Here is a 72,089-nt window from a genome sequence, read left to right as displayed (position 1 = left end):
CTCAAGGACCCCACCTCCACTCAAAAGACTCTACACACTTGAAGTATTCTTGGAAGCCTTCACATTCTACACTACATCCAAAGGAAGCAAGAAGAACACTCCATCATCAAAGGAATCAAGGCAATCTCCTTCTCTTGGAAGAAAAGATCACATCTCAAACATCCTTGAAGAAGATCATCAAGCAATCATCATCAAGGAGGCATCTTCAATTGTCAAAGGAGTAGTGGAAGTCAACATCATCAAGAAGGCATCTAGTGAAAGACATCATCAAAGAAGCATTTTCACTTGACAAGTAAGTATTCTATATTTTATGTCTCAATCTACAATCACTTCTTATCGCAAGGAGAACAACAAACTTGTTGGGACATTGAATTACCTTGCATGGAAGAAGAGAATAGATTTGATCCTCTTAGAAAATGAAGTTAGTGAATATGTCACGGGCTCAATCACCAAACCTCCTCAAGAGAAATCTCAAGCACTATCAAAGTATATGAAAGGAAAAATGAGAGCTCAAAGAATTCTTATTGAGTCAATCAAGGATTGTCTCATTCCTTATGTAGCAAAATTGAAGATCGAAAGAGATCTATGAAAACATGGTGGAATTGTCCTTTGTAAGTACCGCAGAAGAAATTATATCGTTAAGAACCGAACTATACAAGATGAAGGTATCAAAGGAAGAAGGGGTAGCCTCATACCTTATGAGGGTATCTCAAGTAAGAGATCAACTAAAAGAGCTAGGAGAAGTAATGTCTAATCGAGAAATGACCACCATTGTACTCAATGCACTACTAGATGAATGGGACAACTTTGTATCAAGTATCTATGGAAAGAAGGAAACTACCCCTTTCAATGATCTATGGTCATTGTGCAAAATTGATGAAACCATATTGAAGGCAAAGAATGATGTTGGATCAAGTGAACAAACTCGAGCATATGCAGCTATGGCAGGGAAGAAAGGAAAATCTCGGAAAATATTTTAAAAGAAAATTGACATGTCTAAGATTCTATGGGCATTTCAAAAGGAATTGTCTTAAACTCAAGAAGGACAACAAGAAGAGAAAGGAAAGAAATGAAGCTCGTGTCTCCAAAGGAGTAGAAGAACCAGAAAATGAGGAAGTGAAAAACCTTTACTATGACTAAGATAACATCATATACTTGGTTCTTTTCAGTTTGTAGAAGATAGTAGTCATGATGGAAAGCATCACAATTATGATAGGATGCATCATAGTAGAGATTGAGATGAGATCATCATAGAGGCATGGAAGGATAGTCGAAGTAGAAGTCTATATGGATGAAGCAGTCACAGTACATGATAGAAAGGAAGTACCCCATGGCATCTTCATAGGAAGCATATAAGGATAACCAAAAACAATGTAAATTTTGAAACGAGAAATTATAAACTCAAAACGGGAACTCTGGCCAAAAAACCCTGAAAAAACATGAAAAACAGTGCTAAAAACAGAAAATGTATATACTGAAACAATGGGTTTTTTTTTTAGGGTCAATTTTGAACATGTTTTAAAAATGGCACTGAAAATGAATTTTTTGTGCAAAAATTGTGCAAAAAACACCCTAAAAATGAAAAGTGTTTATATTGGAACGATGGTTTTTTTTAGGGTCAATTTTCAACATTTTTAAAAAATGGATGTGCAAAAATTGTGCAAAAAACACCCTCAAAACCAAAAGTGTTGGTGCTGGAATAACATTTTTTTTTCTAGGGTAAATTTACAACATTTAAAATAATGGTGTAAAAGATTTTATCATGACTCCAAAAAACATTAAAATTTCAAAAGAATAATGAAAACATAAAATTAAAAATTAAAACAATGAAAAAAAAAAAAAAAAAAAAAAGTTAAAAAAAATAGCAAAACGTAAATAAAAATATATATTAAAAAAAAAAAAAAAAAAAAAAAAAAAAAAAAAAAAAAAAAATCAAATATACAAAAAAAGACAAAAAAAAGCAACAAACGTAAAACAAAATTAAAAAAAAAAAAAAATCAATCATAAAAATGTTAAAAAAAAAACAAATTAACCTATAAAACATAAGAATTAAAAAACTAAAAAAAAGGTAAAGAAATAAATCATAAGTAAAACATATTTTCAAAAAAAATTATATTTTTTTTTTATCTTGGAAACCATAAAAAAATTTGTGAAAAAAAAAAAACAAACAAGCAAATTTTAAAAAAACTATAAAATTAAGAAAGTAAAAATAGAAAAATTTTAAAAGGCATATACATAAAATAAAAAATTAAATTAAATTAAAAAATAAAAAAAGAGGAAGAAGAAGAAGAAGAAAGAGAATAAGAAAATTAACATAAAAATAAATTAAAAAACTATTAAAATTAATATTAAAAAAACCCTAAAAAAATATTGAAAAAAAAAAAAAACAAAACAAAACAACAACAACAACAAAAACAAACAACCAAAAAGCATTTAAAATTTTAAAAAACACATATTTTCAAATTTAATATATATATATATGATTTAAAAAAAAAAAACAAAAACAAAAACAAAAACATTTAATAAATATATAGATATAATTTTGATTTTAAAAAAATATGTTTAAAATATTTCATATATATATATATATATATATATATATAATTATTATTATTATTATTATTATTATTATTATTATTTTAAAAAAAAAATCACTTTAGCCAATTTATTTATAGAAAAACAACTATAATTTTTATAAACAAAAAATAATTATTTAAAAAAAAAAAATTAATGTTTTAAATATGAAATTTATATTTAAAATAAAATATTAAATGTTATTTTTTAATCAAAAAATTGTTCATACTTTTTTTAAATAAAAATTATTTATTTTAAAACAAAAAATTAAATGTATGTGTGTTTTTAAAAATAATATATATATATATATATATATATATATATATTAAATTTTAATTATTTTTTGGTTTTTTTATTTGAGTATATTTTGGTTTTTTTAAATGTTTTTAATCTTAGTTTTAGTATTTTTTTAATTTATTTTTGTTAATTTTCTATTTTTTTTTTAAATCTAGTCAAGATATTTATTTATTTTTACGTTTTTAATGTTTTTTTTTTGTCTTTTTTATATATATTTTTTATATTTGTTTTTTTATGTCCAAAAAAAAATTGACATACAAAATTTTAAAGTATAAAAAAATTGAACTTTCAAAAAAAAATATCCACACTTAATACATTAACAAATTTAAAGTGTCAAAAATTGTTAAATTTAGAAAATAATTATTTATATTTCATACATTAGAAAATTTAAAGTAAAAAAATAGGTCTTTTAAAAAAAGGGCATGCTGCAGAATCACCACTTTTTTAAATCAGCATGCAAATCACTAACATTCTAAAACGTAATGTACATAAAAGAAATTAAAGTGCCAAAAACTATGCTCTAAAAAAAATTTGTGTTCTAGATTGTCAATTTTCAAAATCAGGTCACTTATTTGTTATCTTTACGAAACGGATAACAGTATTAATTCTCGTTTCAAAGTTTACATTGTTCGAAGTAATAATTTGAATTATTGAAACAAGTAATCTATCAAATAGGAAGATAAAAGTTTGTCACACCTCATCTTCATTAGAAGGAAGCATTTACAGAATCAGGATCATCAAGATCCTCCATAGAATTTTTGTTGAAAAGATTCACCTCTACTTAGAAGAAGCGTCACATAGGTGGTCTACATTCCACATAGTGTGGGATCCATAGTTTAGAAGGATGATGGTATGATGACAAAGATTTGCAACACGTCAAGTTGGTTGAAGTATTTTCATCTTCAAGCAAGGAAAGGAAGTTGCTAGAAGGAAGTCTAGATGACCACATGAAGGAAGAGGTATGTATATATTTGGTAATAGATAGATAAAGTCATGTCATCACATAGTTGCAGATAGAATGGTTATAATGTTCTATCTCGTAAGCATCATGAAAGAAAAAGGAACTTTACCTTCTGTCATGACAAAGCGCTATCCTAAAGAGCTAATGTTGATTTGATGTTCATTTTTTATTTTTTGAAAGAAAGCATTTGGTTGAGTTGTAATAGGGCTACCAAAAGAGGGTTGTAGAAGTTCCTCTACAACTAAGATTAGATGGAAGATCCTGAAAGAAATATGACTTGGAAAAGGTAGCAGTATAAAGGTTAACTAGATGATGACTAAGAAGGTCACTTTCCGATGAAGAGAAGTATGACATGACTATCAATTCAATACTATTTTTCGTTGAGGGGAAGTGATGTAGAATATCGTTGATGCCCTATGAAGAAGTTCTAGGAGAAGATGGATCTATGATGAAAAAGTTGAAGTTCATCCATGACATTATGCAAAAATGAGGAGCTCTATAAGTAGTTGATGGTAACATGATCTCCACCGAAGGGCAGATAGTTGTTGTTGTAAACAAGTTCATGGTTAAGAGGGAGCTTGGGCAAGTCCCTAGTTTAAAAGGAACTTGGGTATATTCCTTTTATAAGAATGAGTAGATCCTCCCTAGTTTAGAGGGAGAGATAAACACTTCATTCTTATCTTCTTTATGAAGAAATAATGGAGGATTGGGAAAGCATCTGAGATTGATATTGATACTCTTTGAGGATGAGGTGGGGCATCCAATAGGTAAGAGTAATCAAAGAGGAAATTCGATGAGGATGTGTAAATCCAAGATGGGAATGGTCCTAGAAGGACATACCTTGTGAACATTCGGATGTGGTCTGTGCCTTGAGAGACAATGATGGTGTCTATAAATCATCTGTCTCCCCAACATTCTGCTCTAATCTTGTGGAGAGATAGAGTTGTTAGTCAAGGCCTTGCTATGTGACAATGTTGGTTAATAAGATGAAATGCACTGATATAAGTTGAGAAGATAGCTTACCAATCCAACTCTTCTTATGAGAATTCTTCAGTATGAGAATGTCCATATACCTTGTATAAATTATGAATACCAACCTAGTTAAGAGGGACTGCTGAAATATGTAACTAGATTCAGTCTTCATAATGTCTTATGTAATCATGATTTTATGTAAAGAGAAAAAAAATTGTAGCATGGGTTTTGTTACCACTCAAACTAGCACGGGACCTAAAAGGGGTTCCTAAGAGGGCATTGCTAGGTTAGGGGCAACGGTGGAGGCTTAGCCCACTATCACCACAGCTAAGTCTCCCTACTCTTTATGGACTTTCACCAATGGGAGGAGTCCTGGTAGTGTAGGGATCACTTGTAGAGTATGTGTCAATGGATAGGTGGAAAGTGACCCTGGAAACCCTTTCCCAAGGATGGAGTGAAGAATGGAACTTGCATATTCTTTAAGCAAGGGACTTAGTCCTCCAGGGGTAAGGGGTGAGGATTGGAGGGTTGAGGGAGAAGGAATAGGCTTATAGATGAGGTTCTCAATCCCTATAATGCTTGGGAAACTTGGATTCCCAAATGGTCCATGACAAATAATCTTTATCGAGAACTGGGACCACACAGGGCCAAGTGGACCCAGTCCAGTTTCGGGGATGGAATGTAGCAACCAATGATGTTTGTATCCTGGATAAGGTGAAAGGAAAGGACCAAACAAGAATAATTACTTCAAAAGGTTGAATTGATCCTATTGAGGTCTAGCCTTGGGGATGCCTAGGAAAAAATCGACCATAGAGCTAGGGCTTGGGATTCCCAAATATTCCACTCTTAGAATTGCCTTAGATTTGGAGGAGAAGGAGGGGATCCACCAGCACAGTGGCCTGTAGGAGATCGATTTTTTTTCCTTGGGTCAATTCCCAGGAAATTGATGCCCTAGGTGACCTAATGGGGCTAGACCTAGGGAAAAGGGGGAAAAGGGTTAAAATGATCTCCTTTTTTATGAATCAGTGCCTAATTCACTTTGGGATATGGAGTCAAGGATGATGATGAGTAAGAACTTGGTTTCTTGATCAAGAAGGCTCAGAAAGTCAGCTTCATCCAATGTTGAGAGAAAGAAAATAAAAGTGACCAAGTGCATCACCATATCCAAGGTACATACCTCTAATGGGGGTGGCAAGTGATAAATAAGTGGAATGGAATAGGGAATGAGAGGGGCAACTCTGGGCCACATATTGGGGCATAGGCATAGTTGGATAAGGGTAAGCCCACACTGGGTATATAATGTATAGGAAGGAGCAATTATGGTACATGAGGTGCCCCAAACTTGATTTTTACACCCTTCTTTAAATGTCTTTTGCCTTTTATGAATTTCTTTAATTAATTGCTCAGGGCTTAAAGGACAAGAGCATGGTGTGTAAGATATAGCAGCGATTACCCTTTTTAGGTAGGGCAGTTCATTTCCCTCTAGGGGTTGGGACAATCATGGGTTCCTAAATGATAAAGGAAGCTCATCTAGGGCCTATGGAACCAAGGTGATGACCATGGATTTCCTTTTTCCCACATGCTAATTATTTTTCTCTCGGCCATCTTTTGCATTTTGTGGTACATCTTCTTGTTAAATGTGGCCAATTATGCTTTTTTCTTTTTCCTTTAGCTGCTTCAACCTTCGGGGCATCATTCAAGCCTTGACCGAAGGTGGGGGCAAGTGTATAGGGAGGTTGGGCCTATATGGACCTAGAATATAAATGTGGACCCACGTGAGAGAAATGATGAATGGGGGTATAGTGCATGGAAAGGGAGTAATATATGCAGGTAAAGGAGCGAGACCACACACCCAAATTTGGGGTTTCCCAAGTAGTACAACCCTAGAACCAAATGGTCAATAAAGGAGATCCCACGGGACTAAGATCCAAGGGTAACATCCAAAAGAGATCAAGGGGACAAGAGCAAAAACTAAGCCCATTCTTTCTGCCAAATCCCCCCATTAACCCATACCGAGAAGTATCCATGATAAGTAAACCCAATACTCAATTACCAAATGACAAGACATACCTTTAGATTCGGGTGGCCCACCTTCAAACATACGATCAATACATGTGGGTGAAAGACCACATGCCTAGCTCAGGTGGTAGAGAAATGGCACAACGAGCTGGGAGGGGGTTGTAAGGGGTTGTTGGTTGTCGGCTGAGGTTCATCATGGACAAAAATTTCTCTTGGGGATATCACCCACGAAGTGGTGGGTAACATTTGGCTCCAATTGGGACGTGATCACTTGAAGAAGTGGACGAGGTTGCTCAAATGGGAGGTCACGAGAACTCTAGCAGTCTCTTGGTCACAGTAGACGTGTTATCTGCACATGTCAAAGATCAAAGCCATAGGGCCGCATGTTTTTCACGATGTCTTATGATCACCCATGCTTAATGTTAGCCCATAAACCAACAAGAAATAAAATATGCATTTTTTAACCTAAATGAAATATAATCTATCATGAGAAACATCATATGCAGTTAGTTCTAATGAAAAAATCACCATGCTACGCATCCTACCCTAACATGCATATGACGAAGTTATTATTAAGTGTAATCATAAAGCCAGTGCAACCAACATATCATCAAGTCAATATAAATATGCATGCCTATATGATTATTGGTGCAACAAATCCCAAAGCGCATGCAAATCCCAAAACATGGAGGATGTTGTCGACGGGAGGTGGGAAAATATGATGCCCATACATGGATGATTATGTGAGAAGAGATAAGAAAAGGATGTAATCTAGTCCATAAGATCTTCTCTTGCAACCAAAATATAGAGATGCCAACAACCAAGCTCATAAACTTTTGATGGATGGAAACCTCGGGCATATCAATTCCACCATTGTCGTTATTATTTACGTCATGGCTTATGGCCTTCATTGGGTTATTATTAGTAGGAAAGGGAGTCCGATGAGATGGAGAAACATAAGTGGGTTGCACATGATGATTACAATGGAGAAGGGGGACTATGGAACGATCAAAACCCTGAGCGTGTGTCCAAGGAGAAAAAGTGTAATCAATGAAGGGCTTCTCCCTGACACTATACTCAGGAGGGGAAAAGGGCTCACAGTTACTTGAGATTATATGACCAAGGGTGAGGGAATCACTTGATGAAGACTCAAGATGATGACTAATAGGAAGAAGGGAGATCGAACTATTGTATTTAACGGGTTGTGTTTTTCCAAAATCATAATCTAAAGGCTCTTGTGGTTTGAACATAGAATCATACTCAAGAGAAGTGGGAGCCATATCAATTTCCTTAGCACTAAACATTAGGTCTCTTCTAAAAGTAAAATTGATCACTTCCAACTGCTCCTCTGTATGCAAAGGAAAATGAATATTCTCCTTCCCAAGGGTATCAATGGGTATGTCATCATAAGTAGTGCTTGAGGGGAAAGGAAGATCAATCTCATCCTCATCCTCCTTGTCGGTGTCGTAAATGGGAGCACAATCAAATTGAGGACCAACAATTTTCCATTTCTCCTTTTCAATGTGGAAATAATATTCAATTTCATATTCCAAGGGGTTAATGGGATCATCTCTCTCAAGGCTTTCAAAAGAGGTTTCATCAAGAGTAATATCCTTGAGAAAGGTAAGGTTGGTCTCAATTTCTCTTTCCATAAATTCACCCTTCCCAGCACATGCGTCCTCAAAATCATCATTTTCATTATGTGGACCCAAGGAGGACTCATCTTCTTGCTCATTTCCTAGATTCTTAATGTCTTGATGATCCTCGATGAAGGCTTCCTCTTAGATGCTTAATGCAGGGTGTACTTGAAAATGTCTAAGAAAGCCATCTACGAACTCTTCAATAGATGAGATGCTTTTAGGTTCATGATCATGCAACCATGAGTTATGACCACCGAGAGATCCCATGAATAATAACATAAGGACATCTTGGTGGACAACCTTCTCTTTTGAAGCATGTGCACTAAATCTTTCTATGTGGTCAATTACAGAGAGTGGATCACCATCAAACACAGGCACCCCACTTACCATCCTTCCCACGACATGATTAGGATGCCCATGTTGGAAATATTGAGAGGGGGGAGTGAATCAGTGTTCCTTAGCAATTAGCACTTTTAAATATTTTCAGAGCATTAGTTAATCTTCAATTATTATTAATGTTTATGCAGTAAAAACAGTAAATAAAAAAACACAGTAGACATAAGAATTTATGTGGAAAACCCCCTCCAGGTCAAAAACCACCGAACACTTTTCTAATAAATTATTTAATCTTTAGCCCCAACTGAAATGAAAGCAACAACTTCCTAGAATTCTAGAAAAGCATTCTTCTCCAACTCCCACTGGAAGGATGCCCCAACGCCGTAGTTTCTTTAGTAATCCACTAAATGGATGCCCCAACACCCTAGACCAACCTACCACCCTAAAGTGTTCACAGGCTCCAACCTGTAGGTGACTTCATGCACTTGCCTAGAACCTCCCTGCCACCCTATAATGATTGAAATGAGACAAGAGTGTAGATTCCTGTACCAGGAAAAATGATCCAAGTTACAATATCATTTACAATTATTTTGACCGAATGCCCAATCACACTATGACCTGCAACCCAACCATGACATCATCCCAACAAAGACTCCTATACCTCCCAACAATGCCTTTTCGACTCTAGGTAGATTGATTCTTTTACAATAATGATTATTCCAATGATGACACTTTTACAAACGACTCTTTACAACTTTACAATGATGACTCTTGGCCTTGACACTTCTTCACAATATACGGATGGTTGTCATGTCTTCAAAGGATGCCCCGCTACAATGCTTCATTTGATTTGATACTTCTGCTCTTGAATTCTTGCTTGAAGTTATACTTGAATCTTCTTCTACCTGCATGCAAAATTTTCCCAACGAAACCAATCCCAAAACAAAACAAAATACCCTTCAACTTACCTCTGAATGCAAAACACATGTAAGTGCATAATAATGAATAAATACAAATTAAAATTACAATGCGTACCTGAAGTGTGCTTGTAACTTTTGTTGTTGACTTGTTGCAGTAGTAAACAAAGACTCACACTCTTGATATAGGCCTGGACTCGATGCAATACTATATCCAAAACTGACCTAAAGATATATACAATAGAAACTGATGACAGACCCTAGACTTGAGATGAACCAAGTTCTAAGTACAACAATAAAGACCATTTTATCAACTATGACAAGACAAGTAACATGAACTTACAACATCATATAGATTTAGCAAACTTGGTGTAGCATCAAGAATATGTAGCATAAAATGTGTAGTATCAAGAATAGACATCTGAAAAACTAATTGTGACATATAGAGACATAGAGATATAATCGAGACATTGTATATACTTACATTGTCCTGCAAAAACATATCTCAGAGATGATACTTAAAATTAAAATGTAAACACTAATCATAGATACCTTGTTGTAGGAGACTTACCCTTGACTTTTGATGTGTGGTCCTTACTACAGTGATCCTTGAATGCATGCTTTTTCTTGCCTTCCAGGAGCTCGATATTGAATCTGTTGTATCTATGTAATTTTAGATCTCCAAGATCTGAAGTTTCTTCCTGTAGTAGCCCTTTGATTCCTCTTTCCAACCCCACAATTCTGATCAAGATTGGATTCTTCAAGAAAGAGTTATGCCCAATATCCCATGATGCACTGATTATAGAATAGTTTAGTAGAGCGAACTTGTACGAAGTGCCACGTGTTACTGTTGCGAGCTTCGGCCCTAAAAACGCTACTCAACAAACTACAATGTGTCCTCTTTCTGTGAATATTTACGAAATTTGAATCCAATGCTCAGAGAGAAATTTATGACGATTTTACCAACATCACATGTTTGACATGGAATTCGGGAACCTGCAAAAACCCTAACTTACTTAGATCATATCTCCGAAAATATAGCGAACCAAGATCTGAAATTCGGTCACGAGGTTCATCATGATTTCGGCTCAAATGGGTTTTAATTTCAGCTTCTGAAGTTTCGCAAAAAAAACGTTATAGCGAAAATGCCACGATGACCTATTTGAAGCCACAAAATCCCTACTAGAGGAGGATATGAGGGTCATTATTTATATGAATGTCTTGAGTTGAGAGGGTCCTCAACAAGTGAACGTTGGAGGGATTTTAGGGGAAAAAAGATTTATTAATTATTGACTATTCAATGACCACAACCAATTATGAGTGCCATTCCACAACCCCATAGGGTTTTAGCCCACTAACTGGGGTTACTAGCTTCAAACATGAATACCTCTCAAACTGTGAAGAATTACTTGGTGTGCCATATATCAACGGAAACATCTCGACGAGTAGAATCTATCTAAAGGATCCTTGACTCAAGATAGAGTAAGTTGTCAAGTCAAAATGCCCATGCAAGATCAGGGTAGGCCCTAGTGCTGCTTGGGTTGACATCAATGACAGCCACTTATCAACAATCTCCCCCTTTGGCATTGATGGCAACACAAGTACTCCCCCTACAATCATGACACCTCTTCCTACTGCCTTCTCTCCCCCTTTGTTATCAATGGCAAAGGGTAACTCCCCTTGACAAATAGCATCCTATGGACCTGTACGCACCTCCACTTCCTCTTTCTACTCGAGTAGATAAGAGAAAGAGTCTAATGAAAACTTGGGAGAATCCCAAGCTTTTGGCGAAGATATTCAAATGCTTCATGAGGTAATGGTTTGGTAAATATGTCAGCAATTTGTTCCTTTGTGCCAACATATTCAAGCTTGATAGTCCTTTTAGCAACCTGCTCTTTAATGAAATGATATTTAATCGGAATGTGATTCATTTTGGAATGCATCACATGATGCTTGGAGATACTGATGGCATTGGTGTTATTGCAAAAGATGGAAATATGCTCCCTAAACTTGACTTGAAGATCTTGCAAAGTTTGCTTCATCCAGAGAACTTGTATACAACAAGCTATTGTCGCGATATATTCTGCTTCTGCTTTGCATAACGAGATTGAAGACTTCTTTTTACTTAACCATGAAACAAGACAACCACATAGATAGAATGTTTCTCCACTGGTACTCTTATGATCATCAACACTTCTTGCCCAATCTGCGTTTGTATAAGCTTGGATAACTAGATCATTTCCTTTGGGATACCATAAACCATATTCTGTTGTGCCCTTAAGATATCGAAGAATTCTTTTGACGACAATAATATGAGATTCTTTTGGTGTTGCTTGGAATCTTGCTACTTGTCCAACTGCCTGCATCACATCAGGCCAGGAGGTTGTGATATATAGGAGACTACTGGATCTATACAACCTTTGCTCCACATCTTTTGATGAATCTTCTAAGCTTAACTTGCAACCTGTTATCATGGGGGTAAGGACTAGCTTGCAATCTTCCATCTGAAATTTTTGAGCATTTCCTTGATGTACTTGGTTTGATATATGAATATTCCTTTATCCTGTTGAGAAATCTGAAGCCCCAAAAAGTATGTTAGCTCACCAAGCATAGACATTTCAACTCACTCTGCATTTTTGTGGCAAAGTCTTTACTTAATCTATCATCATTGCTTGCAAAGATTATATCATAAACATACACCTTGATAATTTTTAGGTTACCTTGATCCACTTTCACATAGAGATTGTTGTCAGTCTTCCTTTCTTGAATCCTTGTTGATGTAGATACCTATCAAGACGAGCATACCAAGCCCTAGGAGCTTGCTTGAGACCATATAGAACCTTCTTTAATCTGCAAACATATTCTTCTTTGTCAGGGAGCAGAAAACCTTCGGGTTGTTCAATGTAAACTTCTTCCTCCAATTCACCATTTAGAAAAGCTAACTTAACATCCATTTGGTAGACCTTGACTTTTCTCGAGCAAGCATAAGCGAGAAACATCCCGATAGCTTCCATTCTGGCAACGGGAGAAAATGTTTCTTCAAAATCGATTCCTTCAACCTGTGCATATCCTTTGCAGACTAATCTTGCCTCGTTCTTGGTAACTTTTAATCCTTCAATTGTTTTTCTCCCCTTGAACCTGTAATGAAACTGCCATCTTGTTCAAACTACCTTCCTGTCAATCGTAGACTTGTGCCATATACTACTGCATAGACTCCTCCTCTACAAACATTAAGGAGTCAACAAGCCAGATTGTTCAAAATAGTGAGTCACCTAACGGGCCATCTCGACTTGAGTCATTATCTGAAGTAACTACTAATTCCTCATGACCTTTTGCTTTACAAATCCTGAAAGCATAACTGTTGAAACCTTGTTATCTGCTTTGTCTTCCTATACCTGTTTCCTTTTCGTGACCTTCTTATTCCTGCAATCTTGAGCCATGTGCCCATAGTTATGACACTTCAAGCATTCAATGTTGTCCATAGGTGATTCCATCTGATATCTGCAACCATGGGTGCTATGGCCATAGTTATGGAATTTGAAACATTCAATGTTTGGCCCATCTAACACGTATTCTCTTCTGACAAAATCATTGTGGAACCTATCTTGTGATCCTGCAAACTTGCTTCTAGAGTTTTGCAGATAATGATTGTACCTGTCAAAAACTTCTTATTATCTCCTCTTCATGTTGACCCATTGTTTATACTTTCTTGTAGTTTTTACTTCACCTTTCACAATACCTAGACATATGTCCATAGTTAGCACATAAAAAGAAATAACCATTAAATAAATGTGTACCTGAATGGTTCATTCAGATGCAATGGTCCTTGATAGTTGTACCAGCAAATAAATTTACAATCCTTGGCCATATGTCCATAGTTAGCGCATGAAAAACAATAACCATTAAATAAACGAACATACCTGGAAGATTTTTCATTCTTCTTTGGAGGCGATGTTGTAGTTTGTTGTGGTCCTTTGTTTTTTATTGCTTTGTTCTTGTTCTTTGGAGTTGCAACATTCTTCTTTGGATTTTCACTTTGATCAACTTCCTTCTTAGAATCATCTTGCAAATATGTGGAGCTTGTACCTTCATCAACTGGAGCTTTACCATCTTTAATTGCCTTCATTTTTGCGTCTTCATTTCTCTTATCTTGTAAGTGTCCTTTTTGTAATCCCTTGAGTTTGTTGATCTTATCATGGGTTGCATCAAGTTCTTCTTGCTTTTGAGCAAGATCTTCTTGAAACCATATTTTCAAGATCTTCCTTCTTTTTTCTGCCTCCTCAACCTGTAGCTTGAGAAGAGTGGTCTTCTCTACTTCTTTGTTGAGAACCTGTATCTGTTCCTTCTGCTTCTCATTTTCAATCCTGAGCCTGCTTATTTCTACTGAAGATGTTTCTAATTCCTTTTGCTTTTGCTCAACAGCGAATATGTATCTTTGATCAGATTCCTTCCTTTCAATTTCTACTTCCTGCATCTGTTGTGTGATCCTGCTAATCTCTGCAAACGTTGTGTCGAGTTCTTGTTGCTTCTATTGGACTTCTCTCTTGAGGTCTCATGTCGTTGTATTCTTGATTTCTTCCAATTGAGTTCTAATATTACTAATCATCTTCTCAGACTCTTCATTTTCTTTGATGAGTTCTTTTGTTGTCTTCAATTCTGCTTCCAAAAGTCTTGTCTATTCCTTTTGAATTTTGAGTTCCATTATCACCTTGATCACTTGATTTTGAAACTTTGTTTTACTCATTTCTCCTATTTCTTCATCATAATTAGAAGGATCCGAATTTTCAATAACATGTTGACCTGATTGCTTTGTTGAAAAGAGATTATGAAGCTTTTCCCAAATAGCTTTAGCTGTTGAACATTGACCAACTTTTGTTTCCACAGAATTTGGCAAAACATTCAAAATTACATTCATGGCCTTTGAATTGTACCTTTTAGCTTTGTCAGTAGATGTGTCTCTAGAAACAATTGATTCACATACTCCATGTGCCTACAAATGTACTTCCATCCTGGATTCCCATATCTAGTAATTATCTGCATCAAAATCAGGGGTTGGTACACAATACTCACTTTCTTCAGATTTTGGTGTACTTGTACCTTCCTTAAAATCCTTGTAACCTGCTTCTTGGACTTTCCCATCTCTATGCTCTAAAAACTGACTACCAGCTGTTATGCTGTTACTGAAGGAACCAAGCTCTGATACCAATTTTTGGAAATACTGAGGGGTGGGGGGGGTGAATCAGTATTCCTTATCAATTAGCACTTTTAAATATTTTTAGAGTATTAGTTAATCTTCAATTATTATTAAAGATTATGCAGTAATAACAATAAATAAAAGAAAACAGTAGGCACAATAATTTTAGGTGGAAAACCCCCTCCGGGTCAAAAACCACCGAACGCTTTTCTAATAACTTCTTTAATCTTCAGCCCCAACTAAAATGAAAGCAACAACTTCCTAGAATTCTAGAAAAGAATTATTCTCCAGCTCCCACTGGAAGGATGCCCCAACGCCCTAGTTTCTTCAGTAATCAACTGAATGGATGCCCCAACACCCTAGGCCAACCTACCACCCTGAAGTGTTCACAGGCTCCAACCTGTAGGCGACTTCTTGCACCTGCCTAGCACCTCCCTGCCACATGCCAAGAGTTCCCGTACCAAGGACAATGATCCACGATACAATATGATTTACAATGATTTTGACCGAACAACCAATCACACTATGACATGCAACCCAACCATGACATCATCCCAATAGAGACTCATATACCTCCCAACAATTCCTTTTCGACTCTAGGCAGATTGATTCTTTTACAATAATTACTCTTCCAATGATGACTCTTTTACAACTTTACAATGATGACTCTTGGCCTTGACACTTCTTCACAATATACGGATGGTTTTCATGTCTTCAAAGGATGTCCCACTGCAATGCTTCATTTCATTTGATACTTCTTCTCTTGAATTCTTGCTTGAAGTTGTACTTGAATCTTCTTCTACCTGCATGCAAAATTTTCCCAACGAAACCAATCCCAAAACAAAACAAAATACCCTTCAACTTACCTCTGCCTACAAAACACATGTAAGTGCATAGTAATGAATAAATACAAATTAAAATTACAATGCATACCTAAAGTGTGCTTGTCACTTTTTTTGTTGACTTGTTGCAGCAATAGACAAAGACTCCCACTCTTGATATAGGCCTGGTCTCTATGAAAGACTATATCCAAAACTGACCTAAGATATATACAATAGAAACTGATGACAGACCGTAGACTTGTGATGAACCAAGTTCTAAGTACAGCAATAGAGACCATTTTATCAACTATGACAACGCAAGTAACATGAACTTACAACATCATATAGATTTAGAAAACTTGGTGTAGCATCAATAATATGTAGCATAAAATGTGTAGTATCAAGAATAGGACATTCAAAAAACGAATTGTGACATATAGAGACATAGAGATATAATCGAGACACTGTATATACTTACGTTGTCCTGCAAAAACATATGTCAGAGATGATTCTTAAAATTCAAATGTGAACACTAATCATACATACCTTGTTGTAGGATACGTACCCTTGACTGTTGATGTGTGGTCCTTACTACATTGATCCTTGAATGCATGCTTTTTCTTGCCTTCTAGGAGCTCAATATTGAATCTGTTGTATCTATGTAATTTCGGATCTCCAAGATCTGAACTTTCTTCCTGTAGTAGCCCTCTGAGTCCCCTTTCCAACCCCACAGGTCTGATCAAGATTGGATTCCTCAAGAAAGAGTTATGCCCAATCTCCCATGATGAACTGATTATAGACTAGTTCAGTAGAGAGAACTTGTACGAAGTGCCACGTGTCACTGTTGCAAGCTTCGGCCCTAAAAACGTTGCTCAACTAACTACAACTCATCCTCTTTCTATGAATATTTATGAAATTTGAATCCAATGCTCAGAGAGAAAATTATGACAATTTTCCCAACGTCACATTTTTGACATGGAATTCGAGAGCTTGCAAAAACCCTAACTTCCTCAGATCATATCTCCGAAAATATAGTGAACCAAGATTTAAAATTTGATCACGAGATTCATCAAGATTTCGGCTCAAATGGATTTTAATTTCAGATTTTGCAGCTTCGCAAAAAAAAAGTTATAGTGAAAATTCCACGATGGCATGTTTGAAGCCATGAAATCCCTACTAGAAGAGGCTATGAGGGTCATTATTTATATGAATGTCTTGAGTTGAGAGGGTCCTCAACGAGTGAACGTTGGAGGGATTTTAGGGGAAATTTTTTTTTATTAATTATTGACTATTCAATGACCACAACCAATTATGAGTGCCATGCCTCAACCCCATAGAGTTTTAGCCCACTAACTGGGGCTACTATCTTCAAACATGAATATCTCTCAAACTGTAACGAATTACATGGCATGCCATATATCAACGGAAACATATCGATGATTGTAATCCATCTAGAAGATCCTTGACTCAAGATAGAGTAAGTTTTCAAGTCAAAATTCCCATGGAAGATTGCAGTAGCCCTTGGTGCTGCTTGGGTTGACATCAATGACAACCACTAATCAACAACCCAGGGATGCTAAGAATGTCCAAAGTGGGAAATTTATCAAAGAAAGACAACCTATTTGAGCTATACATGTAAATGTGTTGGAGTCACCAGGGTAAAAATGAAGACGCCTAGAAAAATGCTTACTTCACGCTACAAGAATCGACCTTAAACTTCAATGAAAAACTAGGGCTTCGTTGTTCCAATGGAGTTGCAAATAATGATATGTTAATATGTCCTATAGATAAAAAAAAACACATGTTTCCTATCCTCAACAACGACGCCAGAAATGTTGCCACTCAAACTAGCAGGGGACCTAAAAGGGGTTTCTAAGAGGACAATTGCTAGGTTAGGGAAACGGTGGAGGCTTAGCCCACTGTCACCATAGCTAAGTATCCCTGCTCTTTATGAACTTTCACCGATGGGAGGAGTCTCGACAGTGTAGGGATCACTTGTAGAGTATATGTCAATGGATAGGTGGAAAGTAACCCTGGAAACCCTTTCCCAAGGATGGAGTGAAGAATGGAACTTTCTTGTTCTTTAAGCAAGGGACTTAGTCCTCCAGGCGTAAGGGGTGAGGATTGGAGGGTTGAGGGAGAAGGAATAGGCTTATAGATGAGGTTCTCAATCCCTATAATCGTTGGGAAACTTGGATTCCCAAATGGTCCTTGACAAATAATCATTATCAAGAATTGGGACCACATGGGGCCAAGTGGACCCAGTCCAGTTTTGGGATGGAATTTAGCAACCAATGATGTTCATATCCTAGATAAGGTGAAAGGAAAGGACCAAACAAGAATAATTACTTCAAAAGGTTGAATTGATCCTATTGAGGTCTAGCCTTGGGGATGCCTAGGAAAAAATCAATCATAGAGCTATGGCTTGGGATTCCCAGAGATTCCACTCTTAGAATTGCCTCAAATTTGGAGGAGAAGGTGGGGACCCACCAGCGCAGTAGCCTGTAGGACATCGAATTTTTTCCTTGGGTCAATTCCCGGGAAATTGATGCCCTCAATGACCTAATGGGGTTATACCTAGGGAAAAAGAAGAAAAGGGTAAATAGAGGGTTAAAATGATCACTCTTTTTTGGGATAAATACCTAATTCACTTGGGGATATGGAGTCAAAGATGATGATTAGTAAAAACTTGGTTTCTTGATTAAGGAGGCCCGGAAAGTCACCTTCATCCAATGTTGAGAGAAAGAAAAGTGACCTCCAAGAATTTATACTTCAAAGGAAATGATGCAAGCTTATCAAGACGAATAATTTCTAGGACATTTAATTCATATAATATTGCCCCATACATTAAAATAACTAAAACATGCTTAATTCCACATTTCAATTATGCAACAACTAGCCCTGATTTTAGAAATATGCAGCAACAAGAATAACAACATCAAAATTTACTTACAATGTTATAGAATATATCCAACCAACATTTTGTTTGCAAGACCTTGCTCCAAGACAAGAAAAATAGCCCAAATCCATACGTCAAAATTCATCCATCTCCAAAAAATATCCTCCAAGGAAAAAATTCAAAGTTCTCTATGATTAGAGAGATCCCAATTCAAGTGATGATCCAAATGAATGTATCTAACATCAATATATAGTCTACTGAGGAGTTTGAATTAGAATATGGGCCTACATTAGCCCCTAATAATAAAATAATATGCAAATAAACCCCTATTGGTGACAATTCCACCAAACTAGCTCACGAGTGGAAAAAAAATAAGCTTCACAGGGGGACAAATAATAATATGTACATGTTTTGGGGCCCTCCAAAGGCCTAATAATGTCTTGATGTGCCATATTGAGGAATAAATTCCTCAGAATATGATGGACAGGGGGGTGGCCCCTTGTTCTCCAAGTAGTAGACTGATGGTGCTCCGAGTGGGTCTGAGGGCACATAAATGACCTTGTGGGTCTCCATATGAATCAAAGATGCCTATAGATCCTCTGCAAAGGTCTGAGTGGTGGAATGAACCCTGTCATGACATCATACAAGTCCTGGGACACCTTCCAAGAGTGTGGGGCTCCTGTGCGGGCCTGTTGGGCATAATGTACCAAGCACATCACCACCATCCCAAAAGTGGATCACTAGTAGTCTCTGAGCATTGACGAAGATCCGTGGAGTGTTATATGCTACTATGGAGGCCATTGGCTCTCTATGCACAACCTATATGTGCCAATGTAGATCTATAACGGTTAGGATCTCGTATAGGGAGACCAAACCTAAATGGAAACCACTTGTAATCCTGCATAAGAGACAATGCGTCCCTTGGGCTTTCAGTATAACCACTGATTAAAATAATCGGGTAAAAGAGCTTACAAATCATGGATAACAAAATGGGAACTTCATAATGGCATGCCCTTCCGTAGTGGGCTTCGGCATGTGCTAGTGTCTCCAAGCTCCAAAGGGGGTTAACCAAGTATCTTATTAGGTGGTTTTAGCCCTTAAAGGGGATAGTATGTCCAAGGTACATCCCTCCAATGGGGGTGGAAAGTGATAAATAAGTGGAATGGAATAGGGAATGAGAGAGGAAACATTAGGCCACATATTCAGGCATAGGGGTAGTTAGATGAGGGGAAGCCAACACCTCAGTATGTAATGTGTAGGAGGGAGTAATCGTGGTATATGAGGAGCCCTAGCCTTGATTTTTACACCCTTCTTTATATGCCTTTCGCCTTTTATGAATTTCTTTATTTAACTAGTTAGGGCTCAAAGGACAAGAGGATGATGTTTAAGATATAGCAGTGATTACCCCTTTTTAGGTACGGTGGTTCATTGCCCTCCACGGGTTGAGACAATCATGGGTTCCTGAATGATAAAGGAGGCTCATCTAGGGCCTATGGAACTAGGGTGATGACCATGGATTGAGGTATAGCTCATGTATTGGCTTTTGCCCACGTGCTAATTATTTTTGTCCCAACCACCTTTTGCATTTTGTGGTACAACTTCCTGTTTTTCCCCTGGGAAAATCAGTAACTTTCATTAATATTTTGAAAATTACATAAGCAGATGCCGCGGCATTACTGTCATAGTTCATACAAAATTCACCTTTTCAAGTAGTTCTCAGAGTCATAACAAAAAAGTTCTAGTTACATCCATGATCTGTGCTTTACAGCCTATTTACTATTACAAAAAGTTTCTGTTCATAAATATATCAGCAGTTCATATTGTTCTCTGTTCACTATTTAGCTGTTGGGACTGTTGTCCCGCTGCATCCTCTGATCTATATATGGCCGGTGGTAAAACTGATGTTCCTCCGACCCATTCTGCTCCACTATTTGTCCATTGCCTCGGGGAAGTGACGAGGCCTCTTTGGATAGTTTGTCAGCCTCCCTATTGTGTTCTCTGTAAATATGCACACATGTAAAATGTTCAAATGCTGCTTTGAGAGTAAGAGTATTTTGAAATAAATTGCTGAGCATGTGTACATGGCAATTTGTCACATTATTAATCCAATTTACAACCACCATTGAGTCCCCGAATATGTTGAGCTGTGTAATATGATGAGATAAAGCAAAATGAAGTAGATTATATAATGCAGAGAGCTCAGCAAAATTGTTCGTTCCAATACCAAAACCCAATTTTGCTAGATATCTATGATTTTCGTTAATGTGCAATACAAATCCACCGCCACACCCTGTTTGATTCGATGCACCATCGAAAAAAGCCCAAGGGATTGTTCTGTCAATCTCAGGCATAGGCTGTATAACACGGGTTCTGGTTGGGGTCGGTTCTGGAAGTTCCTGGTATGCTGCTATCACTGCTATTTCAATGTGGCTTCCCGAGAAAGGTTTATCTTCAAAAATGGCTCTATTTCGAGCAAGCCATGCATACCAAATGGCCACAGGGGGGAGGTTTAATAGATTGGATTCCGGGTGGCTACGGGCCCATGAGCACCAAGCCTCCTGTAGGTCAGCGCCGCTCCAGTCTCCCGTAATTCCCAACTGTTGACAGATATTCCTCCAAATGCTTTGAAACGTCGGGCAAAACAAGAATATGTGGTCTGTGTATTTAGATGCATTTTTGTAGAATATGCACCATGAGGGTCCCTGGATGGCTCTGCGGGTTAACTGTTCACCGGTAGGAGCGATACCATGAAGAGCACACCAGAAGAAAAGCTTAGATCGAGGAGTGGCCCTTAACTTCCAAATGGAGTGCCACCAAGGGTGAACCTGATCCGGATATCTGTGAGCAATGAGGGCACAGTAGCCTTGTTTTGGGACATATGTACCATGGTCGGTCGGGCACCAGATCAATTCATCAGGCCCTTGCTTAATACGAATATGGGATTCAGATAGAGCCATGATGTATTGATCCCACTCCTGGTGCCATTGGTTGGGTAGATCCAAAGAGTGGGCGGTTTTCCACGCCTGTGAAAAAATATCAGTGTGAAGTGGATCAGCGATCTGTGCAAAATGTTCTATCCCCCGGCCTTGTAAATAATCTATAATCTCCTGGTTTAATATATGTCTGCCTCCACTGTTGCTCCAAGGGTCCAGGCCAATCCTGCCTGTCATTCCATCATTGATTCGCCATGCCAAGTTGTCCCGAATGAGAGGGAGGGAGTCAATCAAGGCCTTCCATACTGATGAGCCCCCCTTCGAAGACCAGGATGGAAGACGTGCCCAATCCATCATATTTTGAGGCCAAATGTATTTGTGGTATGTAACATGAGTCCACAGATTTTGTCTAGTGAGCAAGATCCATCCCATCTTGGCAGCAAGTGCTTTAGCGAAGTCAGGGAGCTCCTTGAGGCCCCATCCACCCCACTTCTTAGGTAATGATATTTTCTTCCAGCTGATCCAAGCAAAAGTACGTTTCTCCTGATTCCCATTCCAAAGATAACGATTACAAAGCTGTTGTATCCTCCCCAGGATAGTCCTAGGAATCCATGCTAGTGCCATCCAGAAGACTGGGGTAGCTTCTAGCACAGATTTGATGAGCACCAGTCTGCCAGCTCTAGATAGATATCTGTGGCTCCAACCCAGTAGCCTCTTTTCAAGTTTGGCAATCAACCAGGCCCAATCAACAATCCTTTGGCATGAGGGTTTCAGATTGAAACCGAGGTATTTAAGACCTCTATCCAAAGAGTGCACCAAGAAGGGAAAAGCCTGTAGTGCAATCCTGGTCTCTTGGACCGAGGTGCGAGCACATGTGATGGTGGATTTCGATTGGTTAGGCATCATACCTGTGGCCGCAGAAAATCTTTGCAAGATTTTCAAGAAGTTCCGGGAGTCTCTGACACTTCCATCAAGAAGAATAAGAACATCATCTACAAATAGTAGATGTGTAAGATAGCACAAATCTGTTATCCCAAGCCCACCAATATCCCCATTCCTCTTTGCAGCTTCCATGAGACGACTGAGTCCTTCCATAACTAAGAGAAATAGTAGTGGTGATAGTGGGCATCCCTGTCGCAGACCTCTCTCAGAGTGAAAAAAAGAGGATGCCGAGCCATTGATGAGAACACTGAACGAGGGAGAAGTGATACAAGCCATAATCCATGTAATATAGGAGTGTGGAAACCCCAGATGGATCAGAATCATCTTAAGATAGAGCCAACTGACCCGATCGAAGGCTTTGGAGAGGTCAATTTTGAGAAGGATGGCTTTCAGACTTTTGGACCAAATGGAATGAAGGGCCTCTTGGGCGAGTCCAATGGCCTCATGTATCTGACGAGAGTCTAGGAACGCAAATTGCTGGGGAGCAATAGCCCTGGAGAGGATAGGTCTGAGTCGATTTGCTATGGTCTTGGAGATGATTTTATACAAGCAGTTGCAGAGCGATATGGGTCGGTAATCATCAAAGGATTCAGGGGAATCAGATTTGGGGATGAGGGCAATGAATGTGGAGTTAATAGCATGATAAATAGATCCAGATGTACGACTCTCCTCCACCACCCTCAGCAGATCCTGTCCCAGCACCTCATAGAAAGCAAGATAGAATTCAATGGTCCATCCATCTGGGCCGGGACTTTTGTCTTTCTTGAACCACTTCATAACCCCTTCAAGTTCATCAGCTGTTACAGGCCCAGTGAGATCCGCCACATCATCATCCTCCACAAATCTAGGGAAATGGTCAGCTACATGGATGATGTCCAGGAGTCCGACTTCCCTTGGACTCTTGTATAAATTCCTGAAGTGGGTGGTGCCGAGGTGTGCAAGCTTTTGAAAGTTGTCTGCAGACTCACCATTAGGGAAGGGAAGTTTCCATATAGTATTAGACACCTTCCTGCTCTTAGCATAGCTATGGAAAAACTTTGTGTTATCATCCCCCGCTTGAATCCATAGAGCTCTGCTTCTCAGCCGGATAGACTCCTCCCTCTGTTTGAGGATCCTGGCTTTTTGTCCTTCCAGGTTAATAAGTCTGCTCTTTTCAGCCAATGAGGTGAAACCCAAACCCCGATCGTCTGTAAGGTTACAGATATCGGCTTCTATTTGGGTAAGCTGAGAATTTTCCCTTTCGAGCTTTTCCTTGGCCCACAGGATGGAGAGATGCTTTAGCTCTGCAAGATTTCTGCAGAAACTCCTAGCAAAAGATTCATTATCATTGATGGGGTGGGCTGTCCAGTAATCCTGCACCAGCTTGATATACGAGGGATCCTTCAGCCAGGTGTGATTGAATTTGAAAGGAGCTTTGGGCTTCTTAGAAGGCCCCTGAATCTCAAGATAAATGGGGTTATGGTCCGATTGCCCCCCCGATCCAACCCATTGACGATACAGATGGACACGCTGGATGAGAGACCCTTTAAGAAGGAATCTGTCAAGTCTACGAGCCAGAGCAGCTTCCCCTATTCTTCTATTCCTCCAGGTGGGGAGGGGACGCTGCATTGGGACATCTATATAGTTAGATTGCTCAAGCAGGTTGAACATGAAATCAGTGATGGGGTCAATATGGCCATCCGAACCCCATGATTCCCTGAAGCCTAACGAGAAGTTTAGGTCACCTCCCAATATGATATGATCTTCGCTCAACATGGGGAGATGAAGAAGGTTCTGCCAGAAAGCTTCTCGCTGGGAACACGGAGCATAGATATTGACAATTCTAAGGTCCAAGCCAAGGTCGGCCGAGAAGATGTCCAGTCCAATAAAACCAGCCCCCCCCCAGCTAGCAGATACTTTAATGGATCGGGGGTTTATGCCAATGGCTATTCCCCCAGATCGACCAATGGCATCATTAGCAGAGATAATCCATCCAGGGATCAGAGACAACAGAATATGGGAACATTGATCAGCTGAACAGAGCGTTTCTTGAAGCATGATAATGTCACAGGGCTCTGATTCGATGAGCCTCTTCAAGGCTAGTTTCTTGGAGGAACTAGCCAGTCCTCTACAATTAAATGAGAGGCACTTCATGGGGGAACACCTCTCGGGGTGTGCCCTGCTCTAAGGACCCCATCTATGGTCGATTGTCTGCCAGAGACTACCTCGGCCCCAGCAATCTTAATGGCTTTAGATAGGTGAGATTTCCTCCCCCTGGTGCACGACCCCCCCCCTTCTGAAACAACAATGCCCAACCCGGATGACTTAACAGGGGGGTCCTTAGCAGGTTGCCGAGGACGAAGGAAGTATGGGTGCGGAGGGGAGGATGGAAACGGGGTAGGGCAATCCGAGAGGGGATGAGTGGTGGTGATAGGATCCACAGAGGTAGAGGGAGCAGTTCTGAGGGGGCATTGAATCATTGAAACAGGAGATGAGGGTTCAATCACATCAATCGATGAAAGAACATGAGAAACAGAGATCTCGGAGGACATACCCGCTTCAGCCGCCGAACGAGCACGTGTGATAGGAGGCGATGAACGCTCGATACCAGAAGCTTCCATGAATGCTGAAGTCACGGGGGAGGGGCCAGCAGAAGGAGGCCTCGAAGGATTTGGTGAAGCCATCCTGGATGAGGTCGGGGTATGCCTCAGGGTATCGTCCGCTTTCTTGTTGAGGGGGCAGTCTTTGGCAAGATGACCAACTTTATGACATCTTCTGCAGCGAAAGGGGACTCCTTCGTAGTCCAAGAGCTGTACCCTGATGCATCTGCCCCATTGCAGCGTAACTTGCTCCTCAAGACCTTCTCGGGTATCCAGGTGAACCAAAATCCGAGCCAGTGATCGGCTTCCAGATTCCACAAATGTGCGATCATAGTCTAAATAAGTCTCGAGAGCATTGCCGACCTGTATAAACACTTCTTCGGCCCAGAAGGGAAGGGGGAGACCCGGAAGGCGAACCCAAATCGGCCCCGCACCAAGCTGTTCCTTTTCTGGTTCGAAGAGAGGGTTCCTGCGCTTAAGAAGAATAGGGGCCATTTCAATATGCCAATAGCGCCCCAGAACCAAATCAGTCTGACTCTCCTTGGAAAATTTGAGAGAGAACCAGCCTCTGGGAAGGACGTGGACCTCAGGAAGATCAAACAATACACCGCCCCAAATCTCCTTGACCCACGATATGAGCCGCTGACGCGAATACGTTCTGCCCCTGACGTGCCCTACCAGAACCGTGTTCGCAATGTCCATATATTCCCCCAACGGCTTCGATTCATCAAATTTAATTGATATATCCCTAAATGTCGCACGCACACAGTGAACCTTCCTCTTACCAGATCGAGGGGCCGATGGATGATCAACCAGAGGGTTGGTGATGCCTTCTCTCGCAGGGGGCGGAGCAGGACGCGTAGAGACCGCGGGGGTTTCAAAACATCCTGAACGGCGCGACCCAGATGCAGATGGGAAAGAAGAAGGGTTAACAGACGGCGGGGGGATAGGAACCGAGAGTAGAGGCGGAGCTGATGGGTCGAAAGAGGGAGATGGGGGAGTGTTAGAGGCTAAAAACTGTAAGGACCCAGGCGAGAGTGGCGGGACCTCGAAGGGCAGCGGCACAGACGGAAAAACTCCGGCGGAGGTAGGGCTGTTTCGGTAAACAAAGGGCACTTCAGATGAGAGGTGAGAATGGAACCCGGGACCAGCTGTCGAGGAAGATGGTAAAAACTGCGAACGGGGACCAAAACAGGGCTGACCAAAGATTACCTTATCCGGCGATGGATCCGCCGAATAATCCACCGCATCCAGCTCAGGGGCATCCATAACTGACACGATAACCGCACCGACAGAGACAGACAAGGTAGCTACGGGATTGCTGCAGCAGGTTCCAGACTAATGACCGCGACGGAGAGTAGGCTAACCAGGCAGGTATCGTGCCCTAGGTCGATGGTACGCCGGTTAACCTAGCCCAAACCATTGCGCGTACGGTCCATCCTCAGTCCTCTCCGTCAAATCAAGTCCGTACAACTTCCTGTTAAATGTGCCCAATTATGTTTTTTTATTTTTCTTTTAGCTGCTTCAACGTCTGGGGAATCATTCTAGACCTGACCCAAGGTGGGGACAAGGGGATAGGGGGGCTGGCCCTATGTGGACCCAGGTGGGAGAACTGATGAATGGGGGTATAGTGTGTGGAAAGGGAGTAATATATGCGAGTAAAGGAATGGGATGATGCACCCAAAGTCAGGGTTTCCCAAGTAGTATCACCCTAGAACCAAATGGTCAATAAAGGAGATCCCACACGACTAAGATCCAAGGGTAACATCCAAAAGAGATCAAGGGGACAAGAGCACAAACTAAGTCCACTCTTTCCGCCAAATCCCCCCATCAATCCATTCTGAGAAGTATCCATGATAAGTAAACCCAATACTCAATTACCGAATGACAAGACATACCTTTAGATTCGGGAGGCCCACCTTCAAACATATGATCAATGCATGTGGGTGAGGAACCACATGGTTGGCTTAGGTAGTATAGAAATGGAACAATGAGCTAGTAGGGATTTTTAAGGGGTTGTTGGTTGCTGACTGAGGTTTATCATGTAGAAAAAATTATCCTGGAGATTTCACCCATGAAGTGGTGGGTAACATTTGGCTCCAACTGGGACGTGATCTCTTGAATAAGTGGATGAGGTTGGTCGAACAGGAGGTCACGAGAACTCCAACAATATCTTGGTCACCGCAGACCTATTATTTGCACATGTCAAAGATCAAAGCCACAAGGCCACATGTTTTTCACAGTGTCTTATGCTCACCCATGCTTAATGTTAATGCATAAACCAACAAGAAATAAAATATGCATTTTTTTAACCTAACTAAAATCTAATTGATCATGAGAAACATCATATGAGGTTAGTTCTAATGAAAAAATCATCATGGAACATATCCTACCCTAACATGCATATGACGAAGCTATTATTAAGTGTAATCATAAAGCCAGTGCAACCAACATATCATCAAGTCAATATAAATATGCATGCCTATATGATTACTCGTGCAGCAAATCCCAAAGCGCATGCAAATCCAAAAACATGGAGGATGTTGTGGATGGGAGGTGGGAAAATATGATGCCCATACATGGATGATTATGTGAGAAGAGGTAAGAAAGGATGTAATCTATTCCGTAAGATCTTCTCTTGCAACCAAAATATAGAGATGTCAACAACCAAGCTCATAAAATTTTGACGGATGGAAACCTCAGGCATATCAATTCCACCATCATCATTATTATTTACGTCATGGCTTATGGCCTTCATTGGGTTATTATTAGTAGGAAAGGGAAGCCGATGAGATGGAGAAACACAAGTGGGTTGCACATGATGATTAGACTATGGAATGATCAAAACCCTGATTGTGTGTCCAAGGAGAAAAAGTGTAATCAATGAAGGGCTTCTTCCTAACACTATACTCGGGAGGGGAAAAGGGCTCACAGTTACTTGAGATTATATGACCAAGGGCGAGGGAATCGCTTGATGAAGACTCAAGATGATGACTAATAGAAAGAAGGGAGAACGAACTATTGTATTCAACGGGTTGTGTTTTTCCAAAATCATAATCTAAAGGCTCATGTGGTTTGAACATAGAATCATACTCAAGAGAAGTGGGAGCCCTATCAATTTCCTTAGTACCAAAGATTAGGTCTCTTCTAAAAGGAAAATTGATCACTTCCAACTGCTCCTCTTTATGCAAAGGAAAATGAATATTCTCCTTCCCAAGGGTATCAATGGGTATGTCATCATAAGTAGTGCTTGAGGGGAAAGGAAGATCAATCTCATCCTCATCCTCCTTGTCAGTGTCGTAAATGGGAGCACAATCAAATTGAGGACCAACAATTTCCCATTTCTCCTTTTCAATGTGGAAATAATCTTCAATGTCATATTCCAAGGGGCTAATGGGATCATCTCTCTCAAGGTTTTCAAAAGAGGTTTCATCAGGAGTAATATCCTTGAGAAAGGTAAGGTTGGTCTCAATTTCTCTTTCCATAAATTCACCCTTCTCAGCACATGTGTCCTTAGAATCATCATTTTCATTATGTGGACCCAAAGAGGACTCATCTTCTTGCTCATTTCCTATATTCTTCATGTCTTGAGGATGCTCAATGAAGGCTTCCTCTTGAATGCTTAATGGAGGGTGTATTTGAAAATGTCTAAGAAAGCCATCTACGAACTCTTCAATAGATGAGATGCTTCTAGGTTCATGATCATGCAACCATGAGTTATGACCACCGAGAGATCCCATGAATAATAACATAAGGACATCTTGGTGGACAACCTTCTCTTTTGAAGCATGTGCATTAAATCTTTCTACGTGGTCAATTGCGGAGAGTGGATCACCATCAAACACGGGCACCCCACATACCATCCTTCCCGCGACATGATTAGGATGCCCAGGGATGCTAGCAATGTCCAAAGCAGGAAATTTATCAAAGAAAGACAACCTATTTGAGCTATGCATGAAAAATATGTAGGAGTTGCCAGGGTGAAATCAAAGATGCCTAGAAAAATTCTTGCTTCACCCTACAAGTATTGACCTTAAAGTTCAATGGAGAACTAGGGCTTCGTTCTTCCAATGGAGTTGCCAATATTGAAATGTCAATATGTCGTATAGGTAACAAAACACATGTTTCGTGTCCCCGACAACAGTGCCATAAATGTTACCACTCAAACTAGCAGGGGACCTAAAAGGGGTTCCTAAAATGGAAACTGATAGGTTAAGGGAAATAGTCGAGGCTTAGCCCACTATCACCATAGCTAAGTCTCCATGCTCTTTATGAACTTTCACCGATGGGAGGAGTCCTGGTAGTGTAGGTATTGTTGAGTCCCAAACCTGCACTTCCCTATATACCCTTTCAGCCTTCTTTTTCCATTTACTTCATCCACCAAGCTGTCAAATCGTTGCATATTAGTCTAAAAAGAGCTTATGAAATGGTTTCCTAACTATGTTTATGACTGTTGTTTGATTTAGATTTTTGTTCAAGCAGCTGCGGAAACTTGTCACTTTCCGCAGCCAGCCCAAGTTTCCGCAGCCATTTTGTTAAAGGCTATGCTACAGGTGTCCAATGGAGAAACCGGCCACATGGGTAAGCTGCAAGTGACGTGTACATGGAGTGTGTCCCCTCAGATCAGCCAAATCACTCATAAACGGTCGCGGTCAACGATGGTCAAAGGAAGGGCCAAATGAGGAATTTTACGGTGGCACGGCTCTGTTTTGCCCACGTGAAGGTTTGCGTGGCACGATCCTTAGTTTCCGGAGGTACTGGCACACCTGGAGAGCAGCCCGTGAACGGAACCAAGCAGCCACCACTCCATGAATTCAACTGTCATGATGACCATCACGCTAGATCTCGGGTCAAGGAGATTTACGTGTCTCTTGGCAGCATAAATCTAGGAATTAGTTGCAGCACCTTTTCTTATAAATAACGCGTTGATATACGCTGAATAGCTAGCTTTTGAATTGTAATTTTGACTGTTGTCATCAGCCCACTGTACTACATTTCACTTTGCTTTATTACTGCACTTTAAATACATGAGAAGACAATTTTTCTGAATCTGATTTGTGACTAAGTGATTGACTGGCTGAGGTTGCAGAGGGCCCCTGTACACCAGAGCTTTGTATAGTTTCTTACTTGCTTTCATTTGCTATTTTTAAAACATTGTTTGTATATATATTGTGTTGTTCTTATGTTCATTTGCTGTCTATATTTCCTTTATGTTTCTTTTATAACTGTTAGCTGATCAGTGCTTCTTTTATAGGTTTTGTTGTAGGTAGCCCGGGCAGATTTACATATTTTTTTTGATAACTACTGACATGAGATCATCTTGTCCTTTCTGCTGATTTTCATTTCCTGAGTTTAATTCCAGCACTGTCATTTTTCAAATTGTGTTTTGCTTATTTACTTTTTTGCTACTTAGACATCATATTACCCATCTGTTTATGATTTCCTTTCTATGGTCAAGTGACTCTATTAGTAAGGAATAAGAATATTACTTATTGTAGTATGATTTAGTTTGCTTTCCTGCAAGTTAGAGATTGAATTACTTATGTCATTTTCAAGAGTTGAAATATGAATGAGTAGTTAAAATCTTAGTTTCCTTTTATGCAATTTAATTTCCTGCAATTTAGATATCATATTACTCAGCTTGTTTATGATTACTTCCTATAGACAGATTGAGTTGAAGGGTAAAGGATCAGAACAGGGGTTGAAGTAGTGTGATTTAGTTGCTTTGCTTTCAGTCTTTGAGTTGCTTTAAGTTCAGTTTTTACTTTCTTTTTCATACAGTAGTAAGGATACTGAGCCATTGTCACTAGTTCACTGTTTTGGTACATTTACTTCCTTTTGAGAATTGATTTCATTACAGTCAGTTTAGAACTTTCTTTTTGAAAACTTTTAAGTTGGAAAATCACTGTAGAAACCATCATTACCATCCATACTTAACTTTCAATTTCGCCATCACATACTAGGGAATCCATAGAAGATAAACCCAAAAAACAAACTAAAAAAAACTCAAAAACAACAAAAGACTAAGAAAAGGGTTATCTTGTACATATAGTATGTTAGAGTCGGTCTAGTAGCCCTCCACCAAAGATCAAAGCTCTTTGAATTTCATGATTAGGTGCCCCATCAGTGTGATCATGTTGCATTCCGTTAGGCATGCCATAATCTTGATGGAAGGATTTTGTGTCGTTATTCCCCTCTTGTTTGGCACTGCTGGTTCAGGTTTGTTCAAGTAAATAAAGTCCTCAAAGGGTCATTCATCTTGCTTTAAGTTTTAAGGTCTTAGGTCTAGGGTTGAGTCTAATTTTGTCTTGAGAGGTCATCAAGGACCAGCAGGCCAGAGGGATGTCCTTCATTAAACATTTCTTGTCATTGTACAGCTAAATTTTTACCTTGTTCTCAAAAACTCTGTTTTTGAAAACAAGGTCTTTATCTCATTTTTGTAAAAATTCTCAAAATTTCAAATTCTTCAAATGTCGAAGTGCAGCCTTGGTCTCCTTTGCCAAAGCATCCCAGAAGGTATCCCTGCAAAAATTTTCAGAAGAAATCATCATTTCAAGCAATTTTTCAAAGAAATGAAATTAAAGGTCAGAGCCAATTAAATCAAAAAGTGTCAACATTCAAAACATTACAAAGTGGGTTTTGGGCAAGTAAAAATTAAAAGGAAGCCTATAAAAGCATGCCATTCCTCATTGGTAACTCATTTGCCTCTCAACACTTCAAGAGAATACTTGTCAAGTCGATTTCAAAGTTCATTGGGCGAATTGGGCAATTGCAGTGGCGCGCTACGCATCAGAGGAGGCGCGCTACGCGTTGGGGGCGCGCTACGCATCAGCGCGCATTTTCCAGTGCAAATTAACTCAGGCGCTACGTGTTGGAGGCGCGCTACGCATCAGGCTGGGCGCGCTACGCGTAGGGTTTCTTGCTCAGGAAATTGCCAGCAAGCCACCAAAACTACTTCTCTCTCAAAATCTTTTCAGGTAGGCCTCTAAACCATGGTGATTTTGGTTTGGCTAATATGAATGAGCATTGAACATGCAAAAAATGCCATGCTAATATGGAGTAAAAACCCTACCTTGCTGTGTCAAAATTTAAAAATATAAATGTGCTAGGGTTTCATTGAAATTTGCTGCCCAAGGTTACCCATTTTCCATTCCTCTTTCCCCATATTTTCATCACCATTTTCCTTAACATTTTTCCATGCAATCATATAATTTCCCTATTAAAAATTATTAAAATCCCTAAACCCTACTAATTCCTAAAACCCTATGTAAATTTCCTAAACCCTACTTCCCATTAAAATCCCACAAATTATGATTGTATATGTTCCATGTTCCTTTCCTAAAATTTCCTTTCACATTTGTTTTCCCTAATCCCCTCAATGTTCCCTTTTCCCTAACATTTCCCATGTGTGTTTGTCCCCTTGGTAACAACATTTAAACAAGTCAAAACAGCAGTTCATTGGGTGCACAGTCAGCATTATTTTTCAGTCACTTGCCTCCAAAACCATGTCAGAAACCGAAACAGATTATGAGCAAAGTGATGACTGTGAATCAACACCAGAGGTAGAGGTGCCAAGGAGGCATCACAGGGGTGGTAAAGGTGGTCAGCATGTCAGGGAGGAGCCCACCTCTTTGGCTTATCTACAAGCTTGTCCACTTGCAGTGACACGTTTCCAATACCAATCATGTTATGAATATTGCGAGAGAATCTCCCAAATGCAACACCACAGGGAATTGGTCCGCTTGTTTGTCCTACATTTGCACAATGGGCATGTGAATCTTGCAGGAGTGGACTTCACATTGTCACCCGAGATTGTTGCTCAAGCAACAGGGATACCCAATATTGGAGAAGAGTGGAACAAGCGCCAGCAGTTGGACAGATTTCATTATGAGCCATATATCAAACCTGTATATATGAGACACCTAACTGCTGTTTTTTCCTTCAGATTCTTAAGAGACGAGTATGCACCTTTGATGAGGATCATCATTCGCTACTTCACTTGCGAGGGCAGATTTTCACGTTTATATTCGTACCATATTCGTTTGTTGATGCATTTCACACGGGTACAAATGATGAACATTCCATTCTTCATGTGCCGAAATATAGAGAGGATGGTGCCCTTGGTGCAAAGAAAGAGCCCAACACAGCAACACAAGAGCATCTATCATTATGCACTGATCAAGATTGTGGTCATGCATCAGTTGGCACAACAGGGTATTCCATGGGAGGATTTCATTTCCCGTGACTTGTTCACAGTGCCACAACCACCTCCTGAGGTTGTCCGTGATGAGGGAGGGCCTTCACATCAGTTTGACATTCCAGAGCCCAAGCATGTTAGCTCCCCTCCATTTGTTACATATCAGAGAGGCCACAGGGACTTATTTGCATCTGCACGGCGAGTATTATCTTCACATCAAGTGGAAGGGGTCTCGCCTTCTTCATTAGCACAACGAGTGTTATCTCCACATCAGGTGGAAGGGGCCTCGCTTTCAACAGCAGCACAGGTACCAGAGAGAGGCAAGCAGCCCAAGATTGATGAGGGGCCATCAGGTGTTCCAGGCATAGATGTTGTTGACCTTGATATCATTTCTCCTAGCCTAGAGTCAAAGGAGATCATCCAGCAACTAAGGGCTGAAAATGACTTGTTGCAGCAAAAGTTGGAGATGGCAAATTGGACAATTACTTATTTAGAGCAGTGCAACAAGCAATTAGAGGATGAACACTCTCTTGATGAGTTGCGGAGGATCCGAGAAGACCGGAACTTGGCTCGCAAGAGACCCGGTGATTTGACACCTAAGGAGCAAAGCTCTATGCTCATTCAGGTGAACACACATTTAGAGAGGTTGATAGCAAAGGCAAACAGGGAAAAGGACATGCTCTGACACATGAAGAATCACTATTGGGCTCGAATGCATGTCTGTAAAGCAAGAATGAAGGTACTCAAAGGACGACTGGCCAAGGCACTAAAACGGAGAAAAAGGCCCGATCCCCTTCATATTTTGGCTGAGGCTTCCTTGAAGGAGCATGGCACTAAATGACACACCTTCAGCTCAAATTTTAGGAAATTTTGAGCAATTTTGGTCAATTTTGATTTTTTTTGTGCCCCACACAAGTTTTTGCCCTCAACGCGTAGCGCGCCGCGTGCTACCCTGAAGATGGGCAAGTCCATTTCTCAAAAACTCAGCATTTTTGGATTTGTCATGACAAATTACACTTGCTCAGCAATTGCCAAGACATTTCATCAGGTTTTGAGCCCTCAGAAGGTCAAAAAACATGCAAAAAATGACTTTCTGCCACTTTTTGGACACACAGGAAGAAGTCTTGGGAGATTGCAATTTTGGAGGGTAAAATGACCACCAAATTGAGAAATTCCACTTGGGCTGGAAAGTAGACATCCAGACCTTTCCAACAAGCCTACTTTTGCCTCATTTGGATGTCGGAAAGTGCCTCAAACGTTGGCTCAAAGGCGCGATACGCGTAGAGAATTGGGGCGCTACGCATCAGGGAAATTTGCCAGATTTTCACCTACAGCTCAGCAAAACGCAGATTTGACTAGTTTTGACTTTTTGGAGTGATTTTTCATCCTCTTTGATGTAATTGATGTAATTTTATGATGTCATGGCATTTATTTATCTCTTCTAGAAGATTCATTCATAAAAAGTCAAAAATTTAATGAATGAATTGGTTTCCTAGCTTATAGAGGCAAGTTGTTTTGACTGCCTAGATTTTAGTGCTCAGATTAGAATTGGTTGAAACAGCTCCTAGAAGGATGAGCTCGACCCCTAGAGGCAAGGAAAGGTGTTAGCTTGCCTATATTATGTATTTTCTTAGTCATTTTCATGGTTGGACTCTTGAGGGATAAGCTTAGACTGTATTACTCTTTGTATCTCTGCAATTTTGGCAAAGTAAAGACCAGGGTTTTGCAGCACTATTTGGGATTCCTGTGGTTATTTGTGTTGATGGTGTGCTTCTCTCTTGTACTTGTAAGTGTGTTATGTGTATCATTTTCCAACTTCTCTTTTCTGCACATTAAGTAAATGAAGTGTTAAGGTAGAATTCATAATTTATATGCTCTGCCTTTAAGTTTGCTTAATATCTATGTTTTCCTCTGTCTAAAGAGAACTCTCGAAAGTTTCTTGCCCTCTTTAGCTCCTCACCGGTCATTTCTATCCATTCACTTAATTCAAAGGCATCAAGACAATCTCCTACCTTGCCCCAAAAAGACCTCTGCAAAAACTGTGTCTCATCCCCGCACCCAAAATTGTTGTGCTCAGTTTTCCACCAAAACTCTAAAACTTTAAAATCAAATTTTCCCTATCAGTTTACTAGCCTAAAATCAGTGTTCTTAATTGGTCATCTCCGCCCTTTGAAGACCTTTCGCCGAGATAGACCAGGAGAGAGCCCTCTCCTGCCCCGTAGGGCTAGCTACGAGGCTAAGTGGTTTGATATTGCCTTGGATTTTGTCCTTTTCAGCCTGAGGCCAAATTCAAGTGCTAACATATTGGCGACCATACTGGGGAAAACAAACTTGTTTGTGGATTGATGTGTTTGTTTCATAAGTCTTAGATGGAGCCTTAAGTTATGCCAGGTAGCCTTCGAAACGCTTTTGCTTTGCATAAGCGGAAGTAGATAAACGCTGCTTCAGTCAATCTCCGTGAGCTTGTGAATACGGCCACTTCGATTGCATTTTACCCCAGTTCATTTGTAAACTCTGAACTTTTGGATGATTAGTTGAGAGTTTTCACAGGCTGATTGGTTATTTGTTCTTCGATATCCAAACTGGCTTCAGATTCTAATCACATATTCAAATCTCATTCATGTCCAGCTGTTTTTGAGTATCTTGAAGACATCGATTTCGACGAGAGTTTTGAGTTGTCCTTGTTCAAAACCAAATCTGAAAGTGCACTTGATTCTCTGGTTCCCAACCCTGATTTTGCTGCTGCTCTTGAAATCGAGAGACATAATAAATTGGTTGAAAATTTCATCCTAAGACACCTTCAGACAGATATCCAAGTCACTAATCTTGTTGATTTCCTAGAAACTATATCTAGCAATATTGGATCTACTATCACGGCTTCAGCTCCGCACGAACAGACCAATCCTCCTTTTATTTCTATATCCCCTATAGTCACACATCCTGAATCAACAGTCAATTCTCCTTCCTCGTCACATACCGCTTCTCCTCTGCCTACACCTCCCTATACCCCTCATACTACAGCTACACCTACTCCACCTGCTACTCCTAGACCCAATCTACCTAAAGCAATGGCTGCCCGGTTTGCCCCACTTGCTCTTCCTCAAAATCTGCATGATATGCCAGCTGATTATCAGAGTAAAATTTCCATGTTTGATGGCACTCCTCAGGGTGTTTCCGCTCAGCAGCATATAGACAAGATGACAACTTTCTTTGATCTATATGAGATAGATGAAGAGGATGTAACTATGCGTTTGTTTGTACAAACATTCGATGGAGAAGTAAGAAAATGGTTCAGAGGTTTGACAACTAGAAGTATACCCACATTGGAAGAACTTCAGAAGCAGTTTCTAGATCGATGGGAAATCAGAAAGGATCCACTTCAGATCAATGCTGAGTACAACAATCTCAAACGTAATCATGGTGAGTCGGTCCAAGATTACATTATCAGATTTAACACAGTTTATAATGCTATTCCAGATGATTTAAGGCCATCTAGAAAATCAGCACTTCTCAAATTCCTGGATGGCTTTGATCCAGAGATGGCTTATTCATTGCGAGATAGAGATCCGCCTACCTTGGAGGATATGTAGAAAATCGTTGTTAGTGTTGAAGCAAATTTGAATGATAAGAGAGCGAGGATGAAAGCCGAAAAGCGAGTGACAATCAAAGAAGAAGCTTCTACATCAGATCAGCGCCTTTGCAAGGTAGAAAGGTTGCTTGAAAATACTCATCTCAGCAAGCCGGAACCGCAGATTCGTAATCCTAATTTCCGAGGTCCACAGCAGCCACAATACAGAATCAAGCAGCGTGAAACAAGGGCACAAGAAACAGCAGTTCAGCAGCAAGTAAAGCCTCCACTTCAGCAGAATTTTGTTAGCCAAGAATCTGAGGATGAAGGTGATACTATAGGAGAGGAAAATCACTTTTTCACTCCTGATGATCTGCCTACCTATATTACAGAAGAAGAAGAATTTGTGAGAAATTCCATCATACATCAAGATGAGAATTATATCCTATCGAATGAGGCAGCACTTGAGGAAGAATCGGAGGAGTACCAAAGAGGATATCTCAATGCTTTGTCCGCTCAGCAGAGACAATTAAGAAACCGAGCTGTTCCCATAAATCCCATTCAGAAAAAGAAAGATGCTTCAGCAAAAAATGATTCAGCTTCCCCACAGACAAAAGGAAAAGACATAATTGATCCCTCAGCAAGTCAATCATCTTCAGCGGATAAGATAAATCAGCCACCAAGCATAATGAAGGATAAAGTCGAAAGAAGAGAAGTTCCGGCCAAAGAAGGTGAAAAAGTTTCAGCATTTAGTTTGGAGAATGAAATTTCAAAGCTGAAAGTGTCTATTCCATTGACTGAAATCATGAAAAACACCACCTACCGAGGTCAAATTTCTAAAATTCTGAATATTGATCCAATGCTTGACACGGTAAATGTAGAAGATGATCAGCTGGAATTAATTTTTGGGCCTGCTTTGAATGGTGAGTCTCCTGAAAATGATGTTCCTCCCTTCTATATCAGTTTGAGGTTGCAAGAGTATATTTTACGTAATGCTATGTTTGACTCGGGTGCTTCGCACAATTTGATGCCGAAAGAAATCATGGAAAGGCTGGGATTGGATATCACAAGAAAATATCATGATTTGTATTCATTTGATTCCAGCCGGGTAAAGTGTATCGGATTGATCAAGGACTTGGTGGTAAGCCTAGATCAAATTCCAGCTAAAAATGTTTTGATGGATGTGGTTGTAGCGGATATTCCTCCGTGATTTGGTATGTTGCTTTCAAGATCTTGGGGAGCTAAGTTGAAAGGTACACTTCAGCTAGACTTTTCTTATGCTACAATTCCAGTCTTCGGTCAAATGAGAAAGTTATATCGGGAGCAAAAGATGAAATACATGATAACTAGCAAAGAAAAGCCAATAAATCATCCTATAAATTATGTACATACAGATTTGGAGTCGTTTGTTTTGTTTGCTGATAATTTTAATGAGGTAGATAGTCAGTTAGTTCAGGCAGAAGATATACCAGAGATTACTGAAAATTTTAGAGAAGTTCTACAAAAGGAAAGAGAAGAAAAGTCAGCTGCCATGAGGCAAATAGATGAAGCTAAGGGGCAGCAAACAGAAAAAACAGAGGCAACACAGTTTCAGCAGTTGGAGGAAGATGAAGATGGTCTTTGGACCATGGATTTCGATGGCGCTGTGGGCAGCGATGGTGCTGGTATTGGTGTGTGGATTCGAAGTCCCTTTTCTGCCCGAGACAAAGTCCCAAGCAAGGTGAGAGTGTGCTCTTATAAACTAGCATTTGATTGTTCCAACAATGAGGCAGAATATGAAGCTCTTATTGCTGGCCTTAAAATTCTTCGCAAGTTGAAAGCAAAGAAGATTGCAGTCTATGGCGACTCCGAGTTGGTGATAAAACAAGTTAAAGGTGAATTTCAGGCTAAGCATCCTCGCATGAGAGCATACCGAAATGATGTCCTAGATATTTTGAAATTATTTTCTGAACATACTTTGACGTGTGTGCCCCGCATACAAAATGGTGTTGTTGATGCATTGGCTAAGGCAGCAAGTAACTTAAAAATTCCCATGAATTCCAGCAACAAATTTGAGATTTATGTGAAGCATCGTCCTACAGTTCCGGACAATCAAAGATGTTGGCAAGTCTTCCAAGATGATGAAGAAATTAAAGATTTTCTGCAAATTGAAGGTGAGTTTAAAGACATCTCCATAGATACAGAACCTGATGAAGTAAATCAAATGGATGTGCTGCAACTTAAGGATAATTTTATTCCTAAAGGATTGATTCCTTTGGAAGAGTTGTTTGATCAAGATGATGTGGCCCGCAAGCCGACATTGAGACCAACCGAAGAAGGTGTTGAGGAGGTAAACATTGGAGTAGCTGAGAATCCTAAGATGGTAAAGTTATCTAAGTCATTGTCACCAAAGGTAAAGAAGCAGTATGTCAGATTGTTGTCTTCGTTTTCTAATGTCTTTGCATGGGATTATTCAGATCTGAAAACATATGATACTAATATCATTCAGCATACTATTCCTATAAAGCCAAATCAAAAGCCTTTCCGCCAAAAGTTGAGGAGAATCAATCCTAAATTGCTGCCATTGATAGAAAAAGAAGTGAATAGGTTGTACAAGTCTGGAATCATAGTACCTATCAGATTTTCCGATTGGATATCAAATTTGGTACCCGTAAGAAAGAAGACCGGTGAGATCCGTTTATGCATTGACTTTAGAAATTTGAATAAGGTGTCTTTAAAGGACAATTATCCGCTGCCCAAAATGGATCATATATTGCAGCGAGTAGTTGGAGCATCAAGGATGTCGCTACTCGATGGCTATTCCGGGTACAATCAGATTTTGGTGCATGAGGATGATCGTGATAAAACTGCATTCACTACTCCATGGGGTACATTTCATTATGCAAAAATGCCGTTTGGTTTGAAAAATGCAGGTGCCACTTTTCAGCGTGCGATGGACATGGCCTTTGCCAATGAGAAAGATGTCTTTTTAGTTGTTTACCTTGATGATTTGACTGTATTTTCAAAATCCGATGAAGAACATTTATATCACTTGCAAATTGTTTTTCAAAAGTGCAGAAAATATGGTATTTCACTGAATCCAAAGAAAAGTCTTTTCGCCATGAGTGAAGGCAAGCTCTTGGGCCACATCATTTCCAAAGATGGCATCCGTATAGATCCTGCACGTGTTGAAGCTATTCAGCAACTTGAGCAGCCCCGGAACAAAAAAGAAATACAGTCCTTTAATGGTAAGCTGAATTTTCTGCGTCGCTTCATTCCGAATCTTGCTGAGCATCTTAGAGAAATCACAAACATGCTGAAAAAGGACAGCCAACTAAAGTGGACTGAAGAGGCGGTAAAATCTTTCAATTTGGTAAAGTTGGTTTTATCTTCAGCCCCTACTCTAATCAGTCCGGATTACACACAAGATTTTATTTTGTTTTCATTTGCTTCTGAGCACACATTGGCAGCTGTACTAATGCAAAAGAGAGATGGAGTTGAGAAGCCTATTGCTTTTTTCAGCCGTATTATCAAAGATGGAGCATTAAAGTATAATATCATTGAAAAACAAGCACTTGCGCTTGTGAAGGCCTTGAAGGATTTCCGTGTGTATATATTGCATTCCCACATTATAGCTTATGTTCCTAACGTGGCAGTAAAGGATGTGTTGGTACAGGCAGAACCGGAAGGAAGGCGGGGAAAGTGGATTGCTGCATTATTAGAGTATGATGTGGAAATTAAACCCACTAAGTTGATCAAAGGGCAAGGTCTTGCCAAGTTGATGGTTGAAACAAATCTGCATGTCCTAGAGATCAATTTGATAGCTGCCATGTCCGATGAAGATGAGGAGAATTCAGCACCACAGGTATCTGATATCTTTATTTCTTCTCCTTGGTATGCTGATATTATATATGTACTTAAAAATTTGTCTTCACCTCCTGGGATGCCTCGAAATAAAAGTAGGACATTGAAGTTGAAAGCAGCCAAGTTTTGCATCCTTAAATCTGCACTATATTGGAAAGACCTCGGTGGAATATTGCTGAATTGTTTGGTTGAGGAGGAAGCCAAAATAGTGGTGGAAGATTTTCATAAAGGTGACTGTGGGGGTCATTTGTTTTGGAAGACTACGGCAAATAAGATCCTAAGAGCAGGTTTTTATTGGCCTTCATTGTTTTCAGATGTATATAAAGTTGTTAAGAGTTGTCATGAGTGCCAAATTTTTCAAGGAAAACAGAAATTGCAGCCGTTGCCTCTCAAACCAATTGAAGTCAGCGCACCATTTCAGCAGTGGGGCTTGGATTTTATCGGTGAGATTCATCCGGCATCGTCAAGACAGCATAGATGGATATTGACAGCCACAGATTACTTCACAAAATGGATTGAAGCCATTCCCACCCGGCAGGCCACAGATGTGGTAATTATTTCTTTCGTTGAAAATAATATACTATCACGTTTTGGCTGTCCAAGTAAGTTAATTACAGATAATGCAGCAGCATTTAAATCAAAGAGAATGGTTGATTTTTTCTACAAGTATAATATCAGCTTGGGGCATTCTACTGCCTACCATCCGCAAGGAAATGGGCTGGCAGAATCTTCAAATAAGTCCTTGGTAAATATCATTAAAAAGTTGTTGGAAATCAATAAGAAGAGCTGGCATAAAAAGTTAGTGAATGCACTGTGGGCTGATAGGGTAAGTCATAAAAAGTCAATTGGCATGTCTCCTTTTGAGCTGGTGTACGGAGCAGATGCAATGTTTCCTACTTCGCTTGATATTCCGATGGTCAAATTGCTTCAAGAAATTGATAGTGAAGAAGATCCCATGCAGAGGCGGATTAATCAAATGATTCATTTACAGCAGACACGGGAGGAGGTTCTTCACAATACTTTCAAGTTGCAAGAGCGCATAAAGAAGATTTATGACAGGAAAGAAAAATCAGATGACTTTTAAATAGATGATGTGGTTTTGAAGTGGGATGCTCGGAATGAAGACAAAGGGAAGCACGGAAAATTTGATAATTTATGGAAGGGTCCCTATAAGATCGCATCATATCGTGGCCAAAATGCTTTTCTTCTCAAGGAAATGAACGGAGATGATTATCCCGGAGGGTCGATCAATGGTCGACTGCTGAAGAGGTACCATGTCTGAGCATTTTTCTCACCATCATTGTATATACCATTTTACTTATGTTTTATCGCATGTGTGTGCTGATCTTTCATCCTCAGTCTGGGGCCCGCGGTGAAGGCTATAATTCTGAAGATGGAGATTGGTTGGTTTGAGGTTTGTCAACGTGTTTTTATCAGTCCATTTTCTGTTCACTATTGAGTTAGTTTGGGTCAAAGTTGTGTCCAATTTTCAGTCAAATCTGCAGTCATTAAAGCTGTCAGAGTTTGTGTCAAATGAGTAAATAATGACTCCATCGCCCAATGGTTGAAAACACTGGTCTGCTCTCCCAGAGGTTTGCGGTTCTTGGCACCTCCAAGGAGCTACCGTCCCCATTGGAGCCAATGTTAGAGTCGGTCTAGTAGCCCTCCACCAGAGATCAAAGATCTTTTCATTTCATGATTAGGTATCCCATCAGTGTGATCATGTTGCATTCCGTTAGGCATGCCATAATCTTGGTGGAAGGAGTTTGTGTCGTTATTCCCCTCTTGTTTGGCACTGCTGGTTCAGGTTTGTTCAAGTAAATAAAGTCCTCAAAGGGTCATTCATCTTGCTTTAAGTTTTAAGGTCTTAGGTCTAGGGTTGAGTCTAATTTTTTCTTGAGAGGTCATCAAGGACCAGCAGGCCAGAGGGATGTCCTTCATTAAACATTTCTTGTCATTGTACAGCTAAATTTTTACCTTGTTCTCAAAAACTCTGTTTTTGAAAACAAGGTCTTTATCTCATTTTTGTAAAAATTCTCAAAATTTCAAATTCTTCAAATGACGAAGTGCAGCCTTGGTCTCCTTTGCCAAAGCATCCCAGAAGCTATCCCTGCAAAAATTTTCAGAAGAAATCATCATTTCAAGCAATTTTTCAAAGAAATGAAATTAAAGGTCAGAGCCAATTAAATAAAAAAGTGTCAACATTCAAAACATTACAAAGTGGGTTTTGGGCAAGTAAAAATTAAAAGGAAGCCTATAAAAGCATGCCATTCCTCATTGGTAACTCATTTGCCTCTCAACACTTCAAGAGAATACTTGTCAAGTCGATTTCAAAGTTCATTGGGCGAATTGGGAAATTGCAGCGGCACGCTACGCATCAGAGGAGGCGCGCTACGTGTTGGGGGCGCACTACGCATCAGCGTGCATTTTCCAGTGCAAATTAACTCATTCGCTACGCGTTGGAGGCGCGCTACGCATCAGGCTGGGCGCACTACGCGTAGGGTTTCTTGCTCAGGAAATCGCCAACAAGCCACCAAAACTACTTCTCTCTCAAAATCTTTTCAGGTAGGCCTCTAATCCATGGTGATTTTGGTTTGGCTAAGATGAATGAGCAATGAACATGCAAAAAATTCCATGCTAATATGGAGTAAAAACCCTACCTTGCTGTGTCAAAATTTAAAAATATAAATGTGCTAGGGTTTCATTGAAATTTGCTGCCCAAGGTTACCCATTTTCCATTCCTCTTTCCCCATATTTTCATCACCATTTTCCTTAACATTTTTCCATGCAATCATATAATTTCCCTATTAAAAATCATTAAAATCCCTAAACCCTACTAATTCCTAAAACCCTATGTAAATTTCCTAAACCCTACTTCCCATTAAAATCCCACAAATTATGATTGTATATGTTCCATGTTCCTTTCCTAAAATTTCCTTTCACATTTGTTTTCCCTAATCCCCTCAATGTTCCCTTTTCCCTAACATTTCCCATGTGTGTTTGTCCCCTTGGTAACAGCATTTAAACAAGTCAAAACAACAGTTCATTGGGTGCACAGTCAGCATTATTTTTCAGTCACTTGCCTCCAAAACCATGTCAGAAACCGAAACAGATTATGAGCAAAGTGATGACCGTGAATCAACACCAGAGGTAGAGGTGCCAAGGAGGCATCACAGGGGTGGTAAAGGTGGTCAGCATGTCAGGGAGGAGCCCACCTCTTTGGCTCATCTACAAGCTTGTCCACTTGCAGTGACATGTTTCCGATACCAATCATGTTATGAATATTGCGAGAGAACCTCCCAAATGCAACACCACAGGGAATTAGTCCGCTTGTTTGTCCTACATTTGCACAATGGGCATGTGAATCTTGCAGGCGTGGACTTCACATTGTCACCCGAGATTGTTGCTCAAGCAACAGGGATACCCAATATTGGAGAAGAGTGGAACAAGCGCCAGCAGTTGGACAGATTTCATTATGAACCATATATCAAACCTGTATATATGAGACACCTAACTGTTATTTTTTCCTTCAGATTCTTAAGAGACGAGTATGCACCTTTGATGAGGATCATCATTCGCTACTTCACTTGCGAGGGCAGATTTTCACGTTTATATTCGTACCATATCCATTTGTTGATGCATTTCACACGGGTACGAATGATGAACATTCCATTCTTCATGTGCCGAAATATAGAGAGGATGGTGCCCTTGGTGCAAACAAAGAGCCCAGCACAACAACACAAGAGCATCTATCATTATGCACTGATCAAGATTGTGGTCATGCATCAGTTGGCACAACAGGGTATTCCATGGGAGGATTTCATTTCCCGTGACTTGTTCACAGTGCCACAGCCACCTCCTGAGGTTGTCCGTGATGAGGGAGGGCCTTCACATCAGTTTGACATTCCAGAGCCCGAGCATGTCAGCTCCCCTCCATTTGTTACATATCAGAGAGGCCACAGGGCCTTATTTGCATCTGCACGGCGAGTATTATCTTCACATCAGGTGGAAGAGGTCTCGCCTTCTTCATCAGCACAGCGAGTGTTATCTCCACATCAGGTGGAAGGGGCCTCGCTTTCGACAGTAGCACAGGTACCAGAGAGAGGCAAGCAACCCAAGATTGATGAGGGGCCATCAGGTGTTCCAGGCATAGATGTTGTTGACCTTGACATCATTTCTCCTAGCCTAGAGTCAAAGGAGATCATCCAGCAACTAAGGGCTGAAAATGACTTGTTGCAGCAAAAGTTGGAGATGGAAAATTGGGCAATTACTTATTTAGAGCAGCGCAACAAGCAATTAGAGGATGAACACTCTCTTGATGAGTTGCGGAGGATCCGAGGAGACCGGAACTTGGCTCGCAAGAGACCCGGTGATTTGACACCTAAGGAGCAAAGCTCTATGCTCATTCAAGTGAACACACATTTAGAGAGGTTGATAGCAAAGGCAAACAGGGAAAAGGACATGCTCCGACACATGAAGAATCAATATTGGGCTCGAATGCATGTCTGTAAAGCAAGAATGAAGGTACTCAAAGGACGGCTGGCCAAGGCACTAAAACGGAGAAAAAGGCCCGATCCCCTTCATATTTTGGCTGAGGCTTCCTTGAAGGAGCATGGAACTAAATGACACACCTTCAGCTCAAATTTTAGGAAATTTTGAGCAATTTTGGTCAATTTTGATTTTTTTTGTGCCACACACAGGTTTTTGCCCTCAACGCGTAGCGCGCCGCGTGCTACCCTGAAGATGGGCAAGTCCATTTCTCAAAAACTCAGAATTTTTGGATTTTTCATGACAAATTACACTTTCTCAACAATTGCCAAGACATTTCATCAGGTTTTGAGCCCTCAGAAGGTCAAAAAACATGCAAAAAATGACTTTCTGCCACTTTTTGGACACACAGGAAGCAGTCTTGGGAGATTGCAATTTTGGAGGGGCAAATGACCACCAGATTGAGAAATTCTACTTGGGCTGGAAAGTAGACATCCAGACCTTTCCAACAAGCCTACTTTTGCCTCATTTGGATGCCGGAAAGTGCCTCAAAAGTTGGCTCAAAGGCGCACTACGCGTAGAGAATTGGGGCGCTACGCATCAGGGAAATTTGCCAGATTTTCACCTACAGCTCAGCAAAACGTAGATTTGACTAGTTTTGACTTTTTGGAGTGATTTTTCATCCTCCTTGATGTAATTGATGTAATTTTATGATGTCATGGCACTTATTTATCTCTTCTAGAAGATTCATTCATAAAAAGTCAAAAATTTAATGAATGAATTGGTTTCCTAGCTTATAGAGGCAAGTTGTTTTGACTGCCTAGATTTTAGTGCTCAGTTTAGAATTGGTTGAAACAGCTCCTAGAAGGATGATCTCGACCCCTAGAGGCAAGGAAAGGTGTTAGCTTGCCTATATTATGTATTTTCTTAGTCATTTTCATGGTTGGACTCTTGAGGGATAAGCTTAGACTGTATTACTCTTTGTATCTCTGCAATTTTGGCAAAGTAAAGACCAGGGTTTTGCAGCACTATTTGGGATTCCTGTGTTTATTTGTGTTGATGGTGTGCTTCTCTCTTGTACTTGTAAGTGTGTTATGTGTATCATTTTCCAACTTCTCTTTTCTGCACATTAAGTAAATGAAGTGTTAAGGTAGAATTCATAATTTATATGCTCTGCCTTTAAGTTTGCTTAATATCTATGTTTTCCTCTGTCTAAAGAGAACTCTCAAAAGTTTCTTGCTCTCTTTAGCTCCTCACCGGTCATTTCTATCCATTCACTTAATTCAAAGGCATCAAGACAATCTCCTACCTTGCCCCAAAAAGACCTCTGCAAAAATTGTGTCTCATCCTCGCACCCAAAATTGTTGTGCTCAGTTTTCCACCAAAACTCTAAAACTTTAAAATCAAATTTTCCCTATCAGTTTACTAGCCTAAAATCAGTGTTCTTAATTGGTCATCTCCGCCCTTTGAAGACCTTTCGCCGAGATAGACCCGGAGAGAGCCCTCTCCTGCCCCGTAGGGCTAGCTACGAGGCTAAGTGGTTTGATGTTGCCTTGGATTTTGTCCTTTTCAGCCTGAGGCCAAATTCAAGCGCTAACATAGTACACCTCACTTCGTCAGTTTACGAATCCCGGATTGACATTTAAATTAGCAATTTAGAACACACTAAATTGACCAAACATTTTGGCGTCGTTGCAGGGTAAGTGAAACTAGGTAGCCAATTTCTTAAAAAAAAAAAAAAACAAGAAAGGAAAATTGATAACCTCTCAAAGTATGCTCTCCTCTTGCACTTAGCATGACCTGGAGGATCAGAAAAGATAAAGTTATTGGTTTAATAGTTTCTTTAGTTTGCTCTCTTCTTGCACCTAGAGTGACCTGGAAGATCAGAAAGAGAATTATTAGCCTGACTTGAAGAAAAATAAAAATGACATGCATAGAGCAAGAGATTCTAGGGGAAGGTTTTTAGCTAGAGCCAAGAGTTCGATTTTCACAACTCCATCTACTTCAAGGAATAGACAAGAGACACCTCCATCATCTCCAACCCACACTCCTAGCCCTAGGATTCCTGGAATTCAAGAGGCAGTAGTTGAGTTAGGAGACTCTTCCACACCATCCATCAAATCTGAATTAGGAAAATATCCTTTCTTTCTTTCTACAGGGAGACACATTGTAATTGAAGAAGTAGAATCACCTGAGGAAGAAGAGGGAGAAATTCCTCCTCGTTCACCATTAGTAGAGGAACCAGAGGACTATGAAATCTCCGAGGAAACTATCATGACAGAGGAGGTAGTTAATGAATTTGGTAGAGGTAGAGGTAGAGGAGGAGGAGGAGGAAATAATGGAGGAGGTAGAGGTAAAAATGGGGGAAATAGGGATAGAGATAACTCATTCGGATTTCCTATAGTCGATGAGTATTCTCGAGCAACAATGAAAAATATTTCACCATCTTTCCTCCCAAACTTTCATGGGTTAAGAAATGAGGATCCTAAAACATTTCTATTTGAGTTTGAGGTCGTGTGTCGAACTTATGATTATTTGGAAGACTCTCAGAAACTCAAACTGTTTCCTTCAACATTGAAAGGAGCTGCTTTGAAATGGTTCATGGGATTACTCACTCAATCCATTAGGACTTGGAATGATATGAAACAAAATTTTTTGGATAGATACCTGGACTATTGTATGCCCACCAACCACAAGGATGAAGTGTTCAAAATGGTGCAAAGAGAAGATGAAAACTTGGAGGATTTACTTGAAAGATTCCAATACAACCTGAAAAGAGCAAAAATGAGTAACTTAGATGAGGAAACCCTGAAAGCCCTTCTATTAAAAGCCATTAGAGATGAATGGATAGATATTTTGAACATGATGGGAAAAGGAGACATATCTCAACTTCCACTTCATGATATAGCAGAGCTGTGTGTCCATCTCTCAAGAGGAAAATCTAAAACTGGAAAAGGGCCTAGAGATCCTTCTCTCATCAGAGCAAACAAATCTGCAACTGGATCAGTAAGTAGGGCTGAGATTGGCAATATGCTTGATGAATTCAAAACTGATATCTTAGGGAGTCTTAGTGAGCAACTAGACACTCTTAAGATCCACAATAAGCAGAAAGCAGAAGCTGAAGCTTTAGCCATCTTTTGTCCAAGATGTAGAAAGAAACATGCTCTTAGGGAATGTCCCTTGGATGCAAAAATTATAGAAACATGTGCGATTTGCTCAGAGAATCATGAGACCAAGGATTGTCCTTCAATTCCTGGGCTCAAAGTTGTCTTCCAAGAAGATCCAAATACAATTGAGTCTCTCTGTTTTGTTGCAAGGAGACCTTGGCAGGGGCAACAAAACCAAGGGTTTAACAACTCTATGAACTTTCAAACCCCACCAAATTGGAATCCTTGGCAACAACCTTGGTCCCAACCTCAAAATCCTTTTCAATCATGGGTACAAGGCATGCAAAATCCTTATGGGAGATTTGCTCAATTTTATCAATATCCTCCATCTTTTCAAAACCAACAAGCTCCACAACTTCCAAATCAAAATCCACAACTATCATTACCATTTCAACAACAACAACAACAACCTTCTCAACAGAACCCAAATTCTCAACTCTTGCTTCCATTCCAACAGAAGTCAAATCAACTTCCTTCCCAGCCATTGCCAAACCCCAATAATAAAAACCCTCAAAATGCTTACATGGTAGAAGGTCAACAATTTCCTACCTATATGATTGTTCCTCTCAATGATGTACAACTCAGATCTGGTAGAGTTTTAGATAAACCTTCTATAGATGCCCAAAAGCAAAGCATTTCTGAGGAAGATTCTCTTGAAGCCAATAAAGGTTCTGAAGCATCTCTTCAAAACCCAAGCACTCAGAAAGAAAAAGAAAAAGAGCTAACCCCCACAACTCCTATAGTTGAGCAACCTGCATCTTCATCCACACCTCCTTTTCCTGAAAGATTACAAATTGACAAAGGGGTGGAAAAACAAATCTTGTTGCCTGACTATGATTTTCTAGATGAATTGAAGAATGTCTGTATCAAGGTTCCCTTGTTACAAGCCATTAGAGAGATTCCTATTCTAGCAAAAACAATAAAGGAGCTGAGTCTTAAAAGACCAGGAAGGAAACCTAGAGATACAAGAAGAATCCACCTGGTAGGAAAAATTGCAGACATCATGATGGAAAAAATTACTATGCAGAAGTATGTAGATCTCGGTAGTCCAATTGTCAAAACACACATCAATGGGGTAGAAATTCCAAATACTTTGATTGATTTAGGGGTTGCTATCAACATTATGAGTAGACAGACTATGGAATAGCTGAAACTTCCTAATCTTCTTTTTACACCTACTTTACTGCAACTTGCAGATCGATCAATTATCAAACCAGATGGTGTATTAGAAGACATTTCGGTCTCCTTAGACTCTTGGGAATATCCAGTAGATTTCATGATTTTAACCCCCAAGAGTAATTTAGGAGGACACCCTCTCATCTTAGGAAGACCTTGGCTAGCCACAGCTGATGCTTTCATCAGTTGTAGGTCTGGGGATATGTATATTTCTGATGGTAATTCGACAAAGAAATTCAATCTGTATCCTCCAGCAAAAGCAATTACAGAAATAGGAGATAATGAGTGGATTGATGATGAGGATACTATACAACTTGTCTTTACCATTTCTGAAGTTAGTGAAGATAGTCAAATTCTGAATACATTAGAAAACTTTGAAACATCTTCAGAATATGACCACACACAATTTCAGTTAGATTCTGACATTGAGTATCTATCATCTAGACAAATGTCTCTTTTCTCTATGGAAGAGTTTGGTAGTTCCGCCATTGAGATCTTTCCAAGTAAAACATTGAATATCAACAAAAATTTAGAAAGATCACATCAGGAAGAACTAACCAAAATCTTGCAAAAACATTCTACTGCATTTGCATGGGAATATACTGATATGAAAGGTATTGACCCTAAGACTTACATTCATCACATCTACATTGAGGAAAACAGTAGACCAATCAGACAACCTCAGAGAAGGATGAATCCAGACCTTAGGGAGATAGTGAAAGAAGAGCTCCAAAAATTACTCAATGTAAACTTCATTTATCCAATCTCAGACAGCCAATGGGTTTCTCCTTTGGTTATAGTACCTAAAAAGAATGGTAAATGGAGGGTATGCATTGATTACAGGGAATTGAACAAAGCAACTTTGAAGGATCACTTTCCTTTACCCTTTATCGATCAGGTATTAGATACTTTAGCAGGCAAAAAGTATTTTTCATTTTTGGATGGTTTTAGTGGCTATAGTCAAATTCAGGTAGCACCTGAAGATCAGGACAAGACCACATTTACCTGTCCATGGGGAAATTTTTCTTACCGAGTACTTCCTTTTGGATTATGTAATGCACCCGCAACATTTCAAAGGGCAGTACTAGGAATCTTTTCTGATCTAATCCATGATTGTGTAGAGGTTTATATGGATGATTTTACAGTTTATGGTAATTCATTTGAAGAGGCATTAGAGAATTTGGAAAAAGTCCTTATAAGATGTAAAGAAACAAACCTATCATTGAGTCATGAAAAATGCTTTATGATGTTTACTAAAGGGATTGTTTTAGGACATCATATTTTAGGGGATGGGATTAAAGTTGATAGATCAAAAGTTGAAGTCATCTCCAAGTTGCCTATTCCAAATTGTCAAAAAGATGTTAGAATTTTTCTTGGATTTACTGGATACTATAGAAGATTTATTGAAAACTTCACCAAAATAGCATCTCCACTCTTCAAATTACTTACAAAAGACTGTGAATTCAAATGGGATCCTGATTGTCAATCTGCATTTGAAACTTTGAAAACAAGAATATCTGAAGCACCCATTTTGAGAGGGCCAAATTGGAAACTTCCTTTCCATATTTCCACAGATGCTTCAGATACAGCTCTAGGAGCTGTGTTGGGACAAAAGGATTTAATTCCTTATGCCATTTACTACACCAGTAAAAATTTGACTCCCACCGAGTTAAACTATACTGTGACTAAAAAAGAGTTCTTAGCTGTTGTTCATGCAATCAATAAGTTTAGACGCTATATAACTGGCTATGAAACTTTTTTCCATACTGATCATACTGCAATTAGATATCTCATGAATAAACCTGTTACTAATGGCAGAGTTACAAGATGGCTCTTACTTTTACAAGAATTCAATATTACTGTGTTGGATAGACCAGGGAAACAAATTACAGTAGCTGATTTCTTGTCTAGAATCCAAAATACTAATGAAGATTCTCTAGTAGAGGATAAGTTTCCAGATGAGTATTTATTTGCAATAACTACTAAGACTCCTTGGTATGCAGATATTGCTAACTATTTGGTTACAGGAAAGCTACCACCACTCTGTTTTTCAAATTCACAGTCAAAATGTTAGTACAAATATCATGAAAATACAGGTGTAAGTGAGAAAATGCCATGAAGACATGGATCATCTCCAAAACATCAAGAAAGAACAGTTGGTTAAAAACTATGGGCAAGAAATGACAAAGTTTCCAAATGTATGAGCAATTTTTTTTATCAAATAGCAATTAAAGTCATGATTATGCATAGTTATCAAACCATGAAAAGTTCTACTATGTGCAATGATTCGACATAATAGCTCCATTACCCACTCCTATCCCATGATATTACCCCATACACCATGCATTCATTTCTTAACGGTCTCATGATGGGTTTTCGGGTTTAAACTCAAGTTGACTGCACTTTCATTTGCCACCTGCGCTCATAAGATGTGACCAATCCCTTTACGGCTCTTCTCCACCGTATTTTCCGCAGCCATCTATCAAAACGTGTAATCTCCCATACGCAGCCGTTAATTCAAATAAAAAGATCTCACCTCCACTACCGTTCACTTACCATTTCATTTAAGACCTTCCTTTTCATACACACGCATTTCAATTTGTGAACTCATTCACTACTGTTTATCCTCTGTTCCGCCTATAATCTGAAGCATTCCCGTTACCTGCTATCGACTGCAGCCATTGCCTTTTACCATAAACCCTGCAACCGAGCTACTTTCCTCTGCTAAAATTCTCATACGCAATTGCATCCTCAGTTGAAATTTAAAACAGGGAAAGGAATGGGAAAACTACTAAGGGCAGAGCCAGAAGGACCGAAATATCTAGAAGGTTACCCTCAAGCCAAGGATTTACTGAAGAAAGCCAAATGGTTATGGTTCATTCAAAGGTTTAAAGGCTATAACAAAGAAGTAACCAAGGCTTTTGCATGGTCATTTGATGGTCAGAAAGTGGAGATTGGAGATTTGAAGCTCACGGTGACCGAAACAACAGTAGCAGCTGCCACAGGCTTACCTCAGGAGGGTGAGAGATGGTTCAAAAATAAAAGCGTGGATGAACAGGCATGGAGAATTATGCTAAGAAACCCAACTATGGACACCACCATGTTTACTAAAGGAATTCTTGTTCATGCATTGAAGGAAGAATGGGCTAGTCTGTTGTTAGTTATCCAAAAATTTGTCACCTGTGAAGGACGCTTTGGTTCGATGTATATGTACCATGCTAGACTGTTGATGAATTTCTTAGAAAATCAGACTCTTAATTTTCCTTATTTCTTACTCTTGAGTTTGAAGAAGATGAGCATTACAGTCCAAAAACACATAGGCAATATAGACCCTCATCTATACTACCATGGACTTATAAAAATTCTTATTGAAGACCACTTAAAGAAAAACAAAGATACATGGGAGCAATTCTTGATAAGAAACTACTTCTAAGAGCCATCTGAGGCCTCTGAAAGTAGCACACCAAAGACACCAAGAAAAAGTAGGAGAAGAGAAAAGAGCACTACAGTCCAAGACTCCCCTACTATAGAAACTCAAGAAACTGGTCAAAAGAAGAAGAAGATAGAACTAAAGACAAGAAACAGAAAAAAGAAAAAGGAAAAAGGACCATCCAAGAAGTCTACCAATCACCTGAGCAATCCATAGAGGAGGATTATCAACCACTGTCAGAAAGATTAGTACATCTTTAGGCTGCTGCTATAGCAAAGAAAAAGGCAAAAGGAAAACAGAGTATACAAGAAAAGAGTACTAGTCCACCATACTTAAGGAGAAGCACAAGGTTAAGAGGAAAAGGGAGTAAAACACAAATAAAACGGCCCCACTTCATTGACTTGGGTGGAGAGACACCTGAGAAAACTCCAGCTGGTCGTAGTCCACCTCATCCTCAGCCAAGCATTGAAATCAGTCCTCCACATGATGAAAGCCCTTCTCGACCAGAGCTAGAGAGCAGTCGTCCTCCTCCACCAGATTTTGAACTCAGTCCAAGAAATACACTTGAAGTAGACCCCAATCAACAGGAAGTATATGAATACTTGGAATCATTAGAAAAATCAGCTGCAGGTCCAAGTACCACTCTGCCACTAGATGCACAAGTTCAGTCCTTAAAACAGGAGGTATTTGAATTAGAAGTCCTAAACAGGCATATCAAGCATGAAAATGAAGCACTCAAAGAGCAGAGCAAAGTAGATAAAATTATTCATGATAACACTATGCTCCATTTAGAACTATGGCAAAAGAAAAACAAGAAACTGAAGAAAAAGTGAAAAAAGTTGAGCAGATCATTGATTAATCTCAAGTTCAGATGTCTAATAAGGAAACCAAGAATGGTGGTAGCACCAAAGAAGAAGAAAAGAGGGCTAGATGTCCTAGCAGAAGCATCAGAACATATGGATTAGAGAGGAGTGACTAAATTTTGGTTACATGAGGACATGCAACACCTTCACAGTGGGGGTATGTTGAGTCCCAAACCTGCACTTCCCTATATACCCTTTCAGCCTTCTTTTTCCATTTACTTCATCCACCAAGCTGTCAAATCGTTGCATATTAGTCTAAAAAGAGCTTATGAAATGGTTTCCTAACTATGTTTATGATTGTTGTTTGATTTAGATTTTTGTTCAAGTAGCTGCGGAAACTTGTCACTTTCCGCAGCCAGCCCAAGTTTCCGCAACCATTTTGTTAAAGGCTATGCTACAGGTGTCCAATGGAGAAACCGGCCACATGGGTAAGCTGCAAGTGACGTGTACATGGAGTGTGTCCCCTCAGATCAGCCAAATCACTCATAAATGGTCGTGGTCAATGATGGTCAAAGGAAGGGCCAAATGAGGAATTTTACGGTGGCACGGCTCTGTTTTGCCCACGTGAAGGTTTGCGTGGCACGATCCTTAGTTTCCAGAGGTACTGGCACACCTGGAGAGCAGCCCGTGAACGAAACCAAGCAGCCACCACTCCATGAATTCAACTGTCATGATGACCATCACGCTAGATCTCGGGTCAAGGAGATTTACATGTCTCTTGGCAGCATAAATCTAGGAATTAGTTGCAGCACCTTTTCTTATAAATAATGCGTTGATATACGTTGAATAGCTAGCTTTTGAATTGTAATTTTGACTGTTGTCATCAGCCCACTGTACTGCATTTCACTTTGCTTTATTACTGCACTTTAAATACATGAGAAGATAGTTTTTCGGAATCTAATTTGTGACTAAGTGATTGACTGACCGAGGTTGCAGAGGGCCCCTGTACACCAGAGCTTTGTATAGTTTCTTACTTGCTTTCATTTACTATTTTTAAATCATTGTTTGTATATATATTGTGTTGTTCTAATGTTCATTTTCTGTCTATATTTCCTTTATGTTTCTTTTATAACTATTAGCTGATCAGTGCTTCTTTTACAGGTTTTGTTGTAGGTAGCCCGGGCAGATTTACATATTTTTTTTTATAACAACTGACATGAGATCATCTTGTCCTTTCTGCTGATTTTCATTTCCTGAGTTTAATTCCAGCACTGTCATTTTTCAAATTGCGTTTTGCTTATTTACTTTTCTGCTACTTAGACATCATATTACCCATCTGTTTATGATTTCCTTTCTATGGTCAAGTGACTCTATTAGTAAGGAATCAGAATATTACTTATTGTAGTATGATTTAGTTTGCTTTCTTGCAAGTTAGAGATTGAATTACTTATGTCATTTTCAAGAGTTGAAATATGAATGAGTAGTTAAAATCTTAGTTTCCTTTTATGCAATTTAATTTCCTGCAATTTAGATATCATATTACTCAGCTTGTTTATGATTACTTCCTATAGACAGATTGAGTTTAAGGGTAAAGGATCAGAACAGGGGTTGAAGTAGTGTGATTTAGTTGCTTTGCTTTCAGTCTTTGAGTTGCTTTAAGTTCAGTTTTTACTTTCTTTTTCATACAGCAGTAAGGATATTGGGCCATTGTCACTAGTTCACTGTTTTGGTACATTTACTTCCTTTTAAGAATTGATTTCATTACAGTCAGTTTAGAACTTTCTTTTTGAAAACTTTTAAGTTGGAAAATCACTGTAGAAACCACCATTACCATCCATACTTAACTTTCAATTTCGCCATCACATACTAGGGAATCCATAGAAGATAAACCCAAAAACAAACTAATAAAAACTCAAAAATGACAAAAGACTAAGAAAATAGTTATCTTGTACATATAGTACACCTCACTTCGTCAGTTTACGAATCCCGGATTGACATTTAAATTAGCAATTTAGAACACAATAAATTGACCAAACAGGTATCAGTTGTAAAGTATATGTCAATGGATAGGTGGAAAGTGACCCTGGAAACCCTTTCCCAAGGATGGAGTGAAGAATGGAACTTGCTTTCTGTTTAAGCAAGGGACTTAGTCCTCCAGGGTTAAGGGGTGGGGATTGGAGGGTTGAGAGAGAAGGAATGGGCTTATAGATGAGGTTCTCAATCCCTATAATCCTTGGGAAACTTGGATTCCCAAATGCTCCATAACAAATAATCTTTATCGAGAAATGGGACCACACGAGGCCAAGTGGACCCAATCTAGTTTCAGGAATGGAATGTAGCAACCAATGATGTTCCTATCCTGGATAAAGTGAAAGGAAAGGACCAAACAAGAATAATTACTTCAAAGGTTGAATTGATCCTATTGAGGTCTAGCCTCGAGGATGCCTAGTAAAAATCGATCCTAGAGCTAGGTCTTGGGATTCCCAGACATTCCACTTTTAGAATTGCCTCAAATTTGGAGGAGGAGGAGGGGACCCACCACCGCAGTAGCCTATAGGAGATTTTTTCCCTGGGTCAACTCATGGGAAATTGATTCCCTAGGTGACCTAATGGGGCTAGACCTATGGAAAAATAGGAAAAGGTTAAAAATAGGGTTAAAATGATTACCCTTTTTTAGGTATTAGTGCCTAATTCACTTGGGGATATGGAGTCAAGGATGATGATTAGTAAGAACTTGGTTTCTTGAACAAGGAGGCCCAGAAAGTCACCTTCATCCAATGTTGAGAGAAAGAAAAGTGACCTCCAAGCATTTATACTCCAGAGGAAATGTTGCAAGCTTATCGAGACGAATAATCTCTAGGACATTTCATTCATATAATGTTGCCCCATACATTAAAATAGCTAAAACATGCTTAATTCCACATTTCAATTATGTAGCAACAACCCTGATTTTAGGAATATGCGACAACAAGAATAACAATGTCAAAATTTACTTACAACGTTATATAATATATCCAACCAACATTTCTTTTGCAAGACCTTACTCCAAGACAAGAAAAATAGCCCAAATCCATATGTCAAAATTCATCCATCTACAAAAAATATCCTCCAAGGAAAAAATGTGAAGTTCTATATGATTAGAGAGATCCCAAGTCAAGTGATGATCCAAATGAATGTATCTAAAATCAATATATAGTCTCCTAAGGAGTTTGAATTAGCATATGGGCCTACATTAGCCCCTAATGATAAAATAATATGGAAATAAACCCCTATTGGTGACAAACCCACCAAACTAGCTCACAAGTGGGAAAAAAATAAGCCTCACATGGGGGAAAATAATAATATGTACATGTTGTGGGGCCCTCCAAAGTCCTAATGCTGTCCTGATGTGCCACACTAAGGAATAAATTCCTTGGTATATGATGGACAAGGGGGTGGCCCCTTGTTCTCCAAGTAGTAGACCAGTGGTGCTTCGAGTGGGTCTGAGGGCACATAAATGACCCTGTGGGTCTCCATATGAATCAGAGATGCTTGTAGATCCTTTGCAAGGGTCCATGTGGTGGAATGAATCCTGTCATGACATTGTACAAGTCCTGGGACACCTGTCAAGAGTGTGGGGCTCCTATGGGGACCTGCTGGGCATAATGTACCAAGCACATCACCATCATCCCAAAAGTGGATCATTAGTAGTCTCTGAGCATCGATGAAGATCCATGGACTGTTGTTTGCTACTGTGGAGGCCAATGGCTCTCTATGCACAACCTATATGTGCCAATGAAGACCTCTAGGGGTTAGGATCCCGTATAGGGAGACCAAACCTAAATGGAAACCACTTGTAATCCTGCATAAGAGCCAATGTGTCCCTTAGGCTTCTAGTACAACCAATGATTAAAATAATCAATTAAAAGAGCTTACAAATCATGGATAACAAAGTGGGCACTTCATAATGGCATGCTCTTTCGTAGTGGGCTTCGACATGTGCCAGTGTCTCGAAGCTCTAAAGGGGGTTAACCAAGTACCTTATTAGGTGGTTTCATCCCTTAAAGGGGATAGTATATCCATGGTAGATCCCTCTAATGGGGGTGGAAAGTGATAAATAAGTGGAATGGAATAGGGAATGAGAGGGGAAACCCTAGGCCACATATTCGGGCATAGGGGTAGTTAGATGAGGGGAATTCCACACCTCAGTTTGTAATGTGTAGGAGGGAGCAATCATGGTACATGAGCTGCCCTAGCCTTGATTTTACACCCTTCTTTATATGGCTTTTGCCTTTTATGAATTTCTTTAATTAACTACTTAGGGCTCAAAGGACAAGAGCATGATGTGTAAGATATAGCAGTGATTACCCCTTTTTTGGTAGGGTGGTTCATTGCCCTCCATGGGTTGGGATAATCATGGGTTCCTGAATGATAAAGGAGGCTCATCTAGGGCCTATGGAACTAGGGTGGTGGCCATGAATTGGGGTAGAGCTCATGTATTGGATTTTGCACACGTGCTAATTATTTTTGTCCCAACCACCTTTTGCATTTTGTGGTACAACTTCTTGTTAAATGTGGCCAATTATGTTTTTTTCTTTTTCTTTTAGTTGCTTCAACCTCCGAGGCATCAGTCTAGGCCTGACCCAAGTTGGGGACAAGGGGATAGGGAGGTTAGCCATATGTGGACCCAAGCAGGAGAACTAATGAATGGGGGTATAGTGAGTGTAAAGAGAGTAATATATGCGAGTAAAGGAATGGACGATGCACCCAAAGTCAGGGTTTCCCAAGTAGTACCACCCTAGAACTAAATGGTCAATAAAGGAGATCCCAGAGAATTAAGATCCATGGATAACATCAAAAAGAGACCCAAGGGACAAGAGCACAAACTAAACCCACTCTTTCCACCAAATCCCCCCATCAATCCATACTGAGAAGTATCCATGATAAGTAAACCTAATACTCAATTACCAAATGACAAGACATACCATTAGATTTGGGAGGCCCACCTTCAAACGTACGATCAATACAAGTGGGTGAGGGACCACATGGCTGGGTCAGGTGGTAGAGAATTTGCACAACGTGCTAGTAGGAGGTTAAAAGGGTTGTTGGCTGTCGACTGAGGTTCATCATGGAGAAAATTTTCGACTGGGGATATCACCCACGAAGTGGTGGGTAACATTTGGCTCCAACTGGGATGTGATCTCTTGAAAACGTTGACGAGGCTACTCGAACGGATGGTCATGAGAACTCCAACAATCTCTTGGTCACGTAGACTTGTTATCTGCACATGCTAAAGATCAAATCTATGGTGCAACATGTTTTTCATGGTGTCTTACGATCACCCATGCTTAATGTTAACCCATAAACCAACAAGAAATAAAATTGTTGGAAATACTGAGAGGGGGGGGGGGGGGGGTGAATCAGTATTCCTTAGCAATTAGCACTTTAAATATTTTCAGATATTTTGCTAAACTTCAATTATTATTAGTGTTTATGCAGTAATAACAGTAAATAAAATAACACAGTAGGCACAATAATTTTAGGTGGAAAACCCCCTCTGGGTCAAAAACCACCAAATACTTTTCTAATAAATTATTTAATCTTCAGCCCCAACTGAAATGAAAGCAAAAACTTCCTATAATTCTAGAAAAGCATTCTTCTCTAGCTCCCACTTGAAGGATGTCCCAACACCCTGGTTTCTTCAGTAATCAACTGAATGGATGCCCCAACACCCTAATGAGCCACAACTCGCCTAGCACCACCTTACCACCCTTAAGTGTTCATAGGCCCCAACCTATAGACGAATTCATACACCTGCCTAGCACCTCCCTGCCACCCTATAATGACTGAAATAAGACAAGGTTGTGGATCCCCAACCAGGGACAACAATCCACGATATAATAAGGTGTAAAATGATTTTCATGTACTTGACCAAATACCCAATCACTCTATGTCCTGCAACCCAACCATGACATCATCCCAACAGTGACTCCTATACCTCCCAACACTGCCTCTTCGACTCTAGGAAAAATGACTCTTTTACAACTTTACAATGATGACTCTTTTACAAATGACTCTTGGCTTTGACACTTCTTCACAATATGCATATGGTTGTCATGTCTTCAAAGGATGTCTCGTTGACTCTTGGCCTTGATACTTCTTCACAATATGCAGATCATTATCATGTCTTCAAAGGATGTCCTGCTGCAATGCTTCCTTTGATTTGATACTTCAGCTCTTGAATACTTGCTTGAAGTTGTACTTGAATCTTCTTCTACCTGCATGCAAAATTTTCCCTGCGAAACCAATCCCAAAACAAAACAAAATACCCTTCAACTTACCTATGCCTGCAAATCACATGTAAGTGCATAATAATGAATAAATACAAATTAAAAATTACAATGTGTACCTAATGTGTGCTTGTCACTTTTGTTGTTGACTTGCTGCAATAGTAGACAAAGACTCTCACTCTTGATATAGGCATGTATCTATGCAAGACTATATCCAAAACTGACCTAAAGATATATACAATAAAAACTGATGACAGAACCTAGACTTGTGATGGACCAAGTTCTAAGTACAACAACAGAGACCATTCTATCAACTATGACAAGACAAGTAACTTGAACTTACATCATATAGATTTAGCAAACTTGGTGTATGTTGAAGCCCCGAAAATCGGGTCTACAACAAGGGGGATACCCGCCCAGTCCGGACCTTGGTTGGCAGCTCCTTTTCCGTTTGGTATAGCGGGTCCGACTGGGGATATGGGACCAGTTTCCCAATTTGTGTGTGTATGTGAGAAAGATCTAATATTTATGTTTCTAACAGTGTCTAAATGGAATACTTCTACTCTAATTCTAATCTAATAATAAAGAAACTATATTCTAATGACAGAAATATGTAAATCTACACTAACCCGGGGTGTGATTTTCTTCTAAGCGATCTAAAATGATTTCAAACAGCAACTGGTAATAAAGATCATTCAACTATTATGAGAAAAAAATTCAATGAAGATGAACCACTCCGTATAAGAAGTTAGACGAAATAGTTGTGAAAAACATATTGCATAATGAGCTACTCATACACTAAGCATAAATAAATAGCCATCATCAGGCATTCATACATTAATATATAAATAACTGAAATGAACATCACTTTAACACAAGGCAGAAATAGTTAAGAGATAGAAATACCATTTATAACTAGTCCTACTCATGAGCTTCAAGTAATCACGATTTATCTCTCCTTGATCAAATATCTACTAAGAGTACAAAAGTGCAACATCAGTAGCAGATATCAAATGCAAACATTAATAAATCCTGTTCCATTCATTCATCAAAACCTCCTCAGAGGGTACAAAAGTGCATGTTCTGGGGATAAGTTTTTGATAAATTTCAGGACCCTTCTCTAAATGCATGAGAAGGGTTTAAATACTACTAAACTAATTCTAAAAATAAATTATTACAAAAATGTAGGATGCGGTTTAAATGACCGTCCTCTTTTCAGGAAAATAAAACAAAATTAAAGCTAAAATTAAATCTAACACTAAACTACTTATGTATTTGGTCCTTGAAATCGCACGCATGCAGCATCTATTTGAGCAGAGTTGGCTGGCTGACTTCCGCTTTTAGCTGAGCTGAGTAAACAGAATCGACAAGCGTTGGCGCCATCTTTTTGGCCGAATTGATGATACACTTAACAGTCATCCATTGGCTATGTGGCTTAACCAAGTAAGCCCAGTAATAATCCCAGTTTAACTTGGTTAACCCTTGAATTGCTTGTGCCTTTTCTTGAGCTCTTTGTTTCCAATCTTCCTGTAGTTTTACTTTCTTGTGATTTTCAGGACTTGTAGGTGGCTGAGCAACTAGCAGTTTTCGTTTTTTAGAAATTAATCGCGCATCGGAAACTGCCTCTGTTTCTCGATCCGGGTTTCCTTGATGCGTTTTTCGCCTTTTGCGCTTTTTCCTTCCAACAAATATAAAGTTCAATATTTGTAAACATAATACTTCTGTGAACTCTTGACATTGAGTCTTAAACTGTTTGTTTTTGATTTCTGCATTGTCCAGTATCCACTTCACCATGTTTGTATATGGGAGGATTTTTGGCCTTGCTGCTATCCGGTGTAAGAATGAGCAGGCTAGCCCTGAAAGGGACGCTTCTGAAGAACCATTTGAGCCCGCGCTAGCAACTACTTCCATTACCTTGGGATTTTCCTCTTCGAGCAGATTATACATGCCTTCCCACATAGCTATTCCCACGTCTCTGTTACAGGCCGTGTCTGTATATAAGGGCGCCATTTCCTTTTCTTCTGAGCTCGGGGCTTTGCCTTTCTTTCCCATTTCAACCTGCGTAATGCTTTGTATCGGCCTCTGTCCTCCGTTCCTCTAATTCACGAGTGAAGCGAAAATGAATAAAAAGGAAGGGTGATGGGAAAAGTTTTAAATGTCGCAGACATATCAAGCATACCACCTTACGTGAAATGATTCTTTCGATAAGCACGCACCCATAATCCATTAAAACTGGCAACTACCTCATTTATTAGCATTAAAGCGCATAACCAGGTGTCAGCTTAAGGAAAATACTTTTCTTGAATAACGTGCCCAAAAGATCTGCGATGAAGCGATTTTGCGATTTTCTTCGCACAATCGCAGATCGCAACATCGCAATATCGCACAATCGCAATATCGCAGTATTGATTGCTCGTGACATCGCATTATAGTATTATCGCTGCATCGCAAAATCGCAACATCGCAAAATCGCAAATCGAAAAAATGTTATGTATGACAGACTTCGTTAACCTGTTTTCTACGACATGTGATCTTGCGATCGGCGTTATTGCATATCAACAAATTTAAGTGTTTTAATGCAAGTTATGCTGAATGCGATGCGATATTTGTTCATTATCGCATATCGCGATCTCACAAATGTTGGAAGAGTGCTTGTAAGGTGGCGCCTCGCTATCTTATGCGATGCGATATTTCCTTAGGAAAGATTTTATTTTACCTTATCATAAAACTTAGCTTTTTTGGATTTTCCAAGGGGGTTTCCTAAGTTTATGATGGTAATTTTATTCAAAAAGGAAATTTAAACACTACTTTGATTTTTTAGATTTTTAACTAAGGGTCCCCACTTATTTAGTATTAGGGATAACACTAAATAAGGAGGGGGTTGTTGTTGGCCACAACAATTGGCGATTCACTTGGAAGAACCAGTTATCTCTGCTGCTTTTTGAATTTTCAGAACTTCCAAAACAGAAAATTTTCCAGAAAGTTAAACTTTATTATAGAAAGATAAAGTACATTATATTCTAACCTGTCAATGACATTTTGTTTCAACTATTTTCAACTTTTTGATTATTTGCTTCCTCAAGCTAATCCTTGTATTTACATCAGTCATTACTTGGCTTGTAAAGATAAAACAAAGACTTCTCTGTAAACCAGTTTTAAATATGCTCATTTGTCGTAGGTAGAGCCTCTGCTGCCAGCAGGTGTTTATAGCCTCGACAGGGTTACCTGTTACCCAGCAATGATCCTGTATCCTACTTAAAGAAACCCACAATTCTCAAAGAAGAATCCATATCCACACTTATTACTTTCATTTTTCTTTTTTATTCTTAAAGAGCAATGTCTTGGTTTGATGGCCAATTTATGACAAAGTCATTCATTGATTTATAACTTTGTTGAACAAGTTGGCTCGTGATGAGACCCCTTGCCTTTTGATTGCAACAATCTTGAGTCTTTGCCCTGTTGTGGTATGCAGTATTGGCAAAGTCAGCAAGTTATAATATCTGTGATTATGATAAGCCAGCTCGTGATGAGACCTCTCACTCTTTAAGACAAAGTGTATCCTTTGATTGTTCCTCTGAAAGTTGTGATTTCCTTAGTAGGGAGGAAGTCATTGTTTCCTTAACATAGCTCTGGACGACAATAGTAGAGTCTTTGGAAATAGTTGTTCTATAGAGAATCTTTATTTTGTTATTGATACCTTTCGTTGCACTGATATAAAACAATTTCTCACTAAAGGTTGTGTTCATCAAATTTTTATGAAGTTGAAACTAGTATCATATTTAGGCTAGAGCTTTTAACTGTATCTTTCAATAATAAAGATCAATTTTCCAAAATATTTGCTATTTATACAAGCGAAAGATCAAAATTTGAAAGAGAATTGGTGTCTTTTTCATGAATCTCAAAAGTGACCATTCACAACTGGTTTTATTATGAAAAGAAAAACAACTATTCTACAAAAATAGAAGACTGATCTTCTATGGAAAATATTTCTTGAGAATTTGACCATTAACAGGTAAAGAATCTTTCTTCCTTGCTAAACCTTGTAACATGAAGGTTGATGGACCTATGATTTATACAATTTGAAAAGGACCAAGCCACATTCTTTGAAATTTTGTATGTTTTCCCTTTTCCTCATGAGCCTTGTCCCATTTTAAAACTAAATCTCCTATCTGAAAATATTTTCTGGATACCATATTGGAATCAAAAGAGGCTTTCACCAATGCTTGATGATGAGTGTGAGTAATCTTAGCCCTTTCTCGTTGTTCTTCTAATTTAATTAATTCCAGCTGCCTAAGTTGTAAAGAAGAAGTTGGTACTTCCTCAATGTACTGAACTAAGGCTAAAGAGGGAATTGCCAGATGCGTTGGAAGAACCACTTCTTTCCCATAAACTAAATTAAAGGGAGAAGTGCCGATAGAGGCTTTCTGCGTTATTCGGTCTGCCCATAAAGCATATATTAAAGATTTATGCCAATTTTTATGATTTTGGTCAATGGTTCGCTTGATGATTCTAATCAAGTTCTTATTTGTGGACTCGACTAAACCATTGCCTTATGGATAGTAATTGGCAGAATATTTAAGTTTGAAACCTCTTTTGAGTGCAAACTCAGTCATTTCATTACCAAAAAAGTATGATGCATTATCAAACATTAAAGCGGAAGGCAATCCAAACCTGGTGATTATGAACTGATCTATAAATTCAATGATATTTTTAGCATTAGCCATCTTGAGTGGAACTGCTTCTACCCATTTAGTAAAGTAATCTGTCGCTGTGAGGATGTATCTATGTTGTTTAGAAGAGTGAGGAACGATCTCACCTATTATGTCCAATCCCCACTGATCGAAAGGTTGTTCGATGGTAACTGGTTGCAGTGGCAAGGATGGTTTCTTTTGTCTTCCGGCAGCAGTTTGACAGACTTGACATTTTCTTATGTAGTTATGTGTGTCTTTGAATAATGTGGGCCAGTAGTAGCCTGCGCGTAAAATTTTGTGAGCAGTTGCATCTCCAGCGTAGTGTCCACCTGCTGGCCCATCATGGAGTTCCTGCAAAACTTTTTCAGCTTCAGCTTTCTCAAGACATCTAAGTAGAACATAATCATAATTTATTCTGAAAAGAACATCATTTACAAGTTGATATTGTTTGGCTTTTAATCTCAGGGCTCTTTTCTTGGTGTGATCAAGGTTTGGAGGAGCATATCCATTCTTTAAATAATAAATAATATCAACATATAATGACTCAGCATCATTTAGGCTTACCTCGTTTACTTGTACCTCTTCAGATGGATTTTCGGGCATTAGCGATGCTCCTGCCAGCAGTTTGCAAAAGCCTTGACCTTTTACAATGTTTGCTGGTTTGATTTCAACATCATATTCTTGTAAAGCAGTAACCCAATTTTCCCTTTTCTCACCCACATCCTTCTGTACTAGAAGATTTCTTACCGCTGGAAACGGTACTATGATCTTGGTATGTGTTTTGAGTAAGAAAGGTCTAAAATATTTAATTGCTTTAAAAACAGCATAAGCTTGTTTTTCCACATCTGAATAATTCAATTCAGCACCTTGTAAATTGGAACTGAAAAAAGCAATTGGGGCTTCCGCCTTCTCTTGATTTGCTTGAGTGAGTATCGCAGCATATGATTTATCTGAGGCAAAAGTGTACAAAATAAAAGGATCGGAAAAATTCGGAGTTGCTAACGATGGAGCATTGATAATGGCTTGTTTGATCAGGTTGAAAGCCTCATGTTCGTCTTGGCCCCATTTAAAGTTTGTGTTCTTTTTAATCATGGCTTGTAGAGGAGACACAATTCTAGAAAAATCTGGAACGAATCTCTTTACAAAGTTGATCTGGCCAAGGAAAGATTGCATGGCTTTCTTATTGTGAGGTAGGGGGACTGCGGAAATTTCTTTGATTCTGTCAGGATCAATGTGAATTCCAGATTTTGACACTATGAATCCTAGAAGCTTTCCTTCATTTAATGCAAAAAATTATTTTTTCGGGTTAAGCGAAATTCCATACTTTAAACAACGTTGGAAGACTTGTTTTAAATCCCTGAGGTGGTTGTTTCATTTCTTGGAATAAACAGCGATATCATTCAAATAGATTACTACTAATTTATTAACTAACCCTTTGAATGCGATGTCCATGGCTCTTTGAAATGTGGCACCCGCGTTAATCAAACCAAATGGCATCTTTTGATATGCGTATGTGCCCCATTTAGTTTTGAATGTAGTTTTCAACTGATCGTCAGGATGTACCAGCACTTGGTTGTATCCTGAGAATCCATCCAAGAATGACATTAGTTCTGAGCCCGCAACTACCTGCAGTATTTGTTCCATGGGAGGTAAAGGAAAATTATCCTTTTGGCAGGCCTTGTTAAGGTTTCAAAAGTCAATGCAGATTCTGATATCTCCATTTTTCTTTCTAACAGGTACCATATTGGAGACCCATTTAGAATGTCTAACGGGAAAGATTATTTTGGCTTTCAATAACTTGTTGAGTTCAGTTTTAATCTGATTTTCTAAATTTGGATGGATCTTTCTCAACTTCTGTTGGACAGGTTTTTCATTATCAATCATTGGGATAGTATGTTGGATGATGGAGGTGTCGTATGTTTTGAGTTCATCGTAATTCCATGCAAAGACACTTTTGTATTGTTTCAAGAGACGGATATAAGCTAATTTCTCTTCAGGGGCTAGGCCAAGGCCTAGGTTGATGTTCTGTGGTTTAGCATCAGTTCCTAGATTTACCAATTCATAATTCAAAGTTGAACTTTGGAGTTTTGAATTGGTAGATCTTTTAAATCGATCTTTTAAATCATAAAGGTCTTCTAATTTGACTACCGATTTAGGTATAGCATTGTTAGTACTATCCTGTTGCAATTGTTGGTCATGTTGGTCTTCGTCAATTATTTGATTGGTGTAGGATCCTTCAGATGTGAGAAAACTCACAATATCAGGATCGTCATTGAAAATTCTCCAATTGGTGATGTTATCAGGGATAGATGGTCTAAAAATTAACTCAATTGAAAATCGGTCAGGGCTAAAATCTTCTGAAGGAATGAGCTTGGAAGCTACGTTGGCTAAGAGGTCTGCGCTAGCATTCTGGAGTCTAGGAATTGACGAGATATTAAATGCTATAAAATGTTCATTCAGATCTTGAACTAAAGATTGGTAATACTTTAAATGACCTGATAAACAGTGTATAGTATTACGTACCTGTCTGACTATTATTTCAGAATCTCCGAAAACTTGCAGGTATTTGATGCCTAATCTGATTGCCTTGTACAAGCCTTGGACTAGAGCTTCGTATTCTGCGGTGTTGTTGGTGCACTCGAACTCGAGTCTGCAAGTTAACATGGTTTTATCTCCCTCTGGGCTTACTAATACACATCTTGCTCCTGCTCCTTCGTTAGACTTAGAACCATCAAAAAATAATTTCCAAAACAAAGATTTATTTATAGGACTATCTATAAAATTAATGCATTTAGAACTATCTGTTTGAGAAAAAATTTCTACTTGAGACAAAACAGAATGTTCTAAGTAAGGTGAAGTATGAGCATTAAAATTTCCTAAGAAAGAATCTACTGAATAATTGCCAATGATGTTAGAATTATATGCTACTGGTTCATTTTCTCCCTCGAGTTCTGTTACTATGTATTTCTGATGTCGTTCACGTTCAACTTTTATTTGGTTGGGTTTACCATTATAAGGTAGCCACATATGTGACCAGTCAATTGCAAAGTATCCATGAAGTTTTTTTGACCAATCTCTGCTAAGAATTAAGCCATAAAATTCAGGAATATCAGCAACTAAAATGTCGATAACTTGACATACCTTTGGATTGGATGACAGCCTTATGGTAACCTAATTTAACTCACCAATCACTTCAACTTGCGATCGATCTAGCTGAACTATGCGCACAACGGATTTCTGTGGTTGAACATTCAATTTTTCACAAATTGATCTCGGAAAAATATTTGATGAAGCTCCAGAATGCATTAAGCAATTATGCACATTTTTATTGAAAATTTCGTAAGTAAGGAGAAATGGGGGAGTATGTGATCTCAATCTTCCTCCAATTAATGCGATATCGTTTGGATCAACTTTATTTATCGTATTAGTTGGAGGTCTTCCCATGTCATGGGAAGCTTGAGAGATTACAGCAGCAGGTAAAGGTGCAACTGGCACAGCATGTAATTCTTTCAAAAGTACTTTCTGCTGGTGTTTTAACTTGCTCAATTCAAAAAGAGTAATATTTTCCCTAGTCTTTTTCATGTCTTCAACAATGTTATACTCCATTTCATCTGAAACGATTAGTGTTTTAGATGGAGTAGATGTGTCTATTTGGACTGGGCTGGTTTGAGTCGCTTTAGGTGATGTTTTCTTGGCTGCGACTTTATCCTTAGTCATCGAGCTTGCGCTCTTTGGCTTAGGTGTAGGCTGAGGAGGATCAAGTTGATTTCTGCTACGAGTACTAACCGGGAATACCTCTTGATCTTCCTCATTTGGGAGGATGAAATCCCACATACCTTGTAATTCTATAACTTCCTCTTCATTGGTATGCTCTTCAGTAGTGTTTTCCTCTTCTTCTTCTTCTGATTCAGCATTTGAAATAGCGTTAGGGGGTTTGGAATCAGTTGAAGGATTTCTTTTAAAAGGCCTATATGGATTTTTAGAAGAAGTTTCTGCTACCTGTTTCTTAATCTCGACCATTTCATTAGACATGGTCTTCAAAACTTTTTGTAATCCTTCTAAATCGAATGGATCTTTCGGTTGTTTTTTCTTGGGATCTTCTTTGAAAGAGATCTTCTTAGATTTTCGTTCTTCCATCACATTTTTCTTTTCTACGGCCGTAATACGTTTTTCTACTGTTATTGCTTCTTTCATATTTTCAACTAAGGTTTTTTTGTTGGCCCTATCAACAAAGAGTGCTAAGTTTGATGGTAAAGCAGTCATATACCATTCACATCGCACTTCTTCACTAGGCTGAGAAGCAGTAAGTATTTTGTTTAGAATTTTATTAAGACGTAAATTGAAATCTTTGATAGGTTCTCTTGACTCAGTTCTAAGATTAGACAAGTCATTGATCAGGGTCGCTGTAGACCTCTCATCACCAAACTTGGTCAGGAATTGTTCTTGGAAGATGTCCCAACTAGTAATAGATCCATATGGTAACGAGAAGTACCATGATCCAGCTGTTCCTTGCAAAGTATAAGGAAAAAGTCGAACAACAACATCCTCATTGGTAACTCCATTGAGATTTATGGATAGCATAAAGCTATTTATATGTTCTTTTGCTAGCATGCCTGCCTCAGGGTTAAACTTAGGCATCCATTTTCAAGATGGGCCGGTATTTGACTCAAGGGTGCAGGCATTAAGACTGCCCCTGGATTATTCCATGGAGATTGGGCCATTGCTAAACTACTAATGGAAGAAAGTGCAAAAGATGATCCTTGTGGTTGAGAAGATGAGGATATTATGACTCCAGATGTTTGAGAAGGAGTTGAGGAAGTTACAATAGGCTGATGGACGATGATCTGAAGTGGAGGAGTTGATGGTTGACTTCGCAGCGAAGAGGTTGAGATGGATGATGATGATGAAAGATTCTCACTATCGGATCCTTTAGGAGACTTCCTTGCTCTCTTCCTAGAAGGTAGAGGTAATTCGGTTGGCTGAATACCAAACTTTTCGCTCTTTAACCTGGTGAGAGGATGAGCAGGGTTGTATTGCAAAGTAACACTGCCTTGAGATTTATCAGATTTCTGAGGAGATATAGAAAATCGTTGAAGTTTGTGAATCAAATATTCAACTTCACGAGGTTCAATAGTAGATTGTTCTGAAATGTCAGGGTTTGTAGCAGCGGCTGTTGATCCAGTGACTTCTAACTCTGGATTTAAGGTTTCGGAATGCAATGGAGAAGTTGGAGGAGATGATGAGGGCGATTTACTCTCAGAATGGTATTTAGATTTGGACTTGCTTTCCATTCACAGTTCAGGGCCCTCCTTCTAGCGCCAAATATGTTGAAGCCCCGAAAATCGGGTCTACAACAAGGGGGATACCCGCCCGGTCCGGACCTTCGTTGGCAGCTCCTTTTCCGTTTGGTATAGCGGTTCCAACTGGGGATATGGGACCAGTTTCCCAATTTGTGTGTGTATGTGAGAAAGATATAATATTTCTGTTTCTAACAGTTTCTAAATGGAATACTTTAATTCTAATCTAATAATAAAGAAACTATATTCTAATGACAAAAATATGTAAATCTACACTAACCCGGGGTGTGATTTTCTTCTATGTGATCTAAAATGATTTCAAACAACAACTGGTAATAAAGATCATTAAGCTATTATGAGAAAAAAATGCAATGAAGATGAACCACTTTGTATAAGAAGTTAGACGAAATAGTTGTAAAAAACATATCGCATAATGAGCTACTCATACACTAAGCATAAATAAATAGCTATCACCGTACAAAAGTGCCAAATGATAACTCAGGGATTCATACATTAATATATAAATAACTGAAATGAAAATCACTTTAACACAAGGCAGAAATAGTTAAGAGATAGAAATACCATTTATAACTAGTCCTACTCATGAGCTTCAAGTAATCACGATTTATCTCTCCTTGATCAAATATCTACTAAGAGTACAAAAGTGCAACATCAGTACCAGATATCAAATGCAAACATTAATAAATCATGTTCCATTCATTCATCAAAACCTCCTCAGAGGGTACAAAAGTGCATGTTCTGGGGATAATTTTTTGATAAATTTCAGGACCCTTCTCTAAATGCATGAGAAGGGTTTAAATACTAGTAAACTAATTCTAAAAATAAATTATTACAAAAATGTAGGATGCGGTTTAAATGACTGTCTTCTTTTCAGGGAAATAAAACAAAATTAAAGCTAAAATTAAATCTAACGCTAAACTACTTATGTATTTGGTCCTTGAAATCGCACGCATGCAACATCTGTTTGAGCAGAGTCGGCTGGCTGACTTCCGCTTTTAGCTGAGCTGAGTAAACAGACTCGACAAGCGCTGGCGCCATCTTTTCGGCTGAATTGATGATACACTTAACAGTCATCCATTGGCTATGTGGCTTAACCAAGTAAGCCCAGTAATAATCCCAGTTTAACTTGGTTAACCCTTGAAATGCTTGTGCCTTTTCTTGAACTCTTTGTTTCCAATCTTCCTGTAGTTTTACTTTCTTTTGATTTTCGGGACTTGCAGGTGGCTGAGCAACTAGCAGTTTCCGTTTTTTAGAAATTAATCGCGCATCAGAAACTGCCTCTATTTCTCGATCCGAGTTTCCTTGATGCGTTTTTCGCCTTTTGGGCTTTTTCCTTCCAACAGATATAAAGTTCGATATTTTTAAACATAATACTTCTGTGAACTCTTGACATTGAGCCCTAAATTGTTTGTTTCTGATTTCTGCACTGTCCAGTATCCACTTCGCCATGTCTCTATATGGGAGGATTTTTGGCCTCGCTGCTATCCGGTGTAAGAATGAGCGGGCTAGCCCTAAAAGGGACGCTTCTGAAGAACCATTTGAGCCCGCGCTAGCAACTACTTCCATTACCCTGGGATTTTCCTCTTCGAGCAGATTATACATGCCTTCCCACGTAGCTATTCCCGCGTCTCTGTTACAGGCCGTGTCTGTATATAAGGGCGCCATTTCCTTTTCTTCTAAGCTCGGGGCTTTGCCTTTCTTTCCCATTTCAACCTACGTAATGCTTTGTATCGGCCTCTGTCCTCCGTTCCTACAATTCACGAGTGAAGCGAAAATGAATGACAAGGAAGGGTGATGGGAAAAGTTTTAAATGCCGCAGACATATCAAGCATACCACCTTACGTGAAATGATTCTTTCGATAAGCACGCACCCATAATCCATTAAAACTGGCAACTACCTCATTTATTAGCATTAAAGCGCATAACCATGTGTCAGCTTAAGGAAAATACTTTTCTTGAATAACGCGCTCGAAAGATCTGTGATGAAGCGATTTTGCGATTTGCTTCGCAACATCGCAGATCGCAACATCGCAAAATCGCAATATCGCACAATCG

The sequence above is a fragment of the Pinus tabuliformis genome, chromosome 5_1 (genome assembly GCF_031772625.1).
Source record: "Pinus tabuliformis cultivar Carrire ecotype Pingquan chromosome 5_1, CPIR1, whole genome shotgun sequence".
Taxonomy (NCBI): domain Eukaryota; kingdom Viridiplantae; phylum Streptophyta; class Pinopsida; order Pinales; family Pinaceae; genus Pinus; species Pinus tabuliformis.
The sequence above is the reverse complement of the archived record's forward strand: the minus strand, read 5'-3'. Positions refer to the sequence as shown.